Below are 72,089 nucleotides of genomic sequence, written 5' to 3'. Positions count from 1 at the left end.
TCCGTTTTTTCATACTTGAGGTTTTGATGGCATCCTGTAAGACTGTTTCTAGATAGCCTCCTATTTGAAATCTTTAATATATATATATATATATATATATATATTCACTGAAAAAACCATAGGTTATAGACCATATATAGTTAGGAATTAGCATTTAAAAAACCTTATTTTACTCACACAAAACCATTGAAATTCCATATATAGTTAGTTGCACTAACTATATATCGCGCACCCGCAATTCACTGCTGATGATGTCACATATTACATCATTCATGACATGGTCAGTGACATCACTGATGACATCACTGATGACATCTCAAATGACATCACTGATGACATCACTGATGACAACATCCAGTGACTGTATGTTTCTGTAAAGTTAAAATATGTCTTACATATTGAAGAATGAGTAGATGTATAAGTGTCTGGACGAAGGATTTAGTAGGTGCATGACTGAATGTATGAGTGAGTGATTAAATGTGTCTCACTGAGTGCATGGGTTAGTGACTAAACTGTCTTAATTTGTGCATCATTATGTCTTTTGTTCTGTAAACTGCTGCATGTGTTGATCAGTAGCTATATGAGTAACTATATGGGTTATTGATTGATTGCCCAAGTATTTGTATGGGAGACTGAGTGTGTGTGTGGCTGGCTGGGAGGTGTGTGACTCTGTGCAGATCAATGTGTACTTGTATCAATGATTGTATAAGAGAGTAAGTATATGTTTGAAAATGTAAGGTGCTCTATGTTTAACTGTATAGATTAGAAAATGGAAGTGTGATTGATTCTTTACATGACTGACTAGGTGTGTGAGTAACTCCATGGATGAGTGGCAGAGTGTGAGTGTCTGTATAGGTGTATGAGTGCATAGGATAGTGTTGTAAAGATGAGTGATTGTATGTATGAATGATTGTATGGGTGAATGAGTGAGTGTTTGTGTAAACATAGGAATCAGTAAGTGCGTATGTAGTAACTAGTATTGGTGTGTCAATGGTTTAAAAAATTATACTCTGTATTTAACACTGGGTGTAACAGAGGTTATATGAAAGTGTGAGGAGATGCATTGTATTGTCACATGAATGATATCATCAGTGATGTGACCAATGATGTCAAATGAGATGTCATCAGTGATGTCATCAGTGATGTCATTTGAGATGTCATCAGTGATGTAATCAGTGATGTCATTTGAGATGTCATCAGTGATGTCATCAGTGATGTCATTTGAGATGTCATCAGTGATGGGGGGCGCAGGTAGCATGATGGAGCTCCAAGGTCAGAATGATGTTACAGAGCCCGTGGGAGAGACCGCCTCTTCTACAGTCCCAGTGGGGGGCGGCGTTGAGAGCTTAAAGGGCCAGGAGCCGGCTGAAGCCCTAACTGGAGATAATGACAAAGATAAAAATAAAGATGAAAATAAAACGGTAGAGGTGCCTGCAGAAGCATCTCCAGAGCCACTTAGGAGTCTTGGCACTGTGACTAATCTGAATAATGCCCACACTGGAAATAATGATAACGAGGATGAGGATGAGAGAGCCAGTAAGAGTGCAGATGATCAAACAGCTACAAAGGTGATGGATAAGGAGATGGCAACTACCTCATCGCAGCAGGTGATAACCAGCTCTACTTTTGAGAATAGAAAGGACATGAATCTAATGATTGTACAAAATATTCCTGAATCTATGTTGGCATCACCAGGCGAGGAGATTTTTTTTACGGGTAATGATGAGGTGGATGATGAGGAGGATGACGGAAGTGAATTTACCAGCTCTGCTCGAGAATCTCCATCGGATACAGACTCTGAATTGGGCAGCTCATCGGACTCTGTAGCAGGTTCAGGCACAGATACTAATATATCGAAATCAGATAGTGTTTCTGTTACCTCTGAAAGCGATACAGAACCCATAGAGCAAGAGACAGCCTTGAAGATTATAAAAACTAAATCAAGAAATGTCATAAAGGAGATGAGGGAAACTGTGATGGATAACAATCCTATGTATAAGGTTAAGGCTAAAAATAACAATTCCAGGCGAAAGACTCAAGCCAGAGTTCCTCGCAGAAAACATGTGAAAACAGTTGTTAAAAAACTTGTCTGGGACAATGCAGTTGAAAGTGGAATACCTCAGTCTGGAGAGCTGGTCGGAGCAGAAGCAGAATTGTATGAGGCCAGCCCACGGGGGGCTGAGGGAGGTTCTGAAGGTGGTGCGGCGAATTTTGAAATACTACTTTCTACCCTAAAACAAATTCAGAGTGAGGCTCGTGCGGAGAGTCAGAGAGCCAGTAGGAGGGCTAGACATGCGAATAAAAAAATACAATCTTCTCTCCACAAGGTGAACAGAATGTATGAAGAAATGGTCGAGAGAGTATCTGAGATAGAGGTCAGAACAGGAAGACTTGAAGATGATTTTGTCAAAATACAAGATGCTAACAAGGATCATGATAAGGTAACAGCGGATATGCTCTGGAAGTTGGAGGAATTCGAAAATAGACAAAGGCGGAACAATGTTAGATTAATTGGAATACAAGAGGGAAAAGAGGATGGGGACATGCGTGGTTTTGTCATCGATTTGTTGAAAGGTGCATTCCCAGAGTTGGCCTCATGGGACTGGGAGCATGAGGTTCAAAGAGTGCACCGTTTTCCGATGTTTCGAAAAGAATCACAGGGCAAGCCCCGTGCAATACTGTTATATATTGGGAATTTCCTCTTACGTGAAGAGATAATCAATAAGGCAAAACCACAGTCTAAACGCTCCTATAAGGAAATTGAATTTTTTGCCCGCCCTGATTTCTGCCACACCACCGTGGAAAGAAGGTGGCGGATGAGGCAACTTATTACCCCGTTCCAAAATATAGGGTGTGAGGCTTATCTAATGTTCCCCGCACGTCTAAAAATTGGCGTAGATGGCAAATACAGAGTCTTCCACTCCGAAATTATGGCGCAAGAATATCTTACTTTTTTGAGAGAGAATAGAGGTCATCAAAAGTCTCATAATAAGATCCCAGGGGTCCAAGAATCCCAAGAATTACAAACTGGGGTTGTCAGAAATATACCTCGTAAAAAGTAAAGAGTAGAGGTCATAGTAATATTGCTATGGAATAGCAGTTTTTCAACTCACCAGTTAGAGTTAGGAACTTTATAGGGAATCTAAGGATAGACTATGTTTTCGCATGTGCATGTTATTTTTTTCTTATTATATTCACTGTGAAGATTTTGGGCAAGCTTAATTTGTTTAAAATTATTGATATGTTGTTATATTTCTGTTTAATCAGGCAGTATGAGATAGGACTTGATAGATAGAGTCTAAAATGTTTTTTTTTTTTTTCTCTTACTCCTTTGTAGGTGAGCACTTCAAATGACAGATAAGAACTAGGAAAGTCAGGGGGGAGGGGGCGAGACATCCCGGTGGCAAGCGTCGGTCAAATATAGGTCTCATGGACCTATTTGCCCGTAGGGGGGGAGGGTTGCTGAGGGAGGGGTCTCTGGGGGGGGGAGAAGGAGCACAAGGGCAGGGCACAATGGTATTGAAACAATGGGTATCATGAAGGATGCATTCCGAAACAGGCGCATGAGCAGTATGGCTGTAAGGAAGAAGTGAGGAAGGAAGAGAGTATAAAAACTAAGAATTATGTCTTTTATGTATTAGATGTAGCAGAGATCAAACCCATTAAAATAAGAAATACAAGTGAACAGGTAGTTAATGGTTTCGGAAAACTTAATTATGACACTTAGATTTCTAACATGGAATGTTTGTGGCCTAAATGATGTCCAAAAAAGGCAAAAGATTGGTATCCGATTACGTCAGTTGAATGTAGATTTCATTTTCCTACAAGAGACACATATAATGAACACGCAAGAGTATTGTCTCAATCAGTTGGGCTTCCACTTAATAGCAAGTTCTAAACAAGGTGCAAAAAATAGAGGGGTCGCTATCTTGTCAAGGAGTAAAAATTTGACAATTGGGAGAAAATTAGAGGATAAATGGGGAAGGTGGGCGATAGCGGAGATTATGATAGAAGGTGTTTGGACAACGTTGATCGCAGTTTATGGTTCTACGCAGGATGACCCGGAGGTATTACAGTTTCTAGACTCTGAATTGGCCATTTGGCCCCCCAGGTCATCATAGGGGGAGACTTGAACATTAATGGGGCAGAAGGATTGGGAATAGGATAGACTAGATGTTATAAAGGACGATAGAAAAGAGTCCATAAGGCCCTTGTGGATCTTTTGATTAATAATAACCTGATTGATGTCTGGGGTACAATCAGATCAGCACAAAAAGGATACACATATTATTCTGCACCACATCAAGTTTGTGTCAGATTGGTTTACTTTATGATTTCTAATAATATAATGTCACGGGTTAAGATAGATAGGCTCCCAAGAATCCTCAGTGATCATAACCCAGTACTGTTGACGATGAAGTTAGAAGGGGGAATAAGAACTAATCGGGTATGGACATTCGAAAGTAGGCTCCTTTTAGAGGATGATTACATATTGCATATGTCAAAATGGATCACGGAGTTTTTCGATAATAATAGAGGAAGTGCCTCGGTTGGAGTTATCTGGGATGCTTTCAAGGCGGGTGTCCGTGGCGAAACATGTAGCTATAGCAGTTATAAACGTAAATTAGTAGGGCTTCGGCAAAGCGAATTAGAGAAAGCTGTGTTAGAGGCAGAAGAACAACTCAACAACTGTGTTATTAGAGGGGAACCAGTAGAGCAACCTATCTTAGATCTTATAAAAGTAAAAAGTGAAGCTGAAGATGAATTGGCGAAAAAAGCGGCAGTATATTATACAATTAGAAGGGAGAGGTGTTATGAATATAATGAAAAAGTCGGGCATGTACTCGCCATGCGCACTAGGCAGATAGCGGCAGAAGGAACAGTTAGAGAAATTAGGGATGAAAATGGTAATCTGCAAAAAGATCCGGAAGAAATCAGGGAAGTTTTCAGGAAATTCTATCAGAATTTATATGATCACCAACATCCGTGTGGGAGTGATGAGATTAGGGATTATCTTGAGAATATCCCAGTGGTGAGGGTTCTGGACGAAGATGCAGATAGACTGGAAAGTCAGTTAGATGCTGAAGAGATTAAAGATGCTATGTGTAACCTCCCTTCAGGAAAAGCTGCTGGCCCGGACCAGATACCCTTAGAATTTTGAAAAACCTTCTGGGGAATGCTCGCCCAAGAGCTAACCAAAATGATTCAAGCTGCTCAGTCGGGCAAGTCTATCCCAAAGTCTTGGGGGGGTGCAGATATTGTGTTAATTTAAAAAAAAGGAAAGCCGCCGACTGAACCTGGGTCATATCGCCCCATTACATTAATGAATAATGACACCAAAATATATTCAAAAGCTCTGGCAAGGAGATTTGCTGGGGTTATAAGCGCTTTAGTAAGTTATAGCCAGCACGGATTTATTCCTGGTAGAGGAACAACTCATCACACCAGGAAAGTTATAACGCTGTTCGACGCCGCTGAGGTCACAGGAGATCCGATGGCAGTAATGTTGCTAGATACTGAGAAAGCATTCGATCAGGTCTCCTGGGACTATCTGTGGCACACTTTAGTAAGAGCTGGATTTAGGGGTGGTTTTATAAAAGCTCTACAGACCTTGTACAAAGAACCGATCGCGGCCCTCAGAGTTAATGGGGGTGTAACGGGTCAATTCATGATTAAAAGAGGAACACGGCAGGGGTGTCCATGTTCCCCCTTACTGTTTGCCATGTATATGGATCCACTGATTCGTAAGTTAGATCTATGTCCGGAGATAACACCATTACCAACACTAGTGGGACCATGTAAGATATTGGCCTATGCTGATGATGTAGCAGTGATAACACCAAACCCTACGGAGGCAACTGTATTTATAGAAGAAGAGGCTCATAGATTTGGTCAGATTTCGGGATACGCTCTGAATGCCTCGAAGACACAGATCATTAAAAATTCAGCGACCATGTGTGAAGATAATCGAGTTGTCCAGGCAGGGACTTATTTAGGAATAAGTATTTCAGCCGACTTAAATAATCTGGTGGAAAATAATATCGTTCCAATAATAAATAAAACAAAGAAAGATTTGGATCGGTATGAAAATCTACACCTATCGTTAGTAGGCCGAGTCAATATCATCAAAATGATGGTGTTGCCAAAATTTTTGTATATCTTTAGGGCAGTGCCACTTTTATTTGACAATAAATGGTTTAAAGTTTGTGAGCAAATGATTAACCGGTTTATATGGGCCAGAGGAAAGACACGCAGGGCTTTGAGATATATGTCACTCCCACGGGAGCGCGGTGGTTGGTCTTTACCAGATCTAAAACTGTATTATTGGGCTGCTGCATTCCAAAATATGCTGGGATTGGTTGGGGGGGCAGAGACGGATGGATGGGATAATATTGGTTCACTTGCTATATTTGGTTTGATTTTGGGTAAAAATGCGGAAAATATTTTTTTACGATTCACTGAGGAAAGTTATTATAAAAGAACGCGGTTTAAGACCATTATGGCTGCTTATAATATATGGAAGGGAATATCGAAAAAGATAGGAATTGGAAAATATAATGCTTACACCAGATTTAAAAATAACCCCTCCTTGCCTCGCATGGTTTTTTCAGGTGCTGTATTCCAAGATTGGGAGAGGCAGGGGATAAGAAAGATTGGAGATATCTAGGGACCTCATGGTATACTACAATTTGTAGAATTACAGAATAGATATACTTTAGATACAAAGCATTTTTTTAAATATCTCCAAATAAGAAGTTGTTTAACAAATAGAAAAGGAGGCCCTCTGGGTTTCGAAACAAATGTACTGATGGATCTTATAGAGGCAGGTTCTGATTGTTCTATAAAAAGACTTTACTTTGAGATGACATCTTTAAAGAACGATGATATGGATAAATGGGTCAACAAGTGGTCTGAAGATCTGGATACAACCAGGGACATTTTCTCGGAGTCGCTAGAGATGGGAATCAAACTGTTGTGCTCATCATCTCTACAAGCTCAACATTATAAGATTTTATATCATCTGTACTACACACCGGCGAAAATTGCTCAATGGGGGGGTCTCTCGGGAACTACCTGTTTTAGGTGTGGTAGTGCAGAAGCGGATATAATGCACATTTTTTCACTTTGCCCACAACTAGATAGTATAAAACAGGACATTGGGAACTTTTTTCAGAATGTATTGTCAACTACAATAGAATTAAACCCAGCTGTAATGCTACTAGGGGTCAACCCGGAGAGCCACGGGAATAATGAAAACTTTGTATTTGTTGTAATGGCTATCTTTAGACTGCTAGTGGCTTCGGCTTGGCTTGACCCTAATCCTTCCACATATCATCAATGGCTGGGTAAGGTATTATCAATTCAAAAATTAGAATCCGCCATATATGCAAGGAAGGGGAAAAAAGGTAAGAAACTTGGTTTGCAAATATGGGAACCCCTTATTCGATGGAAGCAAGGTCCTGATCCTTGATTATTGTTTGTTGGGAGGGGGGGGAATCGAGATTCTGGTGTATAGCATTCTTTGTGTCTATTGTGTATATGGTCTATCTCGGTATAATCCTGTATGTTTTGGTATTGTACATGTATACTTTTTTCTTTTTTTTTTTTTTTTTTATATATTCCCATTGTATATATATGAATGCGCGCTGTATTACCTTGAATCCAATTGTGCCCTGCTCATGTTTTATTTTAAATATAAATTGAAAAGAAAAAAAAAAAAAAATGAGATGTCATCAGTGATGTCATTTGAGATGTTATCAGTGATGTCATTTGAGATGTCATCAGTGATGTAATCAGTGATGTCATTTGAGATGTCATCAGTGATGTCATCAGTGATGTCATTTGAGATGTCATCAGTGATGTCATCAGTGATGTCACTGACCATGTCATGAATGATGTAATATGTGACATCATCAGCAGTGAATTGCGGGTGCGCGATATATAGTTAGTGCAACTAACTATATATGGAATTTCAATGGTTTTGTGTGAGTAAAATAAGGTTTTTTAAATGCTAATTCCTAACTATATATGGTCTATAACCTATGGTTTTTTCAGTGAATTTTCAAGGTTTTTTAAATGCTAATTCCTAACTATATATGGTCTCTAACCTATGGTTTTTTCAGTGAATTTCAATGGTTTTTTAATAGCAAATATCATAAGCTGTCGAATGTCAAGTACATGGTAATTAAAAACATTTTCGTGTTTATGCACACTGATCTGCTTTGAATGCTGCCCCCCCCTCCCCCTCATTTCTATTAGGAGTACTCTCTCTTTGCAGATAGTGAAGGGTAGTTAACGCAGGCCTTTGCCCCCGTTGTAATCCGTCGTGCCTGCTTCTCTCTCCATTTGATTGATTGTTATACAAGCATTTACTGTTTTAGAATTGGTTCTCTTTGGTTCATTCTCTATTTACAAACAAGCACAGAGTCGCAATACTCTGTTTAGTCTTTGCAGATAGTGAAAAATCGTGTAAAAAAACAAAAGGAATCGAGCAAAATCAGTAGGCCACTAATGGGATCTCTTTTTGACCTCGCTAAAATAGAAACATTAGGAACAACCCCTCATGAGAAATACGAAACTAGTGAGATGAACTGAGCTCCACACCATGATGGCTGCAAGACAGCTCGGCTCCGCCACCCACCCCGCCCAAAATATCGATAAACTCTATGCAAATATTACAAATATATACAACACACCAGCAAAGTAACAGGGTAAAACATTTTATTAAATAACTATTTACATAACTATTTTATACTTTTTGGTGCCCGATCCGGCTAGCTCAATCGATCGAGCATGAAACTCATGCACTCTGATAGTTCAAAGTTTTGAGGAGTGCTTGTAACACGGTCTGAAGCTTATTTGCACTTGCTACAGCTTCACTATTCTCAACGTAAGTGGGGGCTGTTTGAGGACGTGACTGCATTTGAAAACAATGTGATGCGGTGCCACCCTGAACCGCTTGACGGAGGCCCCCGAGGGACAGTGTGATGGCGCGGACTCGGAGGGGGCGCTTGGCTCCGGCCCCCTCCCCAAGTCGTGTTGCCCTGGTGTGGCCTGAGATCGCCCCCGACATAGGTGGCCGGCTCCCGGGGTCAAGCGGAACTTTTTGCCTTTTGGTGACTCTTCCATTCTTGACCTTGTCCCACAATCCGTTTCACCTAAAGACACGCTGTAGTGGGGCGCCCCTTTACCGTTTCAGTTGACATTCCGCCCGCCTTTGCTACACTGTGCCTCTTCCGCTATTCAGCTGTTTACCGCCCGCTCTTTCGACTACAGCATCTCGCTCACCATGTAGTTGAGTTGCTCCCGCTCTTGCGGTGCAGCGATAGGCGGCTGCCACAGGACTCTCAAAATGGCGGCCGGCTCTTCAGATTTGGGCGTGGTCCACTAAAATGGCCCTGCGACACCTTGGAACTCGGACGCTTGTCTGTTAGGGCTTGGGCTCCATTCTCGAAAGCGTCCCCTCAGCCTTGAAGATTCTACAAAAGTCTTGGGGGCCCCCGACTCCCGCAGGCTTCTGGTGGGGAGCGGCTGCCATGATTGCTCGTGGAATGGCCAGGACGGAGCTACGAGATGGTGGTGCTCTCATGCTGACGCCAGCTTCAGTCTGAAACATCCAGAAACACTGTAGACTACCAATTCGATCAGTTCCGGTAGCGCCCCAACGTGACCCGGTAGAGAAGAACTTGCCCTCCCCTCTTTGACTGATGGTTCTTGTTGCCTGTCCCTTCTGTTGTCATTTAACAGAACTATTGAGCCTGCTGAAAGGGGTTGTGTTCCGACTGCTGGTTGGTGGAGACATTTTGACTATATTCTGGACCTGCGTTGTCGCGTAATGCGTCATATGACGCGCCGCGTTAGCGCATCCGGAAGTGCTCCGGTGCGCGAAGCGCAGCTTCCCGGAAGCGATCCGGGGCGCGCAGCGCGTAACGTAAGCATAACAGGTCATGTGACTTGTTAATAAAACTTTTCACTGGTTCATTTACTTTTCTTATTCTAATGATGAAAGGCTTGGTCATATGACCTAAAAATTACGCTTTTTATTACTTTCGAACATTATTTTTTCTTAAACATATGTTATAATGTTCCAGGCTAATGTACTTTCCCGGAAAATTTACAACTGTTCTGCAAGTAAAATATATTCCTTTTTCGAGAAAAAGGGCGTTTCTTCGTCCCATGACAGAGCCGTTGAGCAAAAGAGGCTCGGCCTGCTGTCTTAGTCGCCGATACGCCTGAATATCAGATTCTTATCGATCACTTTATGTTGCAGGAGTAGAAAACACAACAGCCCTTGACCATTTATCTTTACTGCGTTCCTGCGTATTATACCTTTTACCCTTCATGTAATTGGACTGCTTTATTTCACTTGCCTTTTACTGATTCTAAAACAGTGACTATTATTAAAAACTTTACCACTGTAAATACTACTACCATGTTTTCTTTTAAAAACCTTTATTGTGAAAATGTCAGTATACAAATACGGGCCTATAACCACGTGGGCCGGCCACGGAGCAAACTGTAATCGTATATGATGAGTAGACATTTACACTGTAGAGGAACGTAACGGGCGGGCCATTAGGTTGCAAGAACTAAGGTGTCTAACAGTTGCGGAATCGGTGGACGTACATTTTATAATTAAAATACGACAGGGCCAGTTACAATAAAATTATCTAGATATACATTTGCGGGCAAGTACCATGGGTGACGTTAATTCGAACTTTCAATAGTACAGTAATCAATAACACATCAGAACTTAATATCAATAGGGATGTCGAAATATTCAATCAATTCTCGTCCCCGCCCGCCATGTGCTTCAAAACTGCATACGTATCTCGTGATATCAAGGTTGTGCAACCAGTACACAACAAGGAGTTACGAGTCCCATTTATTCCGGCGCCATTTTGGGCGAGGACGGGCAGGTCCAGGATATAGTCAAAATGTCTCCACCAACCATCGACTATGATGATGTTCATATGCTGTATTTATTAGAGTAACACTCATCTGTCCACATGAAATTAATTTGCCACAATCTAAACATGTCATTTTAATCTTTCCAAAGTTCTTCTAAATATTTGGGACCGTTTCCCTTGCCTCTGATGCTGTCAGTGCCACTTCTTTGGTGAATGTACTGGCAGATCGGGGGTTCTCCTCCAAATCTCTCTTTTGTGCAGCACTATAATTAATCGGTGCCACCTCTCCATATGACGATGCATGGTATAATTACCATAACTATATTTTTTTCGGTTCCTCTGGAGAGTACATCGTGGCAGATGAGGCAGGTAACGTACCGGGCATTTACCTTTTTTGCATGTAGAGGAAAGGAAAAAAAATTCGAGCGTCCGAGTTCTAAGGTGTCCCAGGGCCATTTTAGTGGACCAGGCCCAAATCCAAAGAACAGGCCGCCATTTTGAGAGTCCTGTTGCAGCCGCCTGTCGCTGTAGCATCAAGAGCGGCCGAAACTCAGCTGAATGGCAACTGAAACAGTAAAGGGGCGCCCCACTACAGCAGACGAGCCTCCACCTGGGGAGGCCCGTTCACGCCGCCTCCCCCCCCCCTTCGGGCACCCCACGCCGTTATTCGGAGCAGCATTGTAGGATGGCCACACCAGTGCGGCAACTTGCTAGACACCACCTCGGTGCCAACCGAATCTCAGCGCCTTGTGGTGTCTTCCATTCCGAAAATATTGTTGTGCTGCCTTCGGCCTATTCGCCGCAAGTGCGCACGCAACTCAGCTGCATAGCGAGTGAAACACCAAGGGGCGCCCCACTGCAGCCGAGGAACCTTCATCTTGGGGGCGACGCACAGCATCACATTGCTTTCCAATGCAGTCAGATCCTCAAACAGCCCCCACTGACTGACGCCGCCTCACAGGCCAACGGGGCGCCCCACGCCGACTTTCGGAGCAGCATTGTAGGATGGCCACACCAGTGCGGCAACTTGCTGGACCCCACCTCGGTGCCATCCGGATCTTGGCGCGTTGCGCTGCCTTTGGCCCTATTCGCACATCGGTCCGCTACTGACGCCACCTCACAGGCCAACGGGGCGCCCCACGCCGACTTTCGGCGCAGCATTGTAGGATGGCCACACCAGTGCGGCAACTTGCTGGACACCACCTCGGTGCCATCCGGATCTTGGCGCGTTGTGCTGCCTTCGGCCTATTCGCACATCAGTCCGCTACTGACGCCGCCTCACAGGCCAACGGGGCACCCCACGCCGACTTTCGGCGCAACATTGTAGGATGGCCACACCAGTGCGGCAACTTGCTGGACCCCACCTCGGTGCCATCCGGATCTTGGCGCGTTGTGCTGCCTTCGGCCTATTCGCACATCGGTCCGCTACTGACGCCGCCTCACAGGCCAACGGGGCGCCCCACGCCGACTTTCGGCGCAGCATTGTAAGATGGCCACACCAGTGCGGCAACTTGCTGGACCCCACCTCGGTGCCATCCGGATCTTGGCGCGTTGTGCTGCCTTCGGCCTATTCGCACATCGGTCCGCTACTGACGCCGCCTCACAGGCCAACGGGGCACCCCACGCCGACTTTCGGCGCAGCATTGTAGGATGGCCACACCAGTGCGGCAACTTGGTGGACACCACCTCGGTGCCATCCGGATCTTGGCGCGTTGTGCTGCCTTCGGCCTATTCGCACATCGGTCCGCTACTGACGCCGCCTCACGTGCCAACGGATTTTCGACGCTTTTTATACCCTATGCCGCATAACAGGTCATGTGACTTGTTTATAAAACTTTTCATTGGTTCATTTTACTTTTGGTTTCCTAATGATGGAAGGCTTGATCATATGACCTAAAAATAACACTTTTCATTGGATGAAAACATTTTTTTTTCCCAAACGATGAAAGCCCCACCTTGTTTCTGGATGTTTCAGACTGAAGCTGGCGTCAGCATGAAAGCACCACCATCTCGTGGCTCCGTCGTGGTCATTCCGCGAGCAATCATGGCAGCCGCTCCCCACCGGAAGCCTGCAGGAGTTTGGGCCCCCCAAGACTTTTGTAGAATCTTCAAGGCTGAGGGGACGCTTTCGAGAATGGGGTCCAAGACCTAGCAGACAAGCGTCCGATTTCCAAGGTGTCCCAGGGCCGTTTCAGTGGACCAGGCCCAAAAAGGAAAGAGCCTGCCGCCATTTTGAGAGTCCTGTGGCAGCCGCCTATCGCTGCACCGCAAGAGTGGGCGCAACTCAGCTGAATGGCGGATTTTGGCACAGTGTACCAAAAGCGGGCAGAATGGCAACTGAAACGGTAAAGGGGCGCCCCACTACAGCAGACGAGCCTCCACCTGGGGAGGCCCGTTCACGCCGCCTCACCCCCCCCCGCCCCCGGGGCGCCCCACGCCGTTATTCGGAGCAGCATTGTAGGATACCAAAACCAGTGCGGCAACTTACTTGACATCACCTGGTGCCATCCACATCCCAGCGCGTTCTGCTGCCTTGGGACTATTCGCACAACAGACCGCTACTGACGAGCCACCCCCCGGGACGCCCCACGCCGTTATTCGGAGCAGCATTGTAGGATACCAAAACCAGTGCGGCAACTTACTGGACATCACCTGGGTGCCATCCACATCTCAGCGCGTTCTGCTGCCTTGGGACTATTCGCACAACAGACCGCTACTGACGAGGCCACCCCCCGGGACGCCTCACGCCGTTTTTCGGAGCTGCATTGTAGGATACCCAAAACCAGTGCGGCACCCAGGCAACATCACCTGGGTGCCGTCCAGAACTCAGCACGTTGTGCTGCCTTGGGACTATTCGCACAAAACACAGCTACTGACCATTGTTGCTTCTTTTTCCTAAAAATGTTTAAATGTTTTTACTGTTTTTGTTGCGTTGTATATATTTATAAGTTATTAAAGTTTTATAATCCTACTACTTTGTTGGAGTGCTATATATTTTTAATGTGACACATAATTGTAAAAACTTTGATGTACAAAGAGGCATCCCTCGAATCTTCCACTTCAGGCTCGGTCCCCTCCCCAATCACAATACAGGATGGTTTTCAGATAGTAGGAACGCGTGTGGTGTGACGGATCTCATCGGGTGGGGGCCTTGATCTACTGTAACTCCTTTGAAGAGGGGTGATTCTTTACAGCTGGGGCCATAAACTACATCTGCAGGGCTAGGTGATAGCCTGGGACCGGCCTGGACAATCGGACACAGAGGAAGAGGAGTTTCAGAGGGTGCGGTAGTGAATAGGGCGAAAGGGAGGTGTCGGGCGGGCACAGGGTGTGATTCTCAGGGAAGAGCAGCGCAGATGGGGGGAGGTTTATTGCGACTGCATAAGACAGAGAGCGGGGGTGACCAGTGCCTGGGGGAGATGCTTGCGAGGGTGGGGAGCCATGCTAAGGATCGACAGCGTGCAGAGAGTGGGTCTGGTCAAGGCATCTAAAATGGCTGCCGTGCACGACAAAAGTGTGGCATTTGAAAAAAGGCAAGATGGCGCAGACAATGTTTATCAACACTTCCTGATTTCCTTCGAATCGAACGTTAACAGACGTTATCTCTCCCACACTACCGGTCCCCCTCGGCTTAAACGCCGAGATGGTAGGGACTGCATCCCGTGGAGATAGGCCGAGACGTCACTCAGCAGAAAAAAAAGAAAAAAAAAAGTCTATAAACATACAATAAGTTAAAAGTCAATCATTCTTGTTTCCTTGTAGTACGCTCCCCAGTCCGCTTCCCGTTACGCGAACCGGGCGCACCCCACGAAAAAAAAATGTTTTTTTTTTTTTTTTGCCCCGCGGAGCCCTTTTAAAGCCTCCACATCAAACCTAGGGGGTCAGGGAGGATCTACTATGCCCCCTTATGATCATTTGCCCCTTCGCTTTGGCCTCCTCTTGTCTCTCGATCCTACCGAGAGACAAGATGGCGGCCGCTCCGTACTGTTTGGAATGTTTACAGACACCGGAGAGCCAATCAGCTTCGCTTCGCAAAGCTCCGTAACGCGAAAAGTACGCGAAACGGAGCGCTACCCGGGACGCTGTCACAGATATATATCTTTTTTTAAACGTTAATTTCTCAAAATCCACTGGAGCACATATATTGAGACCCAGCAAAGGCACATCGGGCTACCGGTCCCTACAATTTTGCCAAGTTTCATGCAAATCCATTCAGCCGTTCGATGTTTTTTTTTTGTTTTTTTTTTTGCCCCGCGGGGCCCTTTTGAAACCTCCACATCAAACCTAGGGGGTCAGGGAGGATCTACTATGCCCCTTATGGTCATTTGCCCCTTCGCTTTGGCCTCCTCTTGTCTCTCGATCCTACCGAGAGACAAGATGGCGGCCGCTACGGACTGTTTGGAATGTTTACAGACACCGGAGAGCCAATCAGCTTCGCTTCGCAAAGCTCCGTAACGCGAAAAGTACGCGAAACGGAGCGCTACCCGGGACGCTGTCACAGATACATATATTTTTTTGAACGTTAATTTCTCAAAATCCACTGGAGCACATATATTGAGACCTAGCAAAGGCACATCGGGCTACCAGTCCCTACAATTTTGCCAAGTTTCGTGCAAATCCATTCAGCCGTTCGGGCTAAAAGTGAGGCCAACCGCCCTATGGAAATTAACATGGGAAAAACGCGTTTTGGGACCCCCCTTTTTTCTCGGCCCCCCCTTGACGAACCCCCCCCAAATTTTCAGGGGCTGCTCAGAAACAAAATGTTCCCATTCTCCTGAAAAGTTCAGCCAATTCCGTCCACAAACGCCAAAGTTATTAGACATAGAATTTTCAAAAATCCCATAGAGAAAAAATCCTAACTATATATACCTACTGGCGACCGCCAGTAGGTAATATATATATATATATATATATATATATATGTATATATATATATATATACTACCTACTGCCAGTCGCCAGTAGGTAGATATAGTTAGGACCGAGTTTCCATAGGAAATCCACAACATTCTATTTGGAATAACTTTAGCGCCGGTTGATGAATCTTCGCGAATTTCTCAAAGAAGTTGGCCCGCTCCGCTCCTTCCCTGAAAGTTTTGGGGGGATTCGTCCAGTGGGGGCTGAGAAAAAAGGGGGGTCCCAAAACGTGTTTTCCCCATGTTATTTTCCATGGGCGGTTTAGACACGGCTACAGCCCGAACAGCTGAATGGAATTACAAGAAATTTGGCAAAATGGTAGAGTCTGATTCGCAGATCACGCGTTTGCTTAAATGGTGTAAATCCCTCCTGTAGTTCCTGAGAAAATCAAAAGAGAAAAAAATATATATCTATAAGCGTGCACTGTGCGCGTAACGTACGCGTACCGTACGCGTACGGTACGCGTACCTTCACGTGCACAAGCTGCAAACTCGTGCTCAACACTCCAAAACAGAAATTGTTGGCAGCCATCTTGTGCTCGGTAGACCGAGGCACGAGAAATCAGAAAAACAAACGTGTAGAACACAAAAAGGGGGCAGGGTAGAAACACCCTGACCCCCTAGGCCTGCCCAGGTGGTCCCACAAGGACCCCCAAGGCCCCAAACATTTTTTTTAAAAACCCTGTCTGTTTTTTTTCAAATTACCCCCGGGGGGACCAATTCGGGGGGGTGATAAAGAAGTGTGGGGGGGCCCCAACCCCCCCCCACACTGCCCCGGGGACTGCCATCCCCCAGGGCAAAGCAACGCTGGCCCCTGGCGCATACTGGAGGCTCCTGGTGGGCTAGTTGGCCAGACTAGACCAGACCCCAGACCCTGTGTAGCATCTTAAACTTGGATGCTAATGACAAGGGTAACTCGTCATGGAGTTTCCATTGATTTCAATGGAAATTACATGAAGAAGAACAAATACCCTTAGCATCCAAGTGGTTAAGGACACGGCGGCCCGGCCGTGAGGAGCAGCACCATCCTTGTGAGGGCGAGGAGGCTGTGAGCTCGGGACTGCTCTCGGGCGCGCCATGCAGCGCTGGTAACAAGGTGATGTACTTGCTTTCGGAGGTCTGGGGCCCACTCAGGGTGAATATAATTACAGTGCAGTTGGATGCACACAGGACTTACTTACAGATGAATGACTGTTCTTAATGGGACTATAAAACCCAGCATGCACTATAATGAAAATGCACTCAGCAATATGAATAAAACGGGCGTGCAGAACGTCCGGTGTGCCCAATTTGCATATGACCTTTGATGAAGAGGGAAAGCCTCGAAACGCGTCAGGTCTAACCAGTTACCTGGAGTGATGAAAGCGAGATGCCTGAAGTAAAAAAACGGAGGGTGTGTTGCCAGCTGTGTGCGCTCCTGAGTTCAAGGGCAATTTGAGTAGCATCTTAAGGACACGGCGGCCCGGCCGTGAGGAGCAGCACCATCCTTGTGAGGGTGAGGAGGCTATGAGCTCGGGACTGCTCTCGGGCGCGCCATGCAGCGCTGGTAACAAGGTGATGTACTTGCTTTCGGAGGTCTGGGGCCCACTCAGGGTGAATATAATTACATTGCAGTTGGATGCACACAGGACTTACTTACAGATGAATGACTGTTCTTAATGGGACTATAAAACCCAGCATGCACTATAATGAAAATGCACTCAGCAATATGAATAAAACGTGCGTGCAGAACTTCCGGTGTGCCCAATTTGCATATGACCTTTGATAAAGAGGGAAAGCCTCAAAACGCGTCAGGTCTAACCAGTTACCTGGAGTGATGAAAGCGAGATGCCTGAAGTAAAAAACCGGAGGGTGTGTTGCAAGCTGTGTGCGCTCCTGAGTTCAAGGGCAATTTGTGTAGCATCTTAAGGACACGGCGGCCTGGCCGCGAGGAGCAGCACCATCCTTGTGAGGGCGAGGAGGCTGTGAGCTCGGGACTGCTCTCGGGCGCGCCATGCAGCGCTGGTAACAAGGTGATGTACTTGCTTTCGGAGGTCTGGGGCCCGCTCAGGGTGAATATAATTACAGTGCAGTTGGATGCACACAGGACTTACTTACAGATGAATGACTGTTCTTAATGGGACTATAAAACCCAGCATGCACTATAATGAAAATGCACTCAGCAATATGAATAAAACGTGCGTGCAGAACGTCCGGTGTGCCCAATTTGCATATGACCTTTGATAAAGAGGGAAAGCCTCGAAACGAGTCAGGTCTAACCAGTTACCTGGAGTGATGAAAGTGAGATGCCTGAAGTAAAAAAACGGAGGGTGTGTTGCCAGCTGTGTGCGCTCCTGAGTTCAAGGGCAATTTGTGTAGCATCTTAAGGACACGGCGGCCTGGCCGTGAGGAGCAGCACCATCTTTGTGAGGGCGAGGAGGCTGTGAGCTCGGGACTGCTCTCGGGCGCGCCATGCAGCGCTGGTAACAAGGTGATGTACTTACTTTCGGAGGTCTGGGGCCCACTCAGGGTGAATATAATTACAGTGCAGTTGGATGCACACAGGACTTACTTACAGATGAATGACTGTTCTTAATGGGACTATAAAACCCAGCATGCACTATAATGAAAATGCACTCAGCAATATGAATAAAACGTGCGTGCAGAACGTCCGGTGTGCCCAATTTGCATATGACCTTTGATAAAGAGGGAAAGCCTCGAAACACGTCAGGTCTAACCAGTTACCTGGAGTGATGAAAGCGAGATGCCTGAAGTAAAAAAACGCAGGGTGTGTTGCCAGCTGTGTGCGCTCCTGAGTTCAAGGGCAATTTGTGTAGCATCTTAAGGACACGGTGGCCCGGCCGTGAGGAGCAGCACCATCCTTGTGATGGCAAGGAGCCTGTGAGCTTGGGACTGCTCTCGGGCGCGCCATGCAGCGCTGGTAACAAGGTGATGTACTGCTTTCGGAGGTCTGGGGCCCACTCAGGGTGAATATAATTACAGTGCAGTTGGATGCACACAGGACTTACTTACAGATGAATGACTGTTCTTAATGGGACTATAAAACCCAGCATGCACTATAATGAAAATGCACTCAGCAATATGAATAAAACGTGCGTGCAGAACTTCCGGTGTGCCCAATTTGCATATGACCTTTGATAAAGAGGGAAAGCCTCAAAACGCGTCAGGTCTAACCAGTTACCTGGAGTGATGAAAGCGAGATGCCTGAAGTAAAAAACCGGAGGGTGTGTTGCAAGCTGTGTGCGCTCCTGAGTTCAAGGGCAATTTGTGTAGCATCTTAAGGACACGGCGGCCTGGCCGTGAGGAGCAGCACCATCCTTGTGAGGGCGAGGAGGCTGTGAGCTCGGGACTGCTCTCGGGCGCGCCATGCAGCGCTGGTAACAAGGTGATGTACTTGCTTTCGGAGGTCTGGGGCCCGCTCAGGGTGAATATAATTACAGTGCAGTTGGATTCACACAGGACTTACTTACAGATGAATGACTGTTCTTAATGGGACTATAAAACCCAGCATGCACTATAATGAAAATGCACTCAGCAATATGAATAAAACGTGCGTGCAGAACGTCCGGTGTGCCCAATTTGCATATGACCTTTGATAAAGAGGGAAAGCCTCGAAACGAGTCAGGTCTAACCAGTTACCTGGAGTGATGAAAGTGAGATGCCTGAAGTAAAAAACCGGAGGGTGTGTTGCAAGCTGTGTGCGCTCGTGAGTTCAAGGGCAATTTGTGTAGCATCTTAAGGACACGGCGGCCCGGCCGTGAGGAGCAGCACCATCCTTGTGAGGGCGAGGAGGCTGTGAGCTCGGGACTGCTCTCGGACGCGCCATGCAGCGCTGGTAACAAGGTGATGTACTTGCTTTCGGAGGTCTGGGGCCCACTCAGGGTGAATATAATTACAGTGCAGTTCGATGCACACAGGACTTACTTACAGATGAATGACTGTTCTTAATGGGACTATAAAACCCAGCATGCACTATAATGAAAATGCACTCAGCAATATGAATAAAACGTGCGTGCAGAACTTCCGGTGTGCACAATTTGCATATGACCTTTGATAAAGAGGGAAAGCCTCGAAACGCGTCAGGACTAACCAGTTACCTGGAGTGATGAAAGCGAGATGCCTGAAGTAAAAAAACGGAGGGTGTGTTGCCAGCTGTGTGCGCTCCTGAGTTCAAGGGCAATTTGTGTAGCATCTTAAGGACACGGCGGCCCGGCCGTGAGGAGCAGCACCATCTTTGTGAGGGCGAGGAGGCTGTGAGCTCGGGACTGCTCTCGGGCGCGCCATGCAGCGCTGGTAACAAGGTGATGTACTTACTTTCGGAGGTCTGGGGCCCACTCAGGGTGAATATAATTACAGTGCAGTTGGATGCACACAGGACTTACTTACAGATGAATGACTGTTCTTAATGGGACTATAAAACCCAGCATGCACTATAATGAAAATGCACTCAGCAATATGAATAAAACGTGCGTGCAGAACGTCCGGTGTGCCCAATTTGCATATGACCTTTGATAAAGAGGGAAAGCCTCGAAACACGTCAGGTCTAACCAGTTACCTGGAGTGATGAAAGCGAGATGCCTGAAGTAAAAAAACGCAGGGTGTGTTGCCAGCTGTGTGCGCTCCTGAGTTCAAGGGCAATTTGTGTAGCATCTTAAGGACACGGTGGCCCGGCCGTGAGGAGCAGCACCATCCTTGTGATGGCGAGGAGCCTGTGAGCTTGGGACTGCTCTCGGGCGCGCCATGCAGCGCTGGTAACAAGGTGATGTACTGCTTTCGGAGGTCTGGGGTCCACTCAGGGTGAATATAATTACAGTGCAGTTGGATGCACACAGGACTTACTTACAGATGAATGACTGTTCTTAATGGGACTATAAAACCCAGCATGCACTATAATGAAAATGCACTCAGCAATATGAATAAAACGTGCGTGCAGAACTTCCGGTGTGCCCAATTTGCATATGACCTTTGATAAAGAGGGAAAGCCTCGAAACGCGTCAGGTCTAACCAGTTACCTGGAGTGATGAAAGCGAGATGCCTGAAGTAAAAAACCAGATGGTGTGTTGCCAGCTGTGTGCGCTCCTGAGTTCAAGGGCAATTTGTGTAGCATCTTAAGGACACGGCGGCCCGGCCGTGAGGATCAGCACCATCCTTGCGAGGGCGAGGAGGCTGTGAGCTCGGGACTGCTCTCGGGCGCGCCATGAAGCGCTGGTAACAAGGTGATGTACTTGCTTTCGGAGGTCTGGGGCCCACTCAGGGTGAATATAATTACATTGCAGTTGGATGCACACAGGACTTACTTACAGATGAATGACTGTTCTTAATGGGACTATAAAACCCAGCATGCACTATAATGAAAATGCACTCAGCAATATGAATAAAACGTGCGTGCAGAACTTCCGGTGTGCCCAATTTGCATATGACCTTTGATAAAGAGGGAAAGCCTCGAAACGCGTCAGGTCTAACCAGTTACCTGAAGTGATGAAAGCGAGATGCCTGAAGTAAAAAACCGGAGGGTGTGTTGCCATCTGTGTGCGCTCCTGAGTTCAAGGGCAATTTGTGTAGCATCTTAAGGACAGGGCGGCCCGGCCGTGAGGAGCAGCACCATCCTTGTGAGGGCGACGAGGCTGTGAGCTCGGGACTGCTCTCAGGCGCACCATGCAGCGCTGGTAACAAGGTGATGTACTTGCTTTCGGAGGTCTGGGGCCCACTCAGGGTGAATATAATTACAGTGCAGTTGGATGCACACAGGACTTACTTACAGATGAATGACTGTTCTTAATGGGACTATAAAACCCAGCATGCACTATAACGAAAATACACTCAGCAATATGAATAAAACGTGCGTGCAGAACTTCCTGTGTGCCCAATTTGCATATGACTTTTGATAAAGAGGGAAAGCCTCGAAACGCGTCAGGTCTAACCAGTTACCTGGAGTGATGAAAGCGAGATGCCTGAAGTAAAATACCGGAGGGTGTGTTGCCAGCTGTGTGCGCTCCTGAGTTCAAGGGCAATTTGTGTAGCATCTTAAGGACACGGCGGCCCGGCCGTGAGGAGCAGCACCATCCTTGTGAGGGCGAGGAGGCTGTGAGCTCCGGACTGCTCTCGGGCACGCCATGCAGCGCTGGTAACAAGGTGATGTACTTGCTTTCGGAGGTCTGGGGCCCACTCAGGGTGAATATAATTACAGTGCAGTTGGATGCACACAGGACTTACTTACAGATGAATTACTGTTCTTAATGGGACTATAAAACCCAGCATGCACTATAATGAAAATGCACTCTGCAATATGAATAAAACGTGCGCGCAGAACTTCCGAAGTAAAAAACCGGAGTGTGTGTTGCCAGCTGTGTGCGCTCCTGAGTACAAGGGCAATCTGTGTAGCATATATATATATATATATATATATATATATATATATATATATATATATATATATATATATATATATATATATATATCTATATATCAAAAGATCCCGACAGCCCTTCACTGCTGTCATAAACGGCCACGGACCTCCTGTCCTCTTACTTTCGAGCCTTAGTCAAGTAAGAAACGCCAATACACCAAGATAGTGTAGCAGTGCAGAAATTTATTCTCAGTATATATATATTCACAGCAATCGTCACAACCTCCTGGACGGCAAAATGAAGAGACTGACCCCACGGCTTCAGGTTAGGCAATGTTTTATTTCCTACAACCTCTCAATGATGACGCGTTTCAAGCATTAAGTGCTCTTGATCACACAATGAGCAACGCGCCAGCTTTACTTTTTAATGTTTTTTTCACCCAGTTGCACCCTCCTCCTGTGTCACAAATTACTTTATCCATAGACAGTGAAGATATACTCTCGAGAGAATCCCACATCGGATTGCACACAGTGTACTTATATCTTTTTTGGATTTAACAAAAAATTATTGTTGGGCTGTATGAATACAGCTTTGTATCAAAGCTAACTTCATAACAATACATAAGAAGTTAAATACCACAATAGGTAAAAAAACGGTAAACGCTTGAGAAATTCATTTTAAGCAGCATAATGCATGAACCTATGTGTGTACACAAAGTGACTAGTGCTATGAATATTCATAAATAACCATAAATATCTATATACAATATATACAAAATGTAATACAAAAATATATACTTTGCAATAAAAACTCTGCAATGGCTTTTTTTTCCACATATCTGCATAAGACAATACTTGTAATACAGATATATTTGCTCCTTGTTGCCACCTCAGATTTTCAAAAATAGCACCGTCCCTTGGCTCAACTCAATATTTAATCAAACTCTATACCGTTAACAACTAATATAATCCAACACAAATATTTTGTGTGCTCCCTTTTTACTTATTTTCTTAGATATTTGTTGTTGTCATAGGATATATATGGCATGTGTATTGTTTATCAGTGTAAATAACATGTTACACCCTTCAAAAATCAATCTGTATGAGGTCTATCTCATAATCCTGCTAAGCAGACCTTATTTCAAAAGACCCCACAAAGAGACTAAACCAAAAAAGAAAACATGTTTTTGTTTTTAGTGTAAATACATTGATATTGCAAGTGAAACCTAAACGTTTTTTGTATATATGTACACAGTTTGGATTTCTCGGGAAGAATTCTTGATATTGTTGAATCCATCTACTTTTTATCTATGTTGGAAGACCACATAGATATAATTCAGGATATAAACTTCATAATAAAATCAAACAATCAGTTTCAGTTAGAGTTGATTGGAAAAAGGCTGAAAAAAATATATATATCGCATGAATAAAGTTACATAGTGTATAAAAAATGATGAAGATCTTCTGTTGTATTTAATCCGTTTGGATATTTACTATCTAATTCAACTATGTATGCTGTTTCCCTTCTCCTCAACATTTTATCCCTGTTGCCTCCTCTTCTCAGGGGAGCCACTGCATCTATAACAAAATAAGATAGGCAACTTAAATCATTTTTGTGAGTAGATCTAAAATGTCGTGCAACCGGGTAGGTATTATCATTGTTTACAATTTGCTCTGAGATGCTGCAGTATCCTGACGTGCACCTGCAACTTGGTGCTTCTCACGTATCGTAAGCCGCAGGTGCACGTCAGGACATAAACAGCATACTCAGTTCGACAATTAAAATTGCCTTTGATAGCAGTGTGCTCATTGGAGAAGGGAGTTAAAAAATGAGTTGTGTTTGTCCCGAATTTGCACGCACGACAGGTTGAGCATTTAAACAACCCATCTTTTAATTTTAACCAGGTACTGCCACTACCTAGTTCAGGGTTTGCTCTAACTAATCTGTTGCGCATACTACTTGCTCTCTTATAGGTAATGGTAGGGGTATCTGGTAATTTTTCACCCAGAATACCATCAGTCATGATGATGGACCAATTTTTCTTAATGATGGCTTTAATTTTTCTTGCTTGCTTGCTAAATGACATTATCAAGCGTGGAGCATCATTGTTGTCATCCCCCTTAGGATTATTTGTTGATAGTAGTGACTCCCTTGATCGCTCCCGGGTCTTAGATAAAGTCTTGGCCAGTGTTGAATCTTTATACCCTCTAGCTTTTAGGCGCCCTATCATTTCTTGCGCTCCCTTCTCAAAACCTTCAGGAGTGCTTCTGATTCTATTAAGGCGCAGAAGCTCTCCATACGGTATACTTTCAATTTTGTGTCGTGGATGTCTGCTGCTGGTGTGCAAAATGCTATTGCCAGCAGTCGGTTTACGGAAAAGAGATGTTATGATGGTACGATTTAATATTGTGACCTGTACATCTAAGAACTCTGATTTGCTCATACTCACATTAGATGTAAAAAAGAGGTTGAACTTGTTATTATTCAGTGTTTTCACAAACTCCAAGGCACTGTGCTCGTCCCCCTCCCACACACAGAACACGTCATCAATAAATCGCATCCAGTGCCGCACGTGGTTAAACCCTGGGGTGGCGATGAGATCCCGCTCCTCCCACCAGCCTACGTGTAAACACGCATAGCTATATAAATATACATCTAAAAAATTAATCCTTTCTACGCCCTTTGACACAGTAAAATTAAATTCTTCAGTTCTGGCGTTTAACCAATTATGGAAGTCGACGAGTTCAAGTTCCTGTCCTTCCCAAATCATAAAGATGTCATCTATATAGCGACACCAAAATACCACCTGATTGTAAAGGGGTTGGTGTCGCTATATATCCATTTGCTCTCGAATTCTACTATTACAAGATTGACAATCTCCGGAGAGAAACTACATCCCATTGCCACCTCTGATATTTGTAGGTACAGTAAATCTTTGAATTTTAAGAAATTGTTTTTCAGGCACAAGTTGGCTAGAGCAGTTATAAATTCTGTGGGAATTTGATGTGGGCATTCTCTACGGTCTAGTGTATACCTTAACACTGCCACCGCCTCATCTTGAGGTATGACAGTGTACAAGGATTCAATATCAAAAGATACCAACAATTGTTTTTCGGTATTGTAGGGTCAACCTTCCACTTTTGATATTAAGTCCATAGTGTCTCTAACATATGATCTGGTTTCTTTTACCATAGGTAATAAAAAGGTATCGATATACTTCGCAAGCGGCTCCAAAATGTATCCACATGCCGACACTATGGGTCTACCCAGTGGATTTATCATACATTTGTGTACCTTGGGTAACACATAGATATTAGGTGTTTTTTTTGGTTGCTGTTTAAAAAATCAAACTCTTTTTTGCAAAGCCATCCCTCATCTAGTCCTTCTTGTTTAATCTCTAAGATCTTCAATTTAAATTCAGGAGTGAGATTAGATTCTAAGGGTCTGTAATGTAAGGGATTTGCCAAATGACGGGTAACTTCCTGATCATATTTCTCAGTGTCCCACAGTACAATTCCTCCCCCTTTGTCGACGTTTTTTTTTGTTATCTCCGAGTTTTCTGACAAATCTTTTAAGTCTTTCATCTCATATTGTTTTGCAATTGGTGTTAAAGAAGATCTTCTTCTTTTGTAACATGTCTAATTCTTGTAGTACCTGATCTTTAAATAGCAGGACTTCCGCTGGTAATAATACACTGTCTGGGATAAATTTGGATTTGCTACGTTATCCACTTATATTGACCTCTTCCACCTTTTCTCTCTCTAAGAAGAAGACCTGTAATCTAACCTTCATTAGGAACTGTAATACCTCAGTTTTGATGTCTATGGGATTCTGTAACTTCGTAGGTACAAAGGAAAGTCCTTTCAATACCGATAACTCTACTTCTGTTGAACAATATTTGGATAGATTATATATCAGTATGGTTTCAACATTCTCAGTAACCCCATCATTCATTGGAGTCAGCGTCTGTAGGTTTTCTTCCGAGTACGGAAGAGTTCCGAATCTTGATTCTAGTACTGGTCTGTTGTTTGATATGTGGTTTGGTATTGACCTTGTTGAGGAAATTGACCTGGTTGGGGGTTGTGACCTCTCCATCCTGTGTATCCTTCTCTGCCTCGATACCTGCCTCTGCCGTAAAAAGGTGGTTGTGATCTTGGGTACTGGGAATAAGAGTTATAACTGCTATAGGAGCCCTGATCGGAGTCTGAGGAAGTGTCTGAAAAAGTGATTAATTTATTACGTGATCTCCCTCTGTATTGTAAATTGAGTGCACTTGGGTTATAGTTCTGATAAAAATCTTCCTTCAAGTAGGGATAGATTTCTTTTAACTTGAAGTTTTTATGTCCCTTGCAACCTTTGTGGTTTTCTGATTAGTGGTGTGAACTGTAAAATCAGCAATAGTTTTTTCAGCTGATTCCAATAAAGGTTTGGAGTCTTTGATCGTAGTATTTCCAAGAATTTCCTGTTGATCAGGCCCAGTCTATCCATCAACTGCATCAATTCTGTATCCTGAGGGGTAGGGGGTGCCTCCCTCATCCCTGAACGGTCAAGACCCGGGGTCATCACATCATTCAAGTTCCTGCCTACAATGTCTATCGTGGAGGTAGAGTCTAAACGAATATCTGTTATGCAGGCCAAGGTGGGCACTTCACGTGTTGGGGGAAACATACACACTCCACAGAGTCGTCTCGGTCCTCCCCTGTGGCCCTGCACTCCCATGTACCTGCCATTAGGGTTAACCAGGGTCTGGTTACTCAGAAAGGGAGGCAATTTTTTGTCAGAATAGCCACTGCCATGGCCCCTCTAGTGAATCCTGCATGTGCAAGGGTGCTGCAAGCCCCTCTCCCCAGAGATCTGAATTTTGTCTTCTGTAAGTGGGTCTCCTGAAGGAACACTATATCGGGAGAGGCCCGCTTGGTGTATTGCTCCACCAAGCCTCTTTTAATTTTGTTGGCAAGATCGTTGACATTCCAGCTCAGTAAGCATGGAGTGGGTCCTCAAGTGAGCCAGGTCTTGCCATCTGGAAAGGATGAGTATGAGTGTCTTTGTTAGTCTGCATGTGTTTCTAATAAAGCTCAATCGTGGCCACTCTCCTTCAAGAACAATGAAATAAATAACTAGAAAACAGAACATACACCCCACCACCCAGTGTCTCTCCTCATTACCGGAGGCAGTTTCAACAACACATTGAGAGAGTATGAGTGGTCTGTAGCCCTTTGTCCATCAGTACCTCACAACTCCCCTATAATAAAAACAACAGTAGGCAGCAGAGAAAGAAGTGAAAAAAGATAAGGTGATTAAAAGCAAACAAACACTCCCCCAGAAGCCTCTGAGGGTCTTGGGTGGAGCGGGTGGTGAAGAGGTTCCATTCATCCCCTGTAGCTCAAGTATTGGCTCTCAGTCACAATTCAGCATCACCTATCCACCCCTCCTCCAGGCGCATGATCTCTTCAACCAGTCGGTGTAGGTCGTCTGTTTCAGAGGACATGTCTTCTCCCGTGACTTCAGAAGTGTGTCCACCTCATTTGCTGGCAGTTCTCATCATGTTGGGGACTAGGGACACATCCCGTTCAGTGACAGAGGCGGCTGTTGGTCCCTGTTCTGATGGCCCATCTGCTCGCCTCTGCCTCCGAACCCTCTGTGCCCTGGATCTCGTCCCCTCCAGATCGGAAGCATCTCTGCCGAATTGCCTCCCCCCATTTGCCCTCAGGGGCTGGAGCTCCTCCAGCAGTTCCAGGCCTCCTCTGTGGAGTGGAAGAAAAGTGCCCTTTTATAAGACCTTGAGCTTTGCCGTGAATAGCCACATAAAGTGCAGCTGGAGGGCTCTTGCGGGTATAGTCAGGGAACACCATGATTTCAGAGAGTTTTCATACCTGATTTCTCCCAGTTGTCAGACTTCTCTCAATATAATGTCTCTGTCAAAGAAGTCCTATCACCGGACACAAGGAAGAGGTATGCGGCGGTGTGTTAGTCAGTGCCCTGTGGGCATGAAACAGGAGGAGAAGTGTTCTGATGGAAGGGAGACTCTCAGCCATGTGTTCAAGAAGGCCAGCATGTTGGGTACATTCAACCCTTCCGGAAACCCTACGAAGTGCAGGAGGTTCCTCCTAGCGTGGTTTTCCACATTTTCTACCGTCCAGTATAATTCCCTGCTTGAGGCATTGAACTCCAAAACCATCTTGCACAGCACCTGTGTTGTATCTTCTACCTAGGAAATTCTGGTCTCAGCCGTGGTGACTCTCTCGTATCGTATCGTAAGGGATGCTTATAAAGCGCACTGACACCATGGGTTTCCTGGCGCTGGTTGGAAGTAGAGGAGGCAGAGAAATTAACCAGATTGGGGAAAAAGCCAAGTTTTTAAAGATTTACGAAAAAGTGTCAAAGAGTTAGAAATTTTAAGGGAGAGGGGGAAAGAGTTCCAAAGCTTGGGGGCCAGGTATGCAAATCTCCGGCCCCCGGATCTGCAGAGCTTATAAGAGGGAACAGTCAGGAAGTGAAGATGGGAAGATCTCAAATTGCGGGACGGGCAGTAGGGTCGGATGAGAGATTTTACAAAGGTGGGACAGAGACCAGCCAAAGATTTGAAAGTGAGGCAGCCGATCTTGAAGGCTGCCCTAGAAGCAACAGGGAGCCAGTGGAGTTTGACGAGAAGGCGCTTGGCAGATTGCCACTTGGGGATCCCTAAGGCTAGTCTCGCCGCCTGATTTTGGACCACCTGTAGTCTGCCCACCGATGTTTTAGGCAGACCATGGTAGATCGAGTTGGAAAAATCCAGGCGGGAGAGGACGAGGGCCATGATGACCTGCAGGAGGGCATCGGGTGTCAAAAGATATGCCACTTTCCTGATCCTGCGCAGTTGGTAGATGCAGGACAAGACCACGGTCGCCACCTGCGGCCCTAGGGATAGGGCGGAGTCAATAGTGACCCCCAAGCTCTTCACCGAAGCCACAGGGGTGGGAGAAGGGCCCAATTCCACCGGCCAGAATTGGGGCCCCCAGAAAGTGGAGCTCCTACCAGGAAGGAGGAGCTCCGTCTTACCGGGGTTCAACTTTAGCTGGTTATGGCCCATCCACTGGAGAATATGGGACATAGCTGACTGAAAGTTGGGAATAGCAGAGGGGGAATTAAGAGGGAAGATAAGTTGCAGGTCGTCCGCGTAATTAAACACGGTGACGTCCCACAGCCTTAGAGAGAGAAGAAGGGGGCGAAGATAAAGATTGAAAAGAAGAGGAGACAGAGAAGAACCCTGGGGGACCCCACAGAGCAAATGCTCTCTAGGAGCCCTGAAAGCACCCAGGCTTAGGGTCTGAGACCTGCCCGTCAGGAAGGATCTGACCCAGGCCAGAGCCAGGCCCTGGATGCCAGCCTGCTCGACACGGCGGAGAAGGATGTTGTGATCCACCGTGTCGAAAGCGGCTGACAGATCTAACAATATCAGGGCCTGGGGGGTGCCCCTGTCAACACCGTCCCTCAGGGCATCCAGCACGGCCAAGATCACTGTCTCCGTAGAGTGGCCGGGTCTGAAGCCAGCTTGGTTGACCTCGAGGAAGTTGGAGCTCTCGATAAACTGTGAGAGACAGGTGGTGACGTGGGCTTCCAGGATTTTTGAAAAGAAAGGTAGAAGGGAGATGGGGCGGTAGTTTGCCGGAGCGGCGGGGTCAGCCCCCGGCTTCTTCAAAAGAGGCACCAACACGGCCTCCTTGAAGGAGCCCGGCACCGTCCCGGAAGAAAGGGAAGAATTTAGCAGGGGGAGGATACAGTCAGGTAGAGTATGACAGATGTCCCTCAGAATAGAAGGAGGGCAGCAGTCATCCGGGGATCCCGACTTGATGCGGGTGGCAAGAGTGGCCAAAGAGGTGGGGTCTAGGAGAGGGAATTGTGTAAAAGAAAAAGTGTTGTGGGGGGGGGGAACAGATCCAGCGCCAGGAGCCATAACAGGGATGGTGTCCTTAATCAGTGCGATTTTTTCAACGAAAAAAGTGCTGAGGGCATTACATGCTTCCTGTGTAGGGGCCTGAGTGGGAAGCGTCCTGGGGTCGGAGGTGAATTCATTAAGGATTTTAAAGATTTCCTTAGACTGGCCAGGAGCAGATGAAATTTTACCAGAGGCATAGGTTTTTTTGGCAGCCAGAATAGCAAGTTTATACCCATTGCGGGCAGCCACGTAGGCGTCTCTGCTCACAGGGCTGTAGTCTCTCCTCCACTTGCGCTCAAGCTGGCGAAGTTCCAGATGGAGGGCTTTTAGGTGGGGGGTAAACCATTTGTGGGAGTTACTGTGCCGGGATTGGGGGAACTCAGTGAGGGGAGCAAAGATGTCACTGGCTGTAGTAAGCCAGTCTGCCACGAGGCCGTGGAGCTCGTCGATACCAGTGTCATTAGGTGGCAGAGGATAGGTTTGGGACAGGTGAACCAGTAGTTTGGAGGGATCGACAGCCTTCCACTTGCGGGCCCTGCCATTCTCCCGTGGGGGGACCTTAATCTGGCCGACCGCTGAAAAGGTGGTATCGATCAGGCAATGGTCCGACCACACACAAGGTGTTATTAGTGGGCAAGAGGACGTGACTCCGTGGGTCCAAACATGGTCGAGGATGTGGCCACCCTTGTGGGTGGCAGACCTGACTAGTTGGTTGAAGTTCAGGTTTGAGAGACCCTCGAACAGTTCGGAAGCATGTGGGCCGGCGTCCACGTGTTGAAACCAGTAATTAAAGTCCCCAATGATGATGATACGGGACGAGCAGGTAGCAATACTGGTTAGCTGATCGATGAAGGATGAGGGAAAGGACGGCATGGAATGGGGAGGACGGTATAGTAGCACGACAGTAACTGCGCCTACCTCGGTCCCCAGGCTAAGAACCAGGGTGTCTACATCTGGTAGAGTCATGGCCGCAGAGGCAATAATCTTAAGATCCTTGCGTATTACCGCTGCCACCCCTCCCCCGGTGCGGCCCCCTGATCGGTTGTTGTTGATTAAAAAGTAATCAGGGGGTAACGCAGCCAGGATGTCTGGGAGAGAGTCGTCTGTAAGCCAAGTCTCGGATAACAATAAGACGTCGGGGCTTTCAGACATAAGAAGATGCAGGATGTCGGTTTGGTGCTTGACCATCGAGCGGGTGTTCAGGTATAGGACCCGGATGGACGACTCGGGGGGAGCCGGGGCGGTAAATGATGGTTTTGGAGCAAGCTTAGGGGTTGCAGTGCCTGCAATGCCAAGTGAGGTAATGCGGGCCCAGGTGTCGGAGGAGAGAGGGCAGGCCGAGGCGTGTAGGCGCCTGAGTGCGGAGGACGAGTAAAGATGGGAAGTGACAGCACTACTGGCCCCTGGGCCCGTCCGGCCGCGGACGGGCGCAGACGGGCTTAACTCTGGCGCAACTCCGGCGCGCAGCCGGCGCGCCCGCTGCGCTCGTCCGCTGCGCTGACGCATGAGGAGCGTTTAAGTAGCTCTCTCTGACACATTTTGCAAATTGTGCCTTAAAAGAGATACTTCAGACCTGAACTCTCCAACCTTCCACTCCAGGAGGGTCGCCAGCTTAGTGTAACTGTCCATTTTGCACTGTCTGGGGGCCTAGAGATCCTTATCCTTGAGCTAGGTGGACAGTCTGTCAGCCCCAGTTCATGAGGGGTGCCATGACACAACAAGGCCCAACAGAGACTGTCTCTAGTCGCAGAGACAGGATCCCAGAGTGATGTACCTCAGGCCCCACTGACAAGCTCAATCATCAGGTCTGTCCTCCAACTACAAGGCCAAGTATCATGTAGTGGGCCACAAAGCAGGGGTATTAGCGTTGAGCCAAAGGGTATGAGGTAACTGTTAGTATCCATGGTGGAGTGTCTAGGGCCCACTTGCGCACGGAAGATTGAGCAGCATGAGCAGCCCCAGACAGTCAGACTATGACAGAGTCTGACTCACCCCCACTGTCACAGCGGATAGACTGTATGCACCCGAAATGGTGGAGCACTCAGTTCTTGACTGAAGGAATGGTGTGTGCACAGACTAAGACATATCCCCAGGACAGAGGCTGGTATAAAACAGGATGTGGCAGTATCTGTGTGTGCTCCCACAGTGCCCAGTGGTCGGGCCTGTGGTTACCTGGTGAAGGGTGCCATCCACTGATTTGCATATGGCTGGGTCTAAACTGGGGTGGCATGGTGGGCAAAAGAACGATGGATTTAACCCAGATCTCTTGACTGGGGTGGATGTATGATTCATTCAGCATTCCAACCATCATTTGTTTGCGTAGTACTTTTCGGCCCATGTGGGATGGGTATGCCCACACGTGGGTCCCTTGCTCACTGTGTCACTGGATTCAAGCTAGCCTGGCTGATGAAGGGTGACATACCCTGAAACCGGTCCCAGGATGCTTCTTTCCGGTCCAGGGAGGACCTGGCTTGGCAGTTCGGTCTGGACTGTTCCCATGAGGCACAGGATCAAGACTGATTTGCATATGGCTGGGTCTAAACTGGGGTGGCATGGTGAGCAAATCAATCAATCAATCAATCATAACATTTGTATAGCGCGCTACTCACCCGTAGGGGTCTCAAGGCGCTGGGGGAGGGGGGTACGTTACTGCTCGAAAAGCCAGGTCTTGAGTTGCTTCCTGAAGATGAGATGGTCCTGGGTTAGCCAGAGGTGGATGGGGAGAGAGTTCCAGGTCTTGGCCGCAAGGTAGGAGAAGGATCTTCCTCCGGTGGTGGCTCTGCGGATGCGTGGAACGGCAGCGGGGGCGAGGCTGGTTGATCGTAGCTGGCGGGTGGGAGTGTAGAAGGTCAGGCGGTTGTTGAGGTACTCGGGGCCCAGATCATGGAGGGCCTTGTGTGCGTGGGTGAGGAGTCTGAACGTGATCCTCTTGCTGATGGAGAGCCAGTGCAGGTCTCTCAGGTGGCCGGAGATGTGGCTGTGTCGGGGGATGTCCACGACGAGTCGTGCGGAGGCGTTCTGAATGCGCTGGAGTCTTTTCTGAAGTTTGGCTGTGGTTCCGGCGTAGAGGGTGTTTCCATAGTCCAGTCGGCTGGTGACGAGTGCCTGGGTGACCGTGTTCCTGGTTTCGGTGGGGATCCACCGGAAGATCTTTCAGAGCATGCGTAGGGTGTTGAAGCATGATGATGAGACGGCGTTGACTTGTCTGGTCATCGAGAGGGAGGAGTTCAGGATGAAGCCCAGGTTACATGCGTGGTCCGTTGGTTTGGGAGTGGTGCCCAGGGCAGGGGGCCACCAGGAGTCATCCCAGGCGGAGGGCGATGATCCCAGGATGAGGACTTCCGTCTTGTCTGAGTTTAGTTTCAGGCGGCTGTTCTTCATCCACTCGGCGACGTCTTTCATCCCTTCGTGTAGGCTGGTTCTGGCGGTGGCGGGGTCGTTGGTAACGGAGAGGATCAGTTGGGTGTCGTTGGCGTAGGATATGATGTTGAGGTTGTGTTGGTGTGCGATGGCTGCGAGGGGGCTCATGTAGACGTTGAAGAGGGTGGGGCTGAGTGATGATCCTTGTGGTACGCCGCAGATGACTTCGGTGGCCTCGGATCTGAATGGGGGAGGCGGACTCTCTGGGTTCTTCCGGTGAGGAATGAGATGATCCATTCCAGAGTCCTGTCTTGGATTCTGATGTTGCTGAGGCGCTGCACTAGGGTGCAGTGACAGACAGTGTTGAATGCTGCGTAGAGGTCCAGGAGGATGAGGGCCGCTGTTTCCCCGTTGTCGAGCAGGGATCTGATGTCGTCAGTGGCTGCGATGAGGGCGGTCTCGGTGCTGTGGTTGGCTCGGAAACCGGACTGCGAGTGGTCGAGGTATCCATCTCAAGGAAGGCGGCAAGAACCATGGATTTAAGCCAGATCTCCTGACTGGGGGTGGATGTATGATTCATTCAGTATTCTGTCCATCATTTGTTTGTGTAGTACTTTTTGCACTATGTGGGATGGGTATGCCCAGACGTGGGTCCCTTGCTCCCTGTGCCACTGGATTCAAGCTAGCCTGGCTGATGAAGGGTGACATACCCTGAAACCGGTCTCAGGATGTTTGTTTCTGGTTCAGGGAGGACCTGGCTTGGCAGTTCAGGCTGGACTGTACCCAAGAGGCACAGGGTCAAGACTGATTTGCATATGGCTGAGTCTAAACTGGGGTGGCATCGTAAGCAAAAGAAGGATGGATTTAATCCAGATCTCTTGACTGGGGGTGGATGTATGATTCATTCAGCATTCCGTCCATCATTTGTTTGCAAAGGGTGCCATCCACCCCAGTAGTCGGGTGGCACAGCATAAGTTGTCTCCAGGGGCTGCACAAAAGTCTTTTACCCTTAGCACCAAATCCAAGTCCACCGGAAAGGGTGGCTAAAATGTGAGAGGGTGACCACCACCTGTCACCATTTGCAAAGGGAGCTCCTTGAAGGTGGCCTGTTTCACTTCAACATACAGCACCCAGCCCAGGCCGCAGAGTTCCCAGTCATGGAAGGGGGCTATACTCACCTCAAGAATGTCACCAGAGCACAGCAATTTGTCAGGAATGGGTAGTCAGGCAGCACAACAGGATAACCAACATCGATCCACCTCCAGGGGATCATAGGAAGATTAGGAGGTCCACAGATTGGTGAATAATGCAGGGCCGCACAGAGGCCGACATATTGGACAGGGTCATCGGCCCGATGATATCTGCCACCAGGCATCCAATCCGCTCCAGGGTCTGGGACCCATTGAAGGCATTGCTCTTTGCCCAGCCACTCCGCCACCAAGCCACCATACAGTGGCAATCAGGGTTCCTTAACCATGCTGCTCCTCAGGATTGGATGGAGGGTGAGAGAGAGGCCCACCCCCACTATGTGGCACTGACCGGATCTCTCCCCACCCTATACCCCTACAGATCCAACAACCGGTACCTAAAATATATCTTAAAAAGAATAATTACACAATTTACATAACTAATTATCAATTAGCTAATTAATATTAATTAATTATAGTTAATTAACTTCCCACCCTGTACCCTTGCATACCTCCCAACCCGCAACAACACTATAAATTACTATCAACAACTCCATTTAAATGATAACTATTGTAAAATTGGAAACTATATTTAAAAATATTATCAATTATAAAAACAATATATAATATACTCAATTAAAATATTATATAAAACACACCAAAATAAATACAAAAATACTATTATTTACAGCTACATTATTTAAACCAATATTAACAACAACCATATTCTTGTAAACTATATTACTTACCTTAATGACTCCATATTATGTCCAAATACCCCTGAAGAAGAGATTAACAAAGCCAAAAATCAAATGGCTCCTAAATAGCCCCATGGGGAGGGTGGGTGGCAAAATAATGCAGTGTTCAAATGACGTCAGAAATAAATTGGTTGATAGAGAAAGGTATGTTAACAATTGATGATTGTTATCCAACATTAGTTTTTTTACATATAAACATTTTATTATGCATTCCAATAAATTAAAATACAATAACAAATGTGTAGGACAGATGAGAAGTAAGGACAGTACAGTAAATTTCCATTTAGCTCTTTTGAGTCTATCAAAAGCGAGTAAGAATGTATACTGCTCAGACGTTATGAACATCAGTAGAGTGCAGATCAGTGAAATAGATCAAATGAACAGATTGGGATATTTGCAATCACTACCTGCATTCTTTCAGTGGTTAGGAGGGGGATTGACTTGTCTTGAAAAAACATGAAAAAAGATGAGAGGATAGAATATGGAAAGGAGAGTGACGAGTGGGGGGAGTCAAAAGTTTGAAATCATTCAAAGAACTGAAATTAGAGTGTGATATACACTAATCTCAATAATTGAAATGCCTACAAATAACCCACTGTATACAGTATTTGCCTCTGTACATGCACCAATCTGCCATCCTTTATTATCTGTGTACATGTGGTTGTTCAAAGAAGCTTATTTAATGTTTAATTTAAGGCTTAATGGAGCTCTCATTAACAATCCACTGCTCATGACCCTAAAATCTTCTTGGAAAGCCACCTGTCAATACAATTCCCAAATGAAGACTGGGATGAGCTCCCCAAGTATTGTGACAAAGGATTAAGGGCCTGACTTAAAGTTGGGTATTCTAAAATTCTGCATTAGTGGCACAGGTCTCCCTTTAAGCTGCAGGCAATGAGATGGAGTCCTTCATATTTGCATTTGAGCTGTGCACAGCCAATCTGCACTATTGTTCATATCCTGTGGCAATACCTAACAAAAAAGACACTGATCAAACATCTAAGATCAGATGACAGTCCAAAGAATTTCTGAATCCTAGTTTGACAAATCTTCAATACTTTATGATAACTCTGATATACCAGAAATCACACATCATTTCAGAAAATGGTTCTTGGTGCCCGTCAGTAGCAATAATTGAAATAGATACTATTGAAAACAGATTCTCAATTGTGATTATAGGTTTAAAGATATGTTCACAGTGAACGGTCAAGAAAAAAAAGAGAGGCAGGCTTCTAAAGCCCAAATTATTTTTCTAAATAGATGTATATGTCCATCTAAAGTTGGTTGATCCCCATGCTGTATGACCATGTAGTTATTGGCCTTTGGTTCTGGGATGGCAATTATATCATCCTATGGACAAATCAGGTTTCTAGTTCCAAGTGTCATTTGAAAAGATGTGCACTGGCTTTTATTACTTCCTTTCTCCTTTTCTTTACCCATTCCACCCCGCCTTATCGGTTCTTGTACACTCGAAATATGATTAAAAAATTGGGAGAGATTACAGTGAGGAGAGGGGACATGATGGGATGAGGAAGCTGGAGAAAGATCTAGGATTAATGTACTGCATTTACAAATTGTGTGATGTGTGCCCCATGAATTTAGCCTTAAATATATGTTCATTGTTTCAAAACATTTAGTTTTACTGTTTCATTTTTTGCTGTAGCTTACCGTTTTCTCAACATAAAATGATTCTAAAACTAGTAATATAATTCATGCTATTCAAATTGGCCATCTTTTACGTGGTATTCCCCCAGATTTTCCCTTGACTGTTTTGTCAGCCATAAAACACTGTATGCTTTACCACTTTACCACTGTTAACCAGTGGTCTAGTGCTTGTGTTTCCCCTATTAAACATGATGGGATTGGTATATACCTAATGGCAAATGTACCTTGCATAAAAGTCCATAATAAAGGGCACAAAGTGAACAAAGGGCCTATAAGTTAAAATATTACTAGTGGACTGCAGCACACATTGTGCAATACACTGCAGTGACACAACAAACTCAGCCTACTATTGTAGCGGGTTAGAGCTGTTAAACTACCCATTCGGTCTGTGAAAATAAACCCTGTTGAAAGGCCTAAGCCTTCCTTCTAAATACTATCAAGGCTTAGTCCTCATCAACGCAATTGGCATGGTATGTAAAGGTAGGACATGTAAAAGTTTAATGTACCACATGTGCTTTTGGTGAAAATCCCTAAACGCTATTTTCACTGTAGCAAGGCAGGCTACTTCCATAGGGAAACACTAGATTACATTATTACACCCTATCATGTAAATCAGGGTTGGTAGAGCTTACAGCTTAGAAACATTTTAAGGACTCTAATAGTTAAACAAAAGGTCATTTGATTGAAAAGTCAGATTTGGTCATACTGTTTAGCAAAAGACAGAAAGTTCACACTTTTCTGCCTAAAATCTCTTATTCCTTTCTGTAAGTAATCAAACTGACTCCTCACAGTTGATTGCTCCCATGTGGTCAGGTGTGAATTCTCCCAGGACAGGGACAAAAGAACCTTGCTTGTGGAAAGGTGTAGTCATTACCATGACAGGATGGTGTGGGGGCAAAGCCCAGACCCTTGATCAACTTCAAAGCAGATGCAACCCACACCTGGGCCTACCCCCTTCATTGTTGCTCTAGTTAGGCTGGCACCAGTCCCATTTGGAGAGGTAGCTGCCCCAGAACTGGTTTAGAGTGACCACAGGAGGTGGGATGGCTTATTTCCATATACCCACCCCAGGGTGGGCACAGGTACGTTTGACAAGGCGAAGAAAGGTTCAACTATCCTGTTTTTTTTAGGGTGTACTGTGGGATAGTTAACAGTAAAAGACACACGAAGTACTGCACAATTGAGTAGGTGCCTAATAAAAGGGAAGCCCTGTAATCCTGGTTTCCAAGGCAAATGAGTAATAAAGTAAAACACTGGTCACCTTGGGGGAAGTGTAAGCCTTACCTTCCTTGGCAAATTTAGAGAAACCAACAATAGAGTAGCTTTATAAGGAATAGAATCACATTAATTTACTATAGAAATATTTGAAGGACATATATGAGAACACATGGTATTACAATAAAGGTACTCCACAAAACAACGCTGTGAGAGTGAACGAGTGAACAAAGTACTCAGGTACTAAATACAATGTATATGCACAAAACAAGGAACTCATATGGATATAATGTCCAACCACACCCCTCCAAATCAGAGTATTGCGTATTACATCAGTAGTACAATCAGTCCTCTTGAAATCAGTCAACATTTCGACCCTATAAGGATTGTTGCAGAAGGGTCATCATCAGGACCTAAAATCAAGGAAGCACATAGAAAGAGAAAATAATCACATTACAATAGCATTTCTCTTATCACATTGTGTTCAAGTATCCAAATGAGAAAAGGCTTGTAACATACCAAAAAAGGCGATAAATCCAGATGTGTTTTTTTTTTTACATTGTCTTCTTGCTTTTGCATAATTCTTTTACGATGCACTAACAAGTTGCATTGCTGAGTCACTTCCTGAAAAGAATGGTGGACCAAAATGACCATCATTTTAAGTACTATAAGGAAATGTCTCTTTTTGCATGATCACCCACAAAGTTTTGGACTGATGATGGTAGATTTCTCGACTCCAAGCGCACAGAGTTCTACCAAACAGGCCCGTGCTAGTGCTCTAAACCTTAAAAGGTGTATGTCTGATTGGCTGATTCGTACTTGCCATTAGTTAATTCACTAAGAAGTCAGTACTATAGCATACCAGGGGTACCCAGGACTGTCAGTTAAAAAGGCCCCTGATGGACTGCTGCACTTGTTGCACCACCACACGCATGACAAAGTAGAGCAAAGTTCCCAGCATCCCATTGCTGGTTGGCATAGCAGTTTACAGACTACTAACTCTACATTATCATTAGCTTAAATGGCAAAGTCCAGACCTTTGATTTTAATATATGTCACCCCTTAAGCAGGCCCATTGAGTCGTAAGGCAGGGGGATGAATATTAAACAGTGGGACATTTGCTTTTTTATGTGCCAATGGTAAAAATCCCCAAATATTGTTTTTTGCAGTAGGAAGGCTAGAAACCCCATTGGCGAGTACAGGGTTACAGTCTAGCAACTCAGCTGTGCCAAGTTATTAATGGGACTATTAAAGTTGGCACTTTAAGGTATCAAACGAATTGTTACATTAAACCCAACTTGATGATCAAGTCAAATTTAAGTACCCTTTATTAAATGGCAACTTTAGAAAGTTAGCACTCTGTTGCCCAAGTTTACCAGTGAACATTTAAAGTTCTGTGGTACAAGACAGCCATCTACCCTCTTTTGGGATGTGTGAATGACTCTCAGGAAGGAACACTAAAGAGCATACTACTGTGGTGTGAGACTAAAAGGCAAGCTTCAAAGGGGCAGCCACTTTTGCACGGCAAATTGTGGACACACATGAAGGAAGCTGCTTTTTTGTTCTGACAACCAAGCTGGCATCGGGGACAGAGAAGGGGAAAAAGCTGCCAAACAAGTTTTTCCATGGGGGCGTGTAGCGCTTGGGTAGCCACACCTCTATGTCGGGCTATTGAGCTCCACAGACAGGGAGGGGTCCTGCCCTCTTGAGAGTGGTGAGAATTTTGCATTTTAGGACAGCTAGATCCCACACTTGACAGAAAGTTGGCCTCTGTCAGGAGGGGACCCAGCAGCCTATTGGCTAGGAGCCACTGCATACCGGAGGGCATGTTGTAGGCATATAAGTGGCACCCAGAACTCAGATCAGGTCTGCATTGAGAGAGGACTGAACAAGGATTTCCCTACAGTTCCCTGCACCTGGCACAGAGGGATACACCAAATGTTGCAATTCACCTGCTGTTCCTTGGTCTAGTAGAGACGATGGTGCCTGTGGTGCCCTGCTCAATAAAAGGTTGCCACCGAGCCCCAGACAGAAGAATTGACACCAAGAGTCAGTTGGCTGACTCCCGGTTACAGCACAAGGACACCACAGCTGAAGAAACCTGCTTTGGTGAGTTGGTAACTAACATTGACTGACCGCCGAAGTGGAGCCTGGGAGACAGAGTGCCAGACTCAGATCCAAAAGAGTTGTGGCAGTGCAGTTTGGTAGCCCAAAAAAGAGACTGGCCTCAGATAAATGGCACCGCTGGTTTACTGTAACAAGAGACCAGTGGTAACTGGTTTTTGGCTGGACTTAAGTAGACCTCAATGGAAATGAAAACCTGTGGCCGAAAACCCACAAACATGTTTGTGATCCAAGTTGTCGCCCTTAGAAAGATTACTATCATAACTGGATCAGCATCCTCAACAACCTGTAGCCTGTGCATCAGGACCACTCCATTGATGTCTATGGTGGTTCACCATAGAACCTGGAATTGGACTGGAGACTTCTTTGACTGTAAGATAACTACCCTGCTAAGCCTCATTGACCCCTGTGACTCACTCCCTAATGGACGTGTTTGCATACAATGGGCCAAAATAGTAATTTACAATTGTTCAAAAGTTTTCCAGGTAACCACTAAATGTAGTAGTTGCCAATGCCTGTTTGTGATTTGAATGAAAAGGAGTGGTCTATTTAGTCTTTAATTTATATCTCTGAAACCCTCTAGTAGTTTTTGTTCATTCTGATACCTAAAACTTCATAAAAATGAGAGCTACTTTTATCAATTGGTGCCGGATTTTGTTTGTGTTGTGTTTCTCCCTTATTCAATTGTTTTGGCACTACTAAATGCTTTAGACTTGTCCTATCAATAAAGTCTGACTGCACGAAGCCACAGCTACCCAGGGTTAAACTAAGGTTTTGCAAACAAGCCTGACTGGACCCAAGATGAGTTTGTGAGTTTATTACACAGTGAGGTTGCACTATCACACCTTATAACTAACCACTTTCCTCACAAGTACCATGCATTGTACCTGGGCCCAGGTGCAGATGCATGGATATCACAACCACAGACCACCAAAACACCAACATACCATAAAGACAGTTGGGTAACTCAGGAAAATGTGTACACTAGCAAAATCAGGAATTGAACAGTATTGTCCCAACTACACTAGTTGTAAAGGAAATTTACAGTATCCCGCAATAGAAGAAACCACATGACTCACTGTTGAACAATCACAGTTATTGCAATAGAAACATGATTGCCTATCAGTTTAGTGCTATGGCCAGTTGTTCTCTTGAAAAGTGAGTACTTACTAGGACAATTAGAGTGTGAGGCCAAAGGCACACAGTCAGCCTAATTTGTAGATGGTACATCCAGAGGCATTAGCCTGACTCTAGTATTTTGTGAGGGGCCGTAGAGGACTTCTTGGGGTACTGTTACCACATCACTGGACCACTTGGAGAATGCGGAAACGGTCAGCAAAGTAGAAAACGAGCATAGATTCATCAAGCTTACTCATTTCCTTTTAGAAACGAGCAGCATGCAAGCATTCATTCAGAAAATATCCCAGGAGGGTCCATCCAGGTTTGAGTAACGCACATCTCATCTAATCTGGATTGTATCTCCAGTTGATATTTCTATTCCTTGGCAGTTGGGGAGCAGCGCTCTCACATTAGTGCCATCAGTTTCTAAGTTCATATTTGCAACCAATCACATACGGGCAGATTTGCATTCCTCTCAAGAGCAGCAATACCTCCACTCAAAGAAAACACTTTGGGGGCGGCTGCCTACGTAATGAAAGATAGGTGCAATATCAGAGTACATACTCAGGAGGGAAACATTGTGTATTCCTCCTCAGACAGGAACTGGAGACAAATGGGATTAATTGGGGGGTGGGGCTGTTTTCCTTTTTTTTGTGAACACAGACATCATTCTTTTACCATTTCATACAAAAAAAGATATGAGAAATCAGCTATGAAGAATCCTAACAGGTGCAATAAAGATGAAGTTGATTAAGCTATTTGTCTATACTGCTTAAAATATTTGCAATCATTATTCATTAAACAAAAGAAAGTACAAGAAGGAGCTAATTTCTACCAGTGCTCAGGACTTAAACTGTGGAAGCCAAGAGACATCACCAATAGGTGCAGCTACTAAACTTCAAGGTAATTTCTATGATAAGGTAGAAAATCTTGGAGATGAAAAAGATTTTTAAAAAGGGTCAGTTTCACAGATGGTCTTGTACCTTCTAGATTTATTTTAATTTGTATTGTTTTTTAACAAATAACGTCCGGTCCAAAATTCTATAAAAACAGAAGAAATAAAATCAAACAAGCTGGGCAGAAACATAGAAATACGTACGTGAAAGCAATACTAAGTAAGATGTCTTTCAGATTTCTTTTTTTTTCTCCACAATTGATAATAAGGAAAGGCGAATGGACATGAGAGGCTCATTCTGCCGTGTTGGACCTAGCAAAATTAAGGACCTAAAACAAGAAATCGCACAGGGAGATCAAATATAAATTAGAAGACCTTTTCTGGCACAGTGCAAATACCGGTCATGTTGACAAAGATGAAGTATGTGAACTAGGTAAAGTGGAGCAACACCTTTTAAACATTTTAAGACAGTAGTTGAATTGTACATGATAAGAACTAGGCCAACACAGCAGATGAGAGAAATATGGTCTATCATGAGAAGAGTTCCTACGACAAAATAATATACAGCTGGGCAGGCACGGCCGGTAGTAGGTGTAACTGTAGTTCAGTGGTGTAGGGAGGGGGAGGGGCAGGGTGGAGGGTTGTAATGTATGGATTACGGACTATAACAGGTAAGTAAACTTATAAATACCACGAATTTTGTTGTGTGCACTGCATCGAATTTGGTGATGCAGTGCACACAACAAAATTCGTTTTATTTATTTATAAGTGTACTTACCAGTTATAGTCTGTAATCCATACATTACAACCCCCCACCCTGCCGCTCCCCCTCTACGTCACCGCCCTGCAGTTGCACCTACTACCGGCCGTGCCTGCAGCTGGGCAAGGATAAAATAAAATGGGAGCTGTGCTTCAAAAGGAAACATATAAGTGCAGGCACTCTCCCATTAACTGTATTGCAGCAGAGCCGAAAAGTGTAGGTAGTCTGCCTTCAAATTAAAGAGGTGCCGGTACTCAGTACCGGGCTGTACCTGCCCATTTCAAGCACTGAATGAGAGCAAACAATATTCTTGAAGGCCTACTTAAAGAGAACAGCAACAATTAGATAAGATAGTCAAGATAGTGGAGGACGTTGATTAGGAAGTTTGGATAGAAAGGGAAGAGCATTTTGATTAAGTGATACAACTGATAAGACATCTCTGTTTCCCATACCTTAGTGGCGGATTATTCCTGGTCTCTAATGTCCGTGTGTCCCTACCCCATGGACTAGTTACACATATCACAGTAAACCTTTCTTTTCTATTATCGGAGTTTAGTCTAAATATAGCTATTTTCCTTTTCAATGTAAGTACCATATTTACTAATATTTGTTTCACCATAGTGATGTATTTGTGGTGTCCTGGTTTGTGAGTGTGTGTGCTTGATCACATCCTGCTTGCCTCCTTAGTATCCCCACCTCTGCTGACTCGACTTCAATGTATGCCTTATTGGCTCTTTATTTCCTGTCTCTGCATATTTGTATTCCCTTTCCTGGTATCCATAGATTTAACATCTCGGGTGTATTCGTAATACCGTTGTATGTGTCTTCTTGTCCATTGTATCTGTATGTCCATTTCCAGGATGTTTGTGTATCCCTGCTCAGTATGTTTCTGGTTTGAAAAGCCCAAGGTTATGCCCATTGTTTTTGGGTCGTATGTACAAAAAATAATTCTAATAGACACAGAATTGGTAAAACGCTTCAATACATCTGGCCCTTTGTGTCCTTAAAGGTAATATTTCCCTTGACCTGGTACCAGTATGCTGTGTTTAGGTGTATGCGCCTTTCCGATCTGGTATTTTCTCTTGTAGTGTCAATGGGTTTCTTACCCCAACACTATTTCTTTCTGAACATTTTCCCCTGACCCTGATTCATCCATTAAACCACATTCACACTATTAATTTGAAGCTTTTCCAGTGGCTTTGAGCTGCTGGCTTTTGCATTCGAACGTTTGGTCATGTTCAAGGTGGCCGAATTATAAACTGGTCAAGACAGAAAAGACCAACAATTTCCCTCATGATGAGGCATTGACAAAAAGCAGGCCATATTTTTAGATTTCAATATTTGTGAATGGGTTGCGTTAGACAGAATATTAGAGAAAAGTGACCAGATTCATAGAACTTCCTTCTTTAACAAATATTATTGAACAGACACACCCAGCACCAAATATAGATACTAGCAGTGCCATTGGATTAGAATACTACAAATGCATGTTTTTAGCCAGGCAATGGAGGACTTAGAACATTCACTGACAAAGTGACATGTAATATGCAGAATTACAATTGTACAATTTAAATATATAGTTTTAATTTATTTTAGGCTACACACTGAGTAAACTGGAACGCAGCATGAGGTACTCACAAGCTTCGAAGGACCTTTAACTGCATTATAAAAAAAACTCCTGTTAACATAGATGTAGCGTAAATGTCCACCAGGGGATCTAGAGAGGCATTGTTGCAGGACCTGTGTTGGATGAATTTATACAACAGGATTACCCCCAAAGTTCAGCATCCCATTGCTGGTTGGCGTAGCAGTTTACAGACTACTAACTCTACATTATCATTAGCTTAAATGGCAAAGTCCAGACCTTTGATTTTAATATATGTCACCCCATAAGCAGGCCCATTGAGTCGTAAGGCAGGGGGATGAATATTAAAAAGTGGGACATTTGCTTTTATATGTGCCATTGGTAAAAATCCTCAAATATTGTTTTTTGCAGTGGGAAGGCTAGAAACTCCATTGGCGAGTATAGGGTTACAGTCTAGCAACTCAGCTGTGCCAAGTTATTAATGGGACTATTAAAGTTGGCACTTTAAGGTATCAAAAGAATTGTTACATTAAACCCAACTTGATGATCAAGTCAAATTTAAGTAACCTTTATTAAATGGCAACTTTAGAAAGTTAGCACTCTGTTGCCCAAGTTAACCAGTGAACATTTAAAGTTATTTGGTACAAGACAGCCATCTACCCTCCTTGGGGATGTGTGAATGACTCTCAGGAAGGAACACTAAAGAGCATACTACTGTGGTGTGAGACTAAAAGGCAAGCTTCAAAGGGGCAGCCACCTTTGCAGGGCAAATTGTGGACACACATGAAAGAAGCTGCTTTTTTGTTCTGACAACCAAGCTGGCATCGGGGACAGAGAAGGGGAAAAAGCTGCCAAACAAGTTTTTCCATGGGGGCGTGTAGCGCTCAGGTAGCCACACCTCTATGTCGGGCTATTGAGCTCCACAGACAGGGAGGGGTCCTGCCCTCTTGAGAGTGGTGAGAATATTGCATTTTAGGAAAGCTAGATCCCACACTGGACAGAAAGTTGGCCTCTGTCAGGAGGGGACCCAGTAGCCTCTTGGCTAGGAGTCACTGCATACCGGAGGGCATGTTGTAGGCATATAAGTAGAAATATCAATATAGGACTAGCTAGGTTGTGTTAGTGAGACTCAGGAGGTACATCTGTGGGCAAACCATTAGGTTTGGTCATGAAGCCCTCACACACCAACCTAGTTGGTGTCATGCTTCATCATCGGGCCCACCACAGTGACACCGAATGTGTCCCGGGTGTGCTGCGACTCCAGATTACTGAGGAGCTGGTATGCTTACTGAGTGTGCAGTGATAGTGAGAATGAACGTGAAAAGTTAAAAGCTATACAGGTGGTCCCAGTTCCCGAGGGTGAAAGGTAAATTTTAATATCTGGGCCCCTGTTAGCAAGATAAAAAGGCTTGTGGACGATGTGGAGTGTATTAAGAGCTCCTACGTCCTTGGTGGTCTACATGTTTCAGCCAGGCCTTTTGGTTAAAACTGGCTTTCCTCAGGACCAATGAGTATGTGTGGGTGACAATAAACTATATTAAGTGACAGTGTGTGATAAAAAGTGTCGCACTCGCTAAGGTGCTGTACGTGTTAGAGGGGGATTCCCTCTGCTTTACTGTACACAGAACATAGAGACAATACAGACATACAAGGGAGAACCAGTGAGAATGGTATTTTAGAAAACACAACTTTTGGCCGACTTCTAGTGTGCGTGAGCGACCTAGAGCGGCAGATAACGTGGCCATGAGCGTCTTACATGGCTGTAGTGAAATATGGCGGTAAAGTTTTAAAACGTAGTGGCGGTGGTGGGCTACACAGCGAAACAAGCATAGCGTGAGGTACAGGTAAGTATGGTACATAATTCCTCACACTTGCTACTTGCTGTTAAAGCCTCATGGGTCACTTGGCAGGGAGGGGAAGAAGACCCTGAACAATGTAAAAGGCCAAAGTTAGGATAGTACCTGTGGAGAGAAAATGCTGCTTACCCAGAGCGTCGTGAAGAGATCACTCGTTTACTCACGGTAATTCCGATCAGCGTGCTCCTGCGACCTATCGTCCTGCTCCAGTGTCCCGAGTGAGATTGCATGGCTCAGGCACGGGCTTATATAGCTGGTTCGATTGATTGCACCTGGAAATGAGAGAGGAGGGTGCGGTCGCGCTGGCTCTGAGTGCGCGTGTGTGAGGAGACAGTGCCACACGCGTCGCGCATGCGCGGAGGTCAGCGCGGCGCACGCGTGTACTGCAGACACCTACACACTGCGCATGCGCATTAGAGATGATATGATTAAAGGCTAAAGGACCGAATAATAATGGTCCGTGATGGGTTAAAAGATAATAAAAAGCAACTGTTAACAAATTAAAAGGGCAAAGAGGCAAATACAGAGTTGGGACAGACCACGAGGCCAAGCGTGGACAGGGATACAGACTAATTGCTGTGAGCAGACAGGGAATGTTTATTTGGATAAAGCATTCCACGGAATGGAATCATTAAGCCCCTCTATGTGGGTAGAAAGGCGATAAATCCAGCGTTGCTCTTTGGAAAGTAGTATTTTCTCATCGCAGTTGGATGGTGCGAATTGTTCAATGACTGTCCAGGAGAAGTCATTTGGAGTGTGATTTTGGGTGATGAAGTGTTGGGTCAGTTTGCTGATGTTTTTTCCACAGCGCATTGTACTTCTATGTTCAGTCATCCTGGTTCTGACTTTCCTGGTGGTCATACCGATGTATCTCAAACCACAATGACAGGTGATCAAGTATATTAAGTTGGATGAGTTACAGTTGGTAAATTGTCGTTGTGTCCAGGTTTTTCCATTTTCCAAAGATAATGTTTTGGAAGGGGTGGTCAGGTGGCAGACGCTGCAATTGTAACATGGTTGATGGCCTGTTAATTCGGGTAGCCCCCATGCATTCAGAATTGTCTGGCCTGTTTGTTGTTTTTTTCTGGGTCTGGTGGATACCAGTTGGTCTTTCAGATTTTGGGCTCTTTTATATGCAAACCGAGGGGGATCCCAGTTCCTGGTGCCTGAATTGATTTTATCTTGCTAACAGGGGCCCAGATATTAAAATTTACCTTTCACCCTCGGGAACTGGGACCACCTGTATAGCTTTTAACTTTTCACGTTCATTCTCACTATCACTGCACACTCAGTAAGCATACCAGCTCCTCAGTAATCTGGAGTCGCAGCACACCCGGGACACATTCGGTGTCACTGTGGTGGGCCCGATGATGAAGCATGACACCAACTAGGTTGGTGTGTGAGGGCTTCATGACCAAACCTAATGGTTTGCCCACAGATGTACCTCCTGAGTCTCACTAACACAACCTAGCTAGTCCTATATTGATATTTCTACATATAATCAGGGGACCCGGACTAGCTTACCTAGTCCTCTCTCTCCCTTTTGATTTGCTGGTAGGCATATAAGTGGCACCCAGAACTCAGATCAGGTCTGCATTGAGAGAGGACTAAAGAAGGGTTTCCCTACTGTTCCCTGCACCTGGCACAGAGGGATACACCAAATGTTGCAATTCACCTGTTGTTCCTTGGCCTAGTAGAAACGATAGTGCCTGTGGTGCCCTGCTCAAGAAAAGGTTGCCACTGAGCCCCAGACAGAAGAATTGACACCAAGAGTCAGTTGGCTGACTCCCGGTTATAGCACAAGGACACCACAGCTGAAGAAACCTGATTTGGTGAGTTGGTAACTAACATTGACTGACCGCCGAAGTGCAGCCTGGGAGACTGAGTGCCAGACTCAGATCCAGAAGAGTTGTGGGAGTGCAGTTTGGTAGCCCAAAACAGACACTAGCCTCAGGTAAATGGAACCGCTGGTTTACTGTAACAAGAGATCAGTGGTAACTGTTTTTTGGCTGGACTTAAGCAGACCTCAATGGACATGAACACCTGTGGCCGAAAACCCACAAACATGTTTGTGATCCAAGTTGTGCCCCCCAGAAAGATTACTATCATTACTGGATCAGCATCCTCAACAACCTGTAGCCTGTGCATCAGGACCACTCCATTGATGTCTATGGTGGTTCACCATAGAACCTGGAATTGGACTGGAGACTTCTTTGACTATGAGATAACTACCCTGCTAGGCCTCATTGACCCCTGTGACTCACTCCCTAATGGACGTGTTTGCATACAATGGGCCAAAATAGTAATTTACAATTGTTCAAAAGTTTTCCAGGTAACCACTAATTGTGGTAGTTGCCAATACCTGTTTGTGATTTGAATGAAAAGGAGTGGTCTATTTAGTCTTTAATTTATATCTCTGAAACACTCTAGTGGATTTTGTTCATTCTGATACCTAAAACTTCATAAAAATGAGAGCTACTTTTATAAATTGGTGCCAGATTTTCTTTGTGTTGTGTTTCTCCCTTATTCAATTGTTCTGGCACTACTAAATGCTTTAGACTTGTCCTGTTAATAAAGTCTGACTGCTCAAAGCCACAGCTACCCAGGGTTAAACTAAGGTTTTGCAAACAAGCCTGACTGGACCCAAGATGGGTTTGTGAGTTTATTACAGAGTGAGGTTGCACTATCACACCATATAACTAACCACTTTCCTCACAAGTACCATGCATTGTACCTGGGCCCTGGTGCAGATGCATGGATATCACAACCACAGACCACCAAAACACCAACATACCATAAAGACAGTTGGGTAACTCAGGAAAATGCGTACACTAGCAAAATCAGGATTTGAACAGTATTGTCCCAACTACACTAGTTGTAAAGGAAATTTACAGTATCCCGCAATAGAAGAAACCACATGACTCACTGTTGAACAATCACAGTCATCGCAATGGAAACATGATTGCCTATCAGTTTAGTGCTTTGGCCAGTTGTTCTCTTGAAAAGTGAGTACTTACTAGGACAGTTAGAGTGTGAGGCCAAAGGCACACAGTCAGCCTAATTTGTAGATGGTACATCCAGAGGCATTAGCCTGACTCTAGTCTATTGTGAGGGGCAGTAGAGGACTTCTTGGGGTACTGTTACCACATCACTGGACCACTTGGGTTGGCTTCTATGCAGAAAAGGTCAGCAATGTAGAAAACGAGCATATTTTCATCAAGCTTATTCATTTCCTTTTAGAAACGAGCAGCATGCAAGCACTCATTCAGAAAACATCCCAGGAGGCTCCATCCAGGTTTGAGGAAAGCACATCTCATCTAATCTGGATTGTAGCTCCAGTTGATATTTCTATTCCTTGGCAGTTGGGGAGCAGCGCTCTCACATTAGTGCCATCAGTTTCTAAGTTCATATTTGCAACCAATCACATAAGGACAGATTTGCATTCCTCTCAAGAGCAGCAATACCTCCACTCAAAGAACACTCTTTGGGGCGGCTGCCTACATAATGAAAGGTAGGTGCAATATTAGAGAACGTACTCAGGAGGGAAACATTGTCTATTCCTCCTCAGACAGGAACTGGATTCAAATGGGATTAATTGGGGGGTGGGGCTGTTCTCATTTTTTTGTGAACACAGACATCCTTCTTTTACTATTTCATACAAAAAAAATATGAGAAATCAGCTATGAAGAATCCTAACAGGTGCAATAAAGATGCCGTTGATTAAGCTATTTGTCTATACTGCTTAAGATATTTGCAATCATTATTCATTAAACAAAAGAAAGTACAAGAAGGAGCTAAATTCTACCAGTGCTCAGGACTTAAACTGTGGAAGCCAAGAGACATCACCGATAGGTGCAGCTACTAAACTTCAAGGTAATTTCTATGATAAGGTAGAAAATGGTGGAGATGAAAAAGATTTTAAAAAGGGTCAGTTTCACAGATGGTCTTGCATTGTACGTTCTAGATTTATTTTAATTTGTATTGTTTTTTAACAAATAACGGCCGGTCCAAAATTCTATAAAAACAGAAGAAATAAAATCAAACAAGCTGGGCAGAAACATAGAAATACGTACGTGAAAGCAATACTAAGTGAGATGTCTTTCAGATATTTTTTCTTTTTCTTTTTACACAATTGATAATAAGGAAAGGCGAATGGACATGAGAAGCTCATTCTGCCGTGTTGGACCTAGCAAAATTAAGGACCTAAAACAAGAAACCACACAGGGAGATCAAATATAAATTAGAAGAACTTTTCTGGCACAGTGCAAATACCGGTCATGTTGGCAAAGATGAAGTATGTGAACTAGGTAAAGTGGAGCAACACCTTTTAAACATTTTAAGACAGTAGTTGAATTGTACATGATAAGAACTAGGCCAACAAGCAGATGACAGAAATATGGTCTAACATGAGAAGAGTTCCTACGACAAAATATTATACAGCTGGGCAAGGATAAACTAAAATGGGAGCTGTGCTTCAAAAGGAAACATATAAGTGCAGGCACTCTCCCATTAACTGTATTGCAGCTGGGCCGAAAAGTGTAGGTAGTCTGCTTTCAAATTAAAGAGGTGCCGGTACTCAGTACCGGACAGTACCTGCCCATTTCAAGCACTGAATTAGAGCAAAGAGTATTCTTGAAGGCCTACTTAAAGAGAACAGCAACAATTAGATAAGATAGTCAAGATAGTGGAGGGCGTTGATTAGGAAGTTTGGATAGAAAGGAAACAGCATTTTGATTAAGTGATACAACTGATAAGACATCTCTGTTTCCCATACCTTAGTGGCAGATTATTCCTGGTCTCCAATGCCCGTGTGTCCCTACCCCATGGACTAGTTACACATATCACAGTAAACCTTTCTTTTCTATTATCGGAGTTTAGTCTAAATATAGCTATTTTCCTTTTCAATGTAAGTACCATATTTACTATTATTTGTTTCACCATAGTGATGTCCTTGTGGTGTCCTGGTTTGTGTGTGTGTCTGCTTGACCACATCCTGCTTGCCTTCTTAGTATCCCCACCTCTGCTGACTCGACTTCAATGTATGCCTTATGGGCTCTTTATTTCCTGTCTCTGCATATTTGTATTCCCTTTCCTGGTATCCATAGATTTAAAATCTCGGTGTATTCGTAATACCGTTGTATGTGTCTTCTTGTCCATTGTATCTGTATGTCCATTTCCAGGATGTTGGTGTATCCCTGCTCAGTATGTTTCTGTTTTGAAAAGCGCAAGGTTATTCTCATTGTTTTTGGGTCGTATGTACAAAAACATTTTCTAATAGACACAGAATCGGTAAAACGCTTCAATACATCTTGCCCTTTGTGTCCTTAAAGGTAATATTTCACTTGACCTGGTACCACTATCTTGTGTTTAGGTGTATGCGCCTTTCCGATCTAGTATTTTCTCTTGTAGTGTCAATGGGTTTCTTACCGTACCACTATTTCTTTCTGAACCTTTTTCCCTGACCGGATTCCTCCATTAAACCACATTCACACTATTAATTTGAAGCTTTTCCAGTGTCTTTGAGCTGCTGGCTTTTGCATTCGAACGTTTGGTCATGTGAAGGTGGCCGAATTATAAACTGGTCAAGACAGAAAAGACCAACAATTTCCCTCATGATGAGGCATTGACAAAAAGCAGGCCATATTTTTAGATTTCAATATTTGTGAATGGGTTGCGTTAGACAGAATATTAGAGAAAAGTGACCAGATTCATAGAACTTCCTTCTTTAACAAATATTATTGAACAGACACACCCAGCACCAAATATAGATACTAGCAGTGCCATTGGATTAGAATACTACAAATGCATGTTTTTAGCCAGGCAATGGAGGACTAAGAACATTCACTGACAAAGTGACATGTAATATGCAGAATTACAATTGTACAATTTAAATATATAGTTTTCATTTATTTTAGGCTACACACTGAGTAAACTGGAACGCAGCATGAGGTACTCACAAGCTTCGAAGGACCTTTAACTGCATTATAAAAAAACCTCCTGTTAACATAGATGTAGGGTAAATGTCCACCGGGGGATCTAGAGAGGCATTGTTGCAGGACCTGTGTTGGATGAATTTATACTACAGGATTACCCCCAAAGTTCAGCATCCCATTGCTGGTTGGCGTAGCAGTTTACAGACTACTAACTCTACATTATCATTAGCTTAAATGGCAAAGTCCAGACCTTTGATTTTAATATATGTCACCCCATAAGCAGGCCCATTGAGTCGTAAGGCAGGGGGATGAATATTAAAAAGTGGGACATTTGCTTTTATATGTGCCATTGGTAAAAATCCTCAAATATTGTTTTTTGCAGTGGGAAGGCTAGAAACTCCATTGGCGAGTACAGGGTTACAGTCTAGCAACTCAGCTGTGCCAAGTTATTAATGGGACTATTAAAGTTGGCACTTTAAGGTATCAAAAGAATTGTTTCATTAAACCCAACTTGATGATCAAGTCAAATTTAAGTAACCTTTATTAAATGGCAACTTTAGAAAGTTAGCACTCTGTTGCCCAAGTTAACCAGTGAACATTTAAAGTTCTTTGGTACAAGACAGCCATCTACCCTCCTTGGGGATGTGTGAATGACTCTCAGGAAGGAACACTAAAGAGCATACTACTGTGGTGTGAGACTAAAAGGCAAGCTTCAAAGGGGCAGCCACCTTTGCAGGGCAAATTGTGGACACACATGAAAGAAGCTGCTTTTTTGTTCTGACAACCAAGCTGGCATCGGGGACAAAGAAGGGGAAAAAGCTGCCAAACAAGTTTTTCCATGGGGGCGTGTAGCGCTCGGGTAGCCACACCTCTATGTCGGGCTATTGAGCTCCACAGACAGGGAGGGGTCCTGCCCTCTTGAGAGTGGTGAGAATATTGCATTTTAGGAAAGCTAGATCCCACACTGGACAGAAAGTTGGCCTCTGTCAGGAGGGGACCCTGTAGCCTCTTGGCTAGGAGTCACTGCATACCGGAGGGCATGTTGTAGGGTTATAAGTGGCACCCAGAACTCAGATCAGGTCTGCATTGAGAGAGGACTAAAGAAGGGTTTCCCTACTGTTCCCTGCACCTGGCACAGAGGGATACACCAAATGTTGCAATTCACCTGCTGTTCCTTGGCCTAGTAGAAACAATAGTGCCTGTGGTGCCCTGCTCAAGAAAAGGTTGCCACTGAGCCCCAGACAGAAGAATTGACACCAAGAGTCAGTTGGCTGACTCCCGGTTACAGCACAAGGACACCACAGCTGACGAAACCTGATATGGTGAGTTGGTAACTAACATTGACTGACCGCCGAAGTGCAGCCTGGGAGACTGAGTGCCAGACTCAGATCCAGAAGAGTTGTGGGAGTGCAGTTTGGTAGCCCAAAACAGACACTAGCCTCAGGTAAATGGAACCGCTGGTTTACTGTAACAAGAGATCAGTGGTAACTGTTTTTTGGCTGGACTTAAGCAGACCTCAATGGACATGAACACCTGTGGCCGAAAACCCACAAACATGTTTGTGATCCAAGTTGTGCCCCCCAGAAAGATTACTATCATTACTGGATCAGCATCCTCAACAGCCTGTAGCCTGTGCATCAGGACCACTCCATTGATGTCTATGGTGGTTCTTTGTGTTGTGTTTCTCCCTTATTCAATTGTTCTGGCACTACTAAATGCTTTAGACTTGTCCTGTTAATAAAGTCTGACTGCTCAAAGCCACAGCTACCCAGGGTTAAACTAAGGTTTTGCAAACAATCCTGACTGGACCCAAGATGGGTTTGTGAGTTTATTACACAGTGAGGTTGCACTATCACACCATATAACTAACCACTTTCCTCACAAGTACCATGCATTGTACCTGGGCCCTGGTGCAGATGCATGGATATCACAACCACAGACCACCAAAACACCAACATACCATAAAGACAGTTGGGTAACTCAGGAAAATGTGTACACTAGCAAAATCAGGAATTGAATAGTATTGTCCCAACTACACTAGTTGTAAAGGAAATTTACAGTATCCCGCAATAGAAGAAACCACATGACTCACTGTTGAACAATCACAGTCATCGCAATGGAAACATGATTGCCTATCAGTTTAGTGCTATGGCCAGTTGTTCTCTTGAAAAGTGAGTACTTACTAGGACAGTTAGAGTGTGAGGCCAAAGGCACACAGTCAGCCTAATTTGTAGATGGTACATCCAGAGGCATTAGCCTGACTCTAGTCTATTGTGAGGGGCAGTAGAGGACTTCTTGGGGTACTGTTACCACATCACTGGACCACTTGGGTTGGCTTCTATGCAGAAAAGGTCAGCAATGTAGAAAACAAGCATATTTTCATCAAGCTTACTCATTTCCTTTTAGAAACGAGCAGCATGCAAGCACTCATTCAGAAAACATCACAGGAGGCTCCATCCAGGTTTGAGTAAAGCACATCTCATCTAATCTGGATTGTAGCTCCAGTTGATATTTCTATTCCTTGGCAGTTGGGGAGCAGCGCTCTCACATTAGTGCCATCAGTTTCTAAGTTCATATTTGCAACCAATCACATAAGGGCAGATTTGCATTCCTCTCAAGAGCAGCAATACCTCCACTCAAAGAACACTCTTTGGGGGCGGCTGCCTACATAATGAAAGGTAGGTGCATTATTAGAGAACATACTCAGGAGGGAAACATTGTGTATTCCTCCTCAGACAGGAACTGGATTCAAATGGGATTAATTGGGGGGTGGGGCTGTTCTCATTTTTTTGTGAACACAGACATCCTTCTTTTACTATTTCATACAAAAAAATATGAGAAATCAGCTATGAAGAATCCTAACAGGTGCAATAAAGATGCCGTTGATTAAGCTATTTGTCTATACTGCTTAAGATATTTGCAATCATTATTTATTAAACAAAAGAAAGTACAAGAAGGAGCTAAATTCTACCAGTGCTCAGGACTTAAACTGTGGAAGCCAAGAGACATCACCGATAGGTGCAGCTACTAAACTTCAAGGTAATTTCTATGATAAGGTAGAAAATGGTGGAGATGAAAAAGATTTAAAAAAGGGTCAGTTTCACAGATGGTCTTGTATTGTACGTTCTAGATTTATTTTAATTTGTATTGTTTTTTAACAAATAACGGCCGGTCCAGAATTCTATAAAAACAGAAGAAATAAAATCAAACAAGCTGGGCAGAAACATAGAAATACGTACGTGAAAGCAATACTAAGTGAGATGTCTTTCAGATATTTTTTCTTTTTCTTTTTACACAATCGATAATAAGGAAAGGCGAATGGACATGAGAAGCTCATTCTGCCGTGTTGGACCTAGCAAAATTAAGGACCTAAAACAAGAAACCGCACAGGGAGATCAAATATAAATTAGAAGAACTTTTCTGGCACAGTGCAAATACCGGTCATGTTGGCAAAGATGAAGTATGTGAACTAGGTAAAGTGGAGCAACACCTTTTACACATTTTAAGACAGTAGTTGAATTGTACATGATAAGAACTAGGCCAACAAGCAGATGAGAGAAATATGGTCTAACATGAGAAGAGTTCCTACGACAAAATAATATACAGCTGGGCAAGGATAAAATAAAATGGGAGCTGTGCTTCAAAAGGAAACATATAAGTACAGGCACTCTCCCTTTAACTGTATTGCAGCTGGGCCGAAAAGTGTAGGTAGTCTGCTTTCAAATTAAAGAGGTGCCGGTACTCAGTACCGGACAGTACCTGCCCATTTCAAGCACTGAATTAGAGCAAACAGTATTCTTGAATTCCTACTTAAAGAGAACAGCAACAATTAGATAAGATAGTCAAGATAGTGGAGGGCGTTGATTAGGAAGTTTGGATAGAAAGGAAACAGCATTTTGATTAAGTGATACAACTGATAAGACATCTCTGTTTCCCATACCTTAGTGGCAGATTATTCCTGGTCTCCAATGCCCGTGTGTCCCTACCCCATAGACTAGTTACACATATGTGTTACAGGGTCCCCAAGTTAGAGAGTGACAATGGAAAGGGGTTCCTACAGATTTGGGTACCCACTCAGCAAATTCGATTACTGGACACAACCACTAGAAATCACAATAAGTACTACAAATGGTTAAGTTTACACAACATCATACTATCATATCAATTATGTTAATACTAACATCAGAGGTGATACCGATTTCATATGTGACAAGAAGCAAGCAATATCAAAATCTTTTTTAAAAAAAATAAACATAAGTTTATTACACATTTTCATACATTAAAAAACAAAATTCTTATACAAAACAATACTACAAATACATAGTGATATGCAAAAGGATTTTTTTAAAAATGTTCATGAGAACACAGGTCGACGCGGCGTTTCGGTTTAAAAAACCTTCATCAGGACAGTTTCTAAAAAGAAACACAATATTACTACAAAGTAATGAAAAAATGTGTACATTCATAAAAATAATAATGCAGCTGTCACATAGTTGGTAAGACAATTTTGTTTCTGTAGACTATAACGGTATTCTAACTTCAGTGGTTGCAAGGTTTGCCATTTTATTAATCAATACTGTGGTTGTGTAAAACAGTCCTTTTATGCTAATGGTTGTACCATTGAATTTATTGAAGTAATGTAACTGAATAGTGATGTCTCTGGGAAAGGAGAACCAGGTCACTTGTTGATAGGCGGGTATCTATGTAAACCAGCCAAAGGTATGGGGGTATCTTACCTTCAATTGTACGTTGTAATAAGTATCTCAGCTATTCAATTCACGATCTTTTGTAATCACAAAAGTAGATGTGTCCTGGTTTGGGTCCACATACACAGATACTGAGGTCCCAAGTATTCGGGATACGATAGAGAGTACCTTTATCTATAGGGGTAGGAGCGGAGAATGGTATATTATATAGACCCCACTTTTGTTTATTCAAAAATTAATACAAAAATTTATAATAAGTGCATTAAATGCCATGAATACCTCAGATATCAGGTTCGTTCAATTTTCACTGTATCGGAGGGGCCACCAGAGGATGTGTGCACTCATGGATACATGTGCACTGAAAGTAAAGGGAACGACATGTTCTATTATTTTTTCATCACTTCGCTTTTTCGTGGCTACCAGACATTATCCCTATATTAAATTCGACTTACCAATGACATTCCTTGTGTAATCGCTGCAGCCGCGTGCTAAATATGCTTCATTGGCTAATTTTTGATAGTCGCGATTGCTATTGCATCTGTAAGTTAATGAGACATATCCAAGGTTGGTAATTATGTTTGTATATACAGGGGTAGAACTTTTACATAATATGTTTTCTACCTACTCTATGCAGTAATTATTTTTGGTTTTCAAAGTGAACTAGCGGAGAGGTATTGAGGGTTACTGCGTATCGCAGTAACCCTCAATACCTCTCCGCTAGTTCACTTTGAATTATTTTTGGTTTTCAAAGTGAACTAGCGGAGAGGTATTGAGGGTTACTGCGTATCGGGCAAGTTTGAGTGAATAGTCGAAATTCAATCATGAGATATGGAAGGGGAAAAAATTGGTACAAAAGCGGTACAAAATGGGGTGGTGATGGACAGAGCATCTGAACCAATCAAACACTCACACCCAGTCCAAAGATCTGGGTTTGATCCATCCCCCCCCCTTTTGTACCGCTTTGGCCGCCATAAGTGTGGCAGGGTATGCTCAGACGTGAGTCCCTTGCTCAGTTTGCCACTGGATTCAAGCAAGCCGGGCTGAAGACGGCTGTAATGCCAGAAACCGGTCCTCGAAAGCTTGTTTCCGGTCCAGGGAAGGCATGGCTTGGCAGTTGGGGCTGGACTGTTCCCATGAGGCACAGGGTCAGACTGATTTGCATATAGCCATGTCTGAACTGGGGTGGCAGAGTGGGCTAAAGAACGGTGATGGATCAAACCCAGATCTTTTGACTGGGTGTGAGTGTTTGATTGGTTCAGATGCTCCGTCCATCACCACCCCCCTTTTGTAATGTTTACATTTGTGGTGGGTGCTGCTGCCAGTAGTACCGGCTGCAATGTAAAATATGGGGAATGGGACTGCTGTGGTAGTGGTCGGATTGTAATCAGCCTTACAAGGACCACCGCCTTGTAGGCATGCGGTCCCACTTCCCGATACGATGGCGGATGGACTTCGTAATTGTTGTATCCATGGATGTTGTTTCCTATCAACACCTGTATCTGTTTGCTATCTCCATTGGATTCTGGAATGGGGAATCCGGGGGTCATCTATGGGGTTGTTCTGCCTAACTAATAAACCACTTTGACCAACTCTACATGGATACAGTGATCTTTAAAAGTGGCAACAAGAATGAGATGTACCTCAAGATTGCTATTCTGACAAAAACTGCATTTTGGACTTGGAACGTGCTTCTCACCCCAGGGTCCTGTGTGCTGTTCTTTAGTTCAACTACTCCTAGCAGGATTCCTCAACTAACGTTGACTGCCCACGTCTGTGTTGACTGGCCTGTCTGATCTTCATTTTGGGAGGTAGGAGCACTTCTTATGCCCTCTATGGGTGCGCGGTCTGAGTGTACTTTTAAAACTCTTGATGCGAGAGACTCAGGTTGGTTTCAACACGCATGAACACGGCCTACCTTGTTGCTGGGCAGCAGCTCCAGATCATTGTCTTATCTCGCATATGCTTGCGCATGTCTCTAACCTTCGATCCTCTTACGGGGAAGCTGCACATCTGACGAGCTGATTGTTGGAGTCTATGCTCTGGCGGAGCACACACGCATAGCATGTCTTGTGGTTGCTTGGTAAGTTGTTGACAACAAGACGTGTCAGTACCTGGAGACGCTGAGAATTAAGCGTGTCCAAATTTGTTTTCTGTACTTGTATTGAGGAGCAGGGCATCGAGGCAGCACATGTGTGCAAGTGCTACTGTTACTGTTTACCGTTCGTGAGAGTTACTGGTCATAATCCTGGAAGTGGAATCTGGGACATTTTGCTACTAGCCTAGCCCACTGGTGACCTACTTTATTTGATTTATTTGTTGTGTTGCCAAGCCTGTGTGCTGTCTTTGGGCTAACTGCCATAAATTTGAAGTGACTGATCTACAAAGTCTACGGGGACCACTTTATTATTTTTTTTTTTGTGTAACTGTGCCAACAAGACTTTCTGTGAAGTGATTGTTACATTTGACACACGTGTATTAATTTAGAATGTGCTTTTGTATAGTTTGGGGTGCTTATCCACATATTCTTGTTATTTAGAAATGTTTTCAGGAAAATTATGGATACCACTTCTGTCTTAGCCCCCTCAAATTTTTACAAAATCCCGGCGTTCCATCCATGGTGTGGGAGGATTGGAAAGAATGTTTCGAAACTTATCTGGGAGCGATAGGGGGAGAAACGTTTGTAGCATCTCGGAAATTAGCCTTATTGAAACATAATGTAGGTGTAGAAGGCAGGAAGGTATTGAAACCTTTACCCAAAACCATTCATGCCAATTCAAATGTCTGTGAAGGTGAAGGTGAAGAGGGGAGTTTGGTTTCCGAAAAAACAGTAACTGATGAGTATGTTGAAGCTTTAAAAGCCTTAGAGGATAACTGCGGGAAAAAAGTATAGTAGTTGAAAGACACAGGTCATTTTCTAGATCACAATTACCTGGCGAAACAGTTGAGCAATATGTTGCTCTTTTGAGAACATTAGCTGCCACATGCAGATTCAGAGACCTTCATAAAGAGATAATTAGGGACCAATTGATTACCAGAACCAACAATAGCAAAATCCAAGAGATGGTAGTGGAGTTAAAAGATCCTTCTTTGCAGAAAAACATTGATGTAGCCAGAAGAGTAGAAAACACTTCTCGCTATGCCAGGGAGCTTAATAGTGAACCAGGCAAGGAGAAGAATGATTCTAGTGTTGTCAACGCTATTTGTAAAACCAAAAGTGTGGGTGATGTGAAAGATCAGGTTCAATCAATATTTTCCATGGAAAGGGAGTCACCTAGTGACGTTAAGCGGATTTGTTTCAGGTGTGGAAGCTTTGGTCACACTGCTGAAGCTATGAGGTTTACAGCTGCTAAAGTCACCTGCTTCAAATGGAAGAAACTGGGTCACATTTCTAAAATGTGCAGGTCTGGCATTAGTGAAGCTTTGAAACCGACTGTGAATCTGGTCAAAAGTAATGATAATGCATTGTCAGACAACGAGCATGACTTTGACGTGGAGGTGTTAGCAATATGGGAGAATGTAGTGAATGAAGTCTCTGAAAAATATCACCCTCCAAAATGTGTTTTATCTTTGAACAAATTTAAGGTATAAATATGGGCTTATTCATGTTCTCTGTACACTATAATTGATAAACATGTGTGGGAATCTAAGGGTAGGTGCAATCTAGGTGCAATCTATTACCAGCGGACATTGAGCCTGAAGGGTACTGTGGTATCAAACTTCCATTGTTGGGATATTTTATGTGCCACATTGCATACAAGGATAGGAGCACACGAGGAAATGTGCATGTTGTAGAAAAAGGCAGAGCTCTACTCGACAGTGAGGGAGCAAAGAAGTTTAGGCATCATACTTTATCCCAATCTCCCTAATCAAGTCTTACTAACACAAGATTCTGAGAAATTAAAGTGGCACGTGAAATATCCAAACTTTCGTATCCTGCTACAAACCCGCGTTACTGTGCCGGAAACCGTCATCCTTGATTGGGGAGATTAGCATGTCCAGGGGGCTGTTGTCCAAATTTCCGACACAGTCCAAGAACACACCTCGTACCACACACCTTGTGAGCTACATTGTATAGAAATCATTACTAGCTGCAGTGCAGAGATAAGATTTCTGTATCCATCAGTATTAAGTTCCACCAACGGCGGCAGGCTACGTTTTACTTCTTTTGGAACCAGGCACATTGAGCAGCCTTACCCAGTATATTATTTGGGTTTTCCTGTTACCTGCTACTGTGCCTGCTCCAAACCACTTTCTATTCTCGGTACCTCACCAGTCATTCGGGTTTTCTAAACCAACAACCCAGATCTAGCCCTGACGAAGTTACAACACGTAACGAAACGCGTTGGCTGTGTATGTCTCTCTTGGTATAATTACCTGAATAAAGAAAAGAAAATCCAAAACTACAAGTACCTGCGTAATTCCTTTGAGTGCTCCTTCCATTCTGTTTCCAGAAATATCCGAACTTGTTCAGCTCAAAACTTGGATGTTTAAACAAATTTGAACACCGGATTGTGTTAAAGTGTGATTGTAATCCTGTGGTTCACAAAGTTAGAAACGTGCCAATTGCCTTGCATGCACAATTCAAGGAATTCTTGGACAGATTATGTGATGCCAAGGTCATTGAGCCCATTGAGACATCAGAAGGGTTAAGTCGATTGTTTTGGCACGCAAATCAAATGGCAAATTACGCATGTGTGTGGACTTGAGTGATTTAAACAAAAATATTTTGGTTGATTGCCACCCATTACCATGTATAAATGAAATGATGGCTAGTGTAAAAAATGCCAGGTACTTTTCATCCATTGATCTTTCCAACGCATATCATCAGGGGAAGTTACGCCCTTATTCTCACCATCTAACGTCTTTCATAACACCTGAGGGTGCGTTCCAATTTTTACATATGCGCTTTGAGTTAGCTTCTGCTTCAGCGGTTTTCTAAAGACTTATGAGCAGTGTTTTGAAGGGGGTTGACAACATGATGGTATTTCAGGATGATATTTTAGACTGGGGCAATAACACACTTAACCAATATGCTGTTTTGGACAATGTCTTGATGAAAATACAACATGCAGGATTACCTGTGAGTGCCAAAAAATGCACATTTTGGGTAAGACAAATTAATTACTTAGGACAAACTTTCTGGAGATGTTGTTAATCCTACGAAAAATATACTCAAGGCCATTGAAAATGCTCTAGCATCATCAAACGATGAATGGTTACGTTCCTTCCTTGGGTTAGCAGAATATTTTTCAAAATGTGTGCAGCCTTTTGCAACCAAAGTTCACTGTTTAAGGCTTTTGATTAATGAAGGCACATAATTTGTATAGAATCAAGAGTGTCAACCAGCTTTTGAAAGTATAAAAACTGACATAACCAAGACTGTGGCTCTCAAACCATAGGATCCTCACCACAAATCTATTGTGGTTGTAGATGCCAGTGCTTATGGTTTGGGGGCAGTTCTCATGCAAAGAAAAGATGACAAAGAATGGGTGGTAGCATTCGCTTCACAGACACTCAAAGGGGCAGAAGCTACCTAATCTGGGGCGTGAACTTCGAGTTGAGGACCGATGACAGCCCCTTAATTAACATCTTCACCACTAAGGGTGCCGGGAAAGCCACCCCCGGAATAGCCAAATGGTTGTCCCGACTGCAAGAGTATGATTTCCAGTTGGAATATGTGCCTGGTCTCAAAAACATGAATGCTGATTTTTTATCTCATTTGCATTTACCAGGATGGGTGGAAGAGGATGTTATGGAGGAAGATGAGGAATGGTTGGTGGATACAGTGGGTGAGGAAGAGTGGAAACAGGCAGTTTAAACAATTGATCTTGTGCTTAATTTATCTGATGGCACCAGTCAAGACTCGCTGATTAAAAAAGAATTGTTTGAGAACAGAATGGTTTGGTCGGAATTGTCTGCCGAGAGTCGGGTGGTCAGGAGAGTAGACAAGTTGGTCGTACCTGTTGTGCTATGCACCAGGTTACTAGAATTACTGCATAAAGGACACAATGGTATGTTGGGGATGAAGAACAGAGCCAGGTGTGATTTCTGGTGGCCTGGCATGGATAATGACATTGAGAGATGTGTGGGCATTTGTGTAGCATGTATGTTCAGTGACAAATCCCACAAATCCCAGGAAACCACCATTTTGCCTACCAGTTTCCCAGAGAGCTTTGGCAAAAGCATGCTATGGATATATGCCAGGGGCGTAACACAGGCCCCCTCAGACCCCGCGGTCCAGGGGGTCCACGCTCCAGGGGCCACCTTCCGCGGCCGCACAGCCAACAACAACTCAACACTCCACACATCCGAACTGTCTCGGATGCTGGGAATTATGTAACTTACGTTACGATTGCCATAGTTGCACGTGCAGCCGCGTCATCATAAATTAAATGTTGCGTTGCCACGTCTGCGAGTTTTTACCTTTAGGGTGGAGGTGGTCCGTCAAGGATTAATGATGCATCTGTCTGCCATGGTGACTGTTTGCCCAGCTCTATTTATATGTTATTGTTTTGACGGACAAAACTCTGTCAAACCTCCCCTGGAGACATAGTAGCTGCCAAAAAGCATCTGATGGACGCCTTTCAGCCAGAACTCCACCCGCAGGTCATGACTTTGCTTTCTGTCATCATAGCCAGGGCGGTTAATCCCCCACACCAGACCTGGCGGTTTCATAGTAAGCAGAAAGTAGAGCTCATCTTCATTTCCACATCATGTTTTCTTCATGCACTTGATGTTGCAAGGCTTCTCTTACCTGCGGTTCGATATGGATGACAGGCCCCGATATGGCAGACATAATCCAAGTATGTACATTTTTTTGCCTAAAGTACACTGTTCCGAAATGTGATCTATTGAGTTAAAGTGTTGTTATTTATTTTTTCGGAACCTATTTTTTTTACTATTAGTATTGCAAATGTTTACCTATAGCCCTTAGGCTTAAAAAATGTAAACGTTCAAGCAACTATCTAGATCCTATTTGTTTTCCTGCATTACTATTCATTGTCATAGCATACACCACCATTAATATGACGGAAGCGCACACCTAATTATCAATGTTTAGTAAACATTTAAAGTACAGCTACAATACATTTTTTTTGCTTTCTCTTCATTGTTGTTTTCATTAGGGGTGGGCGGAAATTTCCGTTCCGCCCACGGAATGTGCGGAGATTTGCCCCTTCCGCCTTCCACAAAGAAGGTGGAAAAACAGGGCAAATCTCCGCACATTTGGGAGTGGAACAGAAGTTGGCCGCCCGCCCGCCTCCCGCCCACCTTACTAAATTATATGTAAAAGGCTAAAATTAAAGTTGAATAAAACTTACCTTACTGCGGCCGCATTCCTTGCCCATCGCGGCTTCATCTGCAAACTGCGCATGCGCGGGAGCCTGCGCATGCGCAGTCCTGGCTAGGTGGGCGTTGCGTAATGGAAATATCGCGGAGAGGCACGGAGATTGGTTCAATCTCCGTGCCTCTCCGCGATAGTCCCTTACGTGACTTCCGCCCACCCCTAGTTTTCATATATCGTATGATATGTAAATCTATTAAAAAGGATATGCAGACAAGTATCCTGGCTACTCAAAATTAAAATTGTATATGTTGTTCCTAGTACTCTAATTAAACTTCACAGATTCTTTTATAGTGTATGTGAAAAAGAGAAATAAAAACTTGTGGTCAGAATTGTAAAATAGATTTATTTAAAGAGATACCTCTCTCTCTTTAAACTCATTTGTTTTCATAAAATTAATAAGAAAATTCATTATAAACATTGTAACAGTTTTCCACTGTTAAATAATCTTACCTCCTATGTTTCTTTACACAAAATATTCCTCCTCCTGCAAGGGCTACCATCACACCACTAGTGAATGGAACTCAGACACCTCAAAGATTTATTGGGGGTGAGGGTCTTGTTTTGAGGTGTTTTGAGGTAGTAGGAGTGTGTATCTGTGAGAGAGCTGTAAGGAGAGATTGGGTGGGTGAGGTTTTTTTTGGGAGGTACTGGGATGGGTGTGGTGCTTTGGGATGATTTATGTATTGTGCTGGCATCATGTGTGGTGGTGGTTTGTGATGTGCCTTTGAGTGTGGATGAGGTTGTGTGTTTGAGCATGAGTGAGGGTGTGGGTGTGGGTTTGGGTGAGGGTGTGTGCTAGGTGAGGGTATTCTTGGGTGAGGGTGTTCTTTGAGGGAGGGTTTTGGTGAGGGTGTTTTTTGGGTGGGTTTTGGGATATGGGTCTGGTTATCTGACATGACATTCACTTCTGTTACAGTGCTACACTATTGAGTGTGTTGCGTATAGTGGAGTACAGTGTTATAGAGTGGTGTAGAGTGGACAGATTGTTGTAGAGTAGAGTGGCATATAGAAGGGTACTGTAGTAGAATGAAATGGCATAGAGTGGAGTAGTGTCATAAAGTGGACTGGCGTAGAGTGTCAGAGTAGAGTGGCATAGAGTAACATGGAGTGTAGTGGCATTGAGTTGAGTAGTGGAGTAGATTGGAGTGTACTGTAGAACATGGTGGAGTAAAATTGCATGAAGTGGTGTAGAGGGAGTCGCATAGAGTGTCGTAGAGTGGTGTAGTGCCGCAGAGCGGCATAGAGTGGATTAGAGCATCATAGAGTGGAGTGTTGTAGAGTGAATTAGAGTGGCCTAGAATGAAATGGCATAAAGTTCAGTAGTGAAGAGTAGACTGGCATAGAGTGCAGTGGCTTAGAGTGCATTGGTTTTGAGTAATAGGCATACAGTGCATTGGAGTAGAGTGGTGCAGTGTAGAGTAGTGCAGAATAGAGTAGAGTGGAGTGGTGCAGAGTAGACTGCAGTGCGTTGAGTGCAGTGGAGTTGAGTGGAATGGCGCAGGTAGTGTCATAGAGTGACATAGAGTAGAGAGGAGCGTCAAAGAGTGAAGTGTTGCCAAGTGGAGTAGAGTGACCTAGAGTGAAGTAGCATTAAGTATAGTGGTGCAGAGTAGATTGGCACAGAGTGGATTGGTTTTGAGTAAAGTGGTATCGACTGCATTGACACAGAGTGCATTGGTGCAGTGGCATAGAGTAGAGTGACGCAGGTTAGAGTGGTGCCGAGTGGAGCGGAGTGGTGCAGAGTAGAGTGCAGTGGCATAGAATAGAATGGCGTAGAGTTCAGGCCATCGGCGCAGTAGTTGTAGCGTGCAGCTGCAGCATGGGTGCACCAGTTGCCTCAAATCAGTCCTGTGGCTAGGCGGCCTGCCTCATAAATTAAATGGTGGGCTTCTGAAGCCTCTCAATAGTGAAGATGGGTTGGCCCTCTCTCCTGTTTACCAGCCCAGCATCATCTTCTTTGTTGTAGCACATTCTGATGACCAATGTATATAGATATAACTACACTACTATAGGGGCAGCAATTATATGTTACGTTATTAATGTTTATATACTGCATTCTATGGAAAATATGGCCCACGGCTCAAACGCCATGTATGTGCTTAGTTTGATGTAAGCAAAATGTTCTATTTAATGTATTGTGTTGGACATTTGTGTGTGTTCGATGCTATTGAAAAGTGCTCTTCAGGGACACATTGCAGCCGGCTGTATAGTATATCTGCGCTGTGTGGGGTGTATGCAAGGTCTGTCCAGTGCATTCTGTTTGATGCTTGTGTGTGTTTTTAACTACTTACAATGCTCTTGGGAGCTGCGTGCCATCCAGATATATGGTATTTCTGAGCTATGTGCTATATAAGCTCTACTACCCAGTGTGCGCTATTACATGTCTGTGTTTGATGTACATTATCAAAAAGTGTTGTTGGGTACTACAGTGCACCACAACAGTCAGCTGTGTGCTCTACTCTATCAGAGGCGCACAGTCAACATACCTTTGCAAACTGGTTTCAGAGGCTTAGTTTTTTTCTGGTTTCAGTACTCCCAGGGCCTATTCCTTGCATTTGAAATTTACATTTACTGCTGTAGTGTGAGAATGCATTTCATGAAAAGGAATATAAAGTCAGATTGCCAAAAGACAAAATACCAGTCATGTGTTTAAAGAGCCTGGAAAGACCTTGTCTTGGCACTAAATAGAGTTATAATTAAAAAAGTATGTATTCATTTGTAATGTGACTTTTCTGTCTTTGTTCCCTTTAACTATCAGTCATGGATCTTATCATTCAGGCAGCCCTAGAGCACAATTAAAGTCCTTTCTATTTATATTTGCTGTTCAAAGTATAAACAGATAGGTGCTGAAAATACGGCTTTAGGTGACTGCCTTTTTTTGCCAGTGTGGCAAAGTGGTAGGTGGTGGGCCTAGGTGCTGTAGGGGGCCCTCCATGTGCTTTGCAGGGTGGCCCCCTCAAGTTTCGTTACGCCACTGATATATGTGGACCGTTCAGTGCCAGAGGTATCGGAACTAAGTATGCCATAGTCATGATGGACTATTTTACTAAATGGCCCGAGGTTGCGTTTGTGAAGGATATCAAATCTTTCAATATGAAAGATGTTTACAGGGAGATTTTTCATAGAGAGGGTTATCCGGAGAGCGTCACGACTGACAATGGTCCACAATTTCTGGCTAATGAATTTGGTGAATATTTGAAGGGATGTGGCGTAAAGCATTGTACCACTGCTGTTTACAATCCTAGGGAAAACGGCATGGTTGCAAGATTTAACCGTGTGTTGAAGGAATGTGTGCAGTTGGCTGATGCAGATGGCTTGGATTGTAAAAGAGATGTGAAGGAGATGATGTGGAGTTACCACAATACACCTCATTCTGCCACTCAGGAAACTCCTTTCAGCCGTCTTAAGGGGCGCTCGGCATGTAACAAGGTGACACCAGCATGGATGTGTAAAGTGTCTACTCGTGTTGACAGGAATGAGTTGGCACGCAGGGTGCATGACTACCAAGATAAGTACATACACAGACACAATGACAAGATAAGGAGCTGTGTCCACAATTTCAGTCTGGGTGATAGGGTAAGGATATATCTTGTGGGAAATCAAAGAGTGGGGATGTCTAAATGGTCCAAACCCAAACAGGTGTTGAAGGTTGTTGGTAACAATTTGTGGCTTGATGATGGGAGGAGATGGAATGTGCGGAAGGTTACCCTGTGTAATAAGTTGGAATGCAACACTTGGTTGCAGGTAAAAAAACGGTTCTGGTTCTTCTGTTCCTAGTGAGCCTGCATGTGGGAGGCCAGATCGTGTCAAGTTGAAACCGAGCTGGCAGAAAGATTATCTATGTTCTTAGAATTTGTATTCGGTTCAAGCAATTTCTTTTTTTTATTACTACATTTTTTAAAGTGGTTTCTTTGTTTTTTTGTGTTAAGGGGGATATGTTGTATTCATGTATGTTGTTTTCTAGCAACACCTGCATCTGTTTTCTATCTCCACTGGATTCTGGAATGTGGAATCCGGAGAGCAGGCAGTTGCTGAGGAAGGCGTATCTATGGGGTTGTTCTGCCTAACTAATACACCACTTTGACCAACTCTACATGACTCAAGTGATCTTAAAAGTAATCACCCCCTAAATGCTTGTATGTACTAGTTACTTCTCACAGAAAAAAATATCCTCAATCTTCCCCTTAACTTTATTCTGTACTCAACTGACAGAAAAACGTGTGGTTTTCAAAAGGGAAACACCATTCGCTTGGAATTTGAATTATTTATTTTCAGGAAATGATTTGAAGAGTAGTTATATAACTATTTCTAAACAAGTTGCAGACCAATGGAGACCTTTCGAAAATCATGACCTGGTCTGGGCAGTGTAAAAAGCTGTGAACCACCAAAAACAGGGAGAAATTTTCTAAATATTTTTGGGGCAAAATGCACCTCAGTGACTGTACCTGTCTAGTGAGAAAAGCAAGGGTACTTAAACTCATCTTTGTTATAGACCATTCATTATTTCAATGAGACAAGATAAGGAAGTCACTTACAATTTAGAAGATTATATCAGAATATAGAGATATTAAAATTATAGGGAGATCACAAAGGATACTAAAGGCCATTAATTTGAACCGCAATGTTGCCCTTTCCACCAAATCAAGGCAATATAAACCATCAACAAAGCCAGCATTCAGACCCCGCCCAGGATGTGAAGGGCAGAGTGTGTCAATTTTGGATTGGCTTAGCCAAACTGTGTGCGAGAAGGCTTGTCGTGATAAGAGCAAGCGCCTTAGCTTTTCAGGGTTTTTCCTCTTTATAGTCACTTGGGTAGAGAGAAGTTTAAAAGAAAATAAATGAATGGTTAAAATGTCTTCAGGGGCGAGTCATCACTAGTCCATTTTAGCACGTACTTTCTCCATTTGTTCATAGAAAGAGACACCTAAGCCCCCAGACTATTGCTTTTGCCCATCTTAATAGTGACAGCGAAAGATTTGTGAACTTTGAGGATGCTCTTTCATCTTTCGGGTGGATAAAATAGACCCAATATACACAATTCTGCATCGTGTAAGCCCTCCATCTCAATTATTTTTTCAAGCGTACACAGTATTTCAGCTCAGCATTGTGCAATTACTGGGCATCCCCACAGTGGTGTAACGAAAGTTGAGGGGCCCCCCTGCAAGGTACACAGAGGGAGCCACTCCGGATTTAATCCAGAGCTCGCAGGCCTGAGTACTGTGCTGAGGGGGCCCCCTGCAGCTCAGGTGCAACCTCCTATATGACGACCTAGTTGCGTTCTGAGCAACTCTGATGCCATCAAGTGCAACTGCATCAATAAATTATTTTGAATTCTCCTTCCATGTACATCTACCTCCTCTCAGCCATCACCAAACCTGCAATCGCTGCTGCTGTTCCCAGGCAATCATATGAGCTGTCCACCAAATATTGCACATTCTGCTCTATTATTGAAAATGTGACTGAAAACAAAACCCAGGTCGTGTTGTTCTGCCAATCTCTGAAAATTCTTCAGCAAGTTTTGCACTGTGCAATTGCCATAGGTCGATGTTCTGACCACCATGTAAGCCCTTTTCTCCAATCTTTTATCCAGATGAACAGATAGAGCAGTGTCCTCTGATATGATTGTCCTTGTGAAATCCCTCCAGCCATCAAAGAAATCACCTTGACTACTGGGAAAACTCCTCTGTAAAGCCTTGGGGAGACTCATTTTGAAAGTCACATCTGACTTCTGAAAACGTTGTGATGCCACAACAGAGACAGGTGACACGCCATAAAGATGATAATAGCTTAAAATAATTACTTTTTTTATCTCCCACTAGGATGTATCTCAACTTTTTGAGTCTCCAAGCAGGGTGACAGTGATTTTTGAAGGACAGTCAATTGAAGACACCACAGTTTGAAATATTTGTGGAAACCGAGGAAGGTTTTAAGGGCAGGTGACTCTCTAGAAATCAAAAATAGGCATTATGGTTGTTTGGAGGAGGAACATGTGTCCAAGAAGAGTGACGCCCTCCAGATAAGGGTGCGATGAGAGGTAGGCACTAGTCTTGGGATGCTAGGTAGACACAGTGTTTATTTGCCAATAAAACACCCTTTTAAGCCGTGGGTATAATGTTCATGCTGCATAGTTTCGTCTTACCTAAAAAGTAATATTCCCCACCTGTGACCTCAGTGTTACACAAGGATATCTGCCACAGCTCCCATTATCTCACTGAGCTATATTAGCACACACAGAGGTGGGTGAGCCGCTGAAAGCTTGAGTAAAGCTAGAGCCAGATGCCTGGTTGTGGCTCTGCCCGGGGTCCTCTTGGACCCTCAAGCCCAAAACAAACTTTTATGTGGCTTCTGCCCACCACGTTTAGCGAGGAACAGAAAACCTTAATCATTGGTGTAAAAAGGTAGAGAAACAAATACCCGTTCAGTTGCTGAATTCCACTGAAACATGAAAATGTGTGATCCTGGCCAAATATTTTATTTCACACAGTCTTCCACAAAAGCACCTTTAAACACATGAGTTCTGGGTGTTTCCTGTGGGGGGGATTTGTGTTTGACTTGACTATAATATTGTTCCTTTAAATACAGAAGTGTTTGTCACTCGCGTTGCTGCACTTGCTACAAAGATGTATTCACTGGTTCAAGTGGTTTTCCTCCAGCATCGAAGGGGTAAAGCGAGATCGGGTCATGTCGTACGACCCCCTCCGTTCTCTATCAGGAGCTCTTCCGCCAAAGTGCAGTGCTGAGCGGGCCCCCTGGAGGTTGGGAGTCCACCGCACAGCGGGGGCTGCGGGGGCCTGTGTTACGTCCCTGCATCCCTATACCAAAATGCCAAATGTTTGCTTCAGTTTGAGTGCTCGGAGGCAGTCAGAACTCCTTGAGGAAATATACTATGAGCTCTCATTGATAGATAGATAGATTCTTATACTATGAATATTTGAATTGGGCCAATTCATTTACTAATGACTGTTTCTTGCGCTAAATGGTGTGAATGCCATCCTATAAAACCGTTCTTTCTTCCTCCTAAAAAAAGAATTGATTTTCTAAATGCAATACAATGTTGCATTCAGTAGAATTTCTACATTGTTGACACGTTTACTAATGAACTTCATAACTTGTCTTAGGTTTGGTATTAAATCTTGGGTCACATAACTTAGGGGCCGATTAGGATTGCTGTTTTTCCGCATCCTCCGGGCCAGCGGAAGTGTCCGCCGGCCCGGAGGATGCGGAAAAACCGCAGCGGAGCCTTGAAAGACCCCCCGCCAGATTAGGATGGCTGGGGGGTGAGGAAGACCGCCCGCAGCTTTTCCGCCGCGGTCGCCTTCCGACCGCGGCGGAAAAGCTCCAACATGTCTGGCGGAGTCTATTAGACACCGCCAGGCATATTAGGATGTTGGTGGTCCTATGCCTTTGCACGGCGGCATTTCCACCGTGGAAAGGCATACGTATTTTCACTTTGGGGGCCCGTTGCGGGCCCCCTGGGTGAGGGGGGGTGCACA

This window comes from Lissotriton helveticus, chromosome 10 (assembly GCF_964261635.1).
Source record: "Lissotriton helveticus chromosome 10, aLisHel1.1, whole genome shotgun sequence".
NCBI lineage: Eukaryota > Metazoa > Chordata > Amphibia > Caudata > Salamandridae > Lissotriton > Lissotriton helveticus.
The sequence above is the reverse complement of the archived record's forward strand: the minus strand, read 5'-3'. Positions refer to the sequence as shown.